Source organism: Pelodiscus sinensis, chromosome 3 (assembly GCF_052426305.1).
Source record: "Pelodiscus sinensis isolate ZL-2025 chromosome 3, ASM5242630v1, whole genome shotgun sequence".
Taxonomy (NCBI): domain Eukaryota; kingdom Metazoa; phylum Chordata; order Testudines; family Trionychidae; genus Pelodiscus; species Pelodiscus sinensis.
Window position 1 is genome coordinate 100,325,471 of NC_143054.1, and position 72,089 is coordinate 100,397,559.

Genomic DNA, 72,089 nt, shown 5'->3' on the forward strand with positions numbered 1-72,089 from the left:
AGCCACAACTGGATAAAATACTCTAGCTGTGACATCACCAGTGCTAAGCAAAGCAGGACAAGTACCTCCTGTGTCCTACATATGATATTTCTGTTAATACACCCCAGAATAATAGTAGGTTTTTCATAACTGCATCACATTGTTGACTCATATTCCATGTTATGGTTCACCAGATACTTTTCAACAATACTGCTACCCTGCAAGTTAGTCCTCATTTTGTAGTTTGCACTTGATTTTTCCATTTTATGAGCAGTACTTTGCACTTCTCTTTATTGACATTCATCTTACTGATTTCAGACCAGTTATCCAGTTTGTCAGGATTGTTTTGAATTCTAATCTTGTCCTCCAAAGTGCTTGCAACCTCTCCCAATTTGGTGTCATCTGCAAATTTTAAAAGCCTATTCTCCGGTCCATTATTCAAGTCATTAATGAAAGATTGAATAGTTTTGGGCCCAGGACTCATCCCATGCAGGATACCCCCTCCGAAAACACTCCCTCCTAATTTAACAATGAACCATTGATAACTACAGGCCTGTACGCAGGGGGGTGAAAAGGATTAGAACACATCCCTTCATGGTTCCTCATGTAAATGTGCTCCAGCCAGCCAGGTAAAGGCAGAAGCAGTGCGCAGTCCTAACCTTCCTCCCCCATGCTCCAGCTGGCCAGGGGAAGGCTGGGGCTGATTACCACTCCCCACCCAGGAGCAAGGCCCAGCCCCGCCCCCAGCCTTGCTCCTGGGAGAGGGGGGAAAATTGGCCTCAGCCTTCCTCCGGGAGGGAGGCTTGGGCAGCACGCTGCTCCTGCCTTTCCCCAGCCGCATGGAACATGCTTCCTTGGGGGACTATGGCGGGGGGAATGTGTCCGCAACCTTGCAGTCCACATTTACAAAAAAAGCACAGACACCCCCACAGAAATTCCTGCATACGGGCCTGAGCTATTCACCAAGTATGATCTTTCAAGCAGTTTTGCAACTACCTTATAGTAATTTCATCTCAATCAGCAGTACAGACACAGAAAAAAAAATGATGGCCCCAAATGAATCCCTGCTGTGCTGTTGGTTTCTGCACCAGTCATTTTGTGCTAGAAAAAGACCTGTACTATAATCGCAATATAGTAATTAGCAGCTCACCTTTAAGCTAATCAAGGCTAAGAATGTTATTATACAAGTTTAGAGATATTCATCGTTTGTAATAGTGATAATGACTTCTTGCCTTGACAGATGTTTCCCAATAGTCAGTGACTTCACAGTGGGTCCATCACTTCTATTATTCATAACAGACAGGTAATACCTGACGTGATCTAAATAATTTTCTCACTCACACTCTTCCTCCTCTCCAGGGCTAAAATTGATAGGAAATAGAACAACTTGTTTACCACTTTGCTGCTGTTTCTTGCACTGGATAATCCATACTTCTACATCTGTCTATCTTTATAAAAAGAGAAATGATCTAGACTAGACCCACAAATTACTCAGGACTAGATCCACAAGCGAATGTAGGTGCCATCTACCAGTTAGGTGCTGAAATTCAAAATATACTCCCCCTAAAGCCCTGCTCAACTGCCACCTAGCACAGTTGGTGTCTACATTCTCTAGGTACCTAAGTTTCTACTATCAAAGACCAGCAGGCACCTAAATTTCTCTTTGTGAGCATGAGCAAAGATGCTTAAGTCCTAATGCCTCTTGGGTAGTTCATACCTACGCCCAGTGAACTTCTCAAATTCCCCTGCTTCTCTTGTCTATGGGGCTTGTGTACCAGATTTGATCCTCTACAAAACATAGTTGGATCCCAAGCAGTTACAGCATGCATCCAGGGAGGTCTGGATTCAAGTCCCTGTTCCCTGCAGGGTAGACTTGAACCTAGCTCTCTCACCACATGGGTAAGCACTCAGAGCACTTGGTTATAGATACGGCCTACCAATTTCACAGCCATTAAAAATGTGTCATGCACCATAGATGCTGATCTTTTGTGTGTTTTGCTCTCTACTGTACAGATTTCATGGGGGAAATCAGCATTTCTTAAATTGGGGGTCCAGATCCAAAAGGGAATTGTGGGGAAGCCTCAAGATTATTTTAGGGGATAGCAGTATTGCCACCCTCACTTCTGCACTGCCTTCACAGCTGGGCAGCTGGAGGGTGGTAGCTGTTGGCCAGGTACCCAGCTCTGAAGGCAGCACAGAAGTGAGGATGGCAATACTGCAACCCATCAGCAGCGGTGCAGAAGTAAGAGTGTCAATGGCATGCCACACCCACCTTACTTCTGTGCTGCTGCCTTCAGAACTGGATGGCTGAAGAGTGGTGGCTGCTAATAAAGGGCCCAATTCTGAAGGCAGCAATGGTGCAGAAGTAAGGATGACAATACTATACCATGACATCAATACTTCTGTACTGCTGCTGGCAGTGGCGCTGCCTTTAGAGCTGGGCTCTTGGCCAACAGCTGCTGCCCTCCAGCTAAACAGCTCTGATGACAGGGCCACTGCCAGCAGTACAGAAATAAGGGCAGCAGAAACACAATTATCACCCTCCTGCACTCACACACACATAAACAAAAAATTTGCAAACACTCATCACCTTCTTTTTGGGTCAAGATCCCTACAATTACAACACTGTGAAATTTCAGATTTAAATATCTGAAATAATCAAATTTGCAATTTAAAAAATCCTATGACCATGAAATTGACCAAAATAGACTGTGAATTTAGTAGGGCCCTAGTTATAGAGGGAGGGGGAACTACCACTTCCTCAGAGTTTTGTGAGAAAGGGCTAAGCTAACTTCAGGACAAGGATCATGGTTGTGAATCCCAAATGGAGAGGCCAGAATCAGGTGCCTAAGTCCTTTTGTAGGGTATGCTTTAAGCCCCATCCCTTATGCTGGCATTTCCTACTGGCTAGTTTGCACAGCGCCCTGCTCAGTTTTCTGGCTTTGTGAATCACATTCCAGGTGCCTTTCTCTATGTATTATATAGACAGCCTATGCAAATGTCAGGCTGTGGATCCCACTAGACAGCAGGGCACTTAAAAGGAGGAACTGCAGTGAAAAAGTTAAAATACATCAGTTTTTTAATCTATATGGGATCATCCCTTTTCCCAAGCACAGCCCTGACTCAGTGAACACAGGGTAGAAAGAAGAGGAAGACATACAGATGCCCAACTCCTGCTTTCCTCGAAAATCTTTTTTAAAATCTACTTTTTCTGTAATAACTTTCCAGGTCTGAGGCCAGAGACAGCAAAGTGCTGAGCAACTTCAGCTCCCAGAGAAGTTAAGGCGGGGGAGGGAGGAATTCAGAACCACAGAAGGAGTTCAGCACTTTGCAGGGTTCAGGCCCTTTATTACAACATGCACTGGATCCTGTACCTTTAGGTTGTCAGCTTTTTGGCCAGGAACCTGTTATTTGTTCAGTACAAATCACTTGGGGTAAGTCTACACAGCAACAAAAATAACAGGTTTTATTTCAAAATACCTTAGTCCGTGTCTACACAGCAGGCAGTTATTTTGAAATAATGTCAAAATATTATCAAGCTGGAGGATTTCTTACTTTGACTCCTATAACCCTCATTGTACGAGGAGTAAGATAAGTCAGAAGAAGAGTGCTCATTTCGAAATAAGTGCTGTGTAGACACTCCCAATTTCAAAATAAGCTATGCAATTAACATAGCTCAATTTGCGTAGCTTGTTTCAAGTTAAGCCCTGCTGGGTAGACACACTCTCACACGAACAACGTGTAGCTGTTTTGTTTATGATATGTTAGAAGGCAACTATCGAGCTTTTCTAAGACAGAGTTTTGAAAATATTGTTTTAAAAAACACTTGATGCTTATTAATTAACATGAAATTATGTATATAACCTGATAACCCTTTACAAAGAGATACAAATTGAAGATCTCTGTCTTCATGAATTTACAATGTTAGGCTCCAGGCCCCGTACATGAGTAACTTTACTTATGCAAGTAGTCCTACCATCCTACAGTCAATTACCATGAAATTATTCACCTGCAGGAGCAGATTAAGGCATATTAAAGCATTATAAGCCAAACCCCTGGAGTCATGGTATTACATCAGACTCTAACCCTTCATTTAAACAAATATTAAATTTCAGGGTTACCAAGAAAAGCCTGAGAATGTGAACCAAGTATAACCAAATCAGAGACAGCTCTTTGAGTGTGAAGACAACCTGAAACAATAGTTATAAGTGGGGGGAACCACAACATAATGAATGGGGTGTCAACTCCATAACCTCCTGCTCTGGAGGACCCTGCCAAAGAGAACTTTGTGTAGCAAGAAAAGAATGCAGTGATCCTGACCCACCTAAGCATATACATCCTAGCAGGTGGGATTGAGTACTGCAAACCTCTTTTGCCACCTGTACCTGTCTTCCATGTGACAGAGAGCCCACAGTGATTATGAAAGGGAGGGGTCCTGAACTGTCATTCCTAGCAAGAAAGTTTGAGGTTGCTACCCCTCTTTTGCTGGGAGAGAACTACCTCCTTACCCCCATCAGTGCCACTGTAAGTGAAAGGTAGAATCACCAAATGCAAGGGTAGGGCCATGAGGGCAGAGCTATGGGAGCCTAGGGCATCTAATTACCATTACTCACCTCTGTTCTCTTGCATAGTTAATGGTGCAAATAAGGCCTGAGCTTCAGGCACATTTCCTACAGATGTATCTGTTTGTTAGGGGTATGCCCATGTCCTGATGTAGTTACACCAGCACAAACCCTAGAGCAGAGGCAGTTGTACCAGTCTGAGTGGGAATAGCAACTCCGGGGTGCGTCTGATTAAGCTAACACCATACTAAGAAGGCTGAACCACTGTAACTATTGACATAACCAGGTACAATTTTTGTGGGTTGACAAGGGTTAATTAAGCCTTGGCAGTGGCAGGAGGCTTTTCCCCTGTAGGGCCCCTGACACGCAATTAACAGTTGCAAGCTGAACTTAAAAAAGCAACAGTCTGGTAGCACTTTAAAGACTTAACAAACCATGTCGATGGTATTATGAGCCCTGGGTTGAGCACTAGGCTGCAGGACCAGCTACAGGTCACAGCCTGCCCCTAGGGGGCTGCAGGTAAGGCCTGGCTCTGCCCGTAGGCGGCTGCGCTGGGCAGGAGGAGAGCGGGCTGCAGCCGGCCAAGGCGCTGGCCAATAGGCGGCCCCCCTGCTGCGGCGCGGTGCGGGCACACGCAATAAGGCTCCGAAGGGAGCGCCCCCACTCCCGCGCCAGCGCGCTGACTCAGACGGGGAGGGATGGCTCAGCCTCACGGGGCGGGGCTTAGGCCGTGGGGCCGGGCTTGCTCGCGCAGCGCCACCTCTGGGCCGCGGGGCAAGCAGCAGCCTCCGCCGCAGCAGCAGCAGCAGCAGCAGCTGTTCGCTCGGGTGTCACATGTCGGAAAGTCCCTGGCGCTGGGGGTGGAAATCCCCGGCGCGGGCTGGGGCTTTTTTCCCTCGGCTTAGTAAAATAGAAAGGAAAAAAAACAACAGCCCTTGACTCCAGTTTATAGCCAGCGCAGCAGCAGCAGCAGCAGCGGGGAGGGAGGGGGCGGCCGAGGGAAGCCCAGCTAGGCGCTGTGAAGGAGCCAGATTCTCCTGCAACCCAGTCGGGTCGGGCATTCATGGCTGCCCAGCTTAGCGCTGCCCTCGCCTGTGTGCACTGATCTTGAGAAGGATTGTATCCGCCGCGCTGCGCTCTTGGAGGAGCCCTTCTGCAGAAAGGTACCGCGCTTTGTGCTGCTTGTGGCAGTCGCTCCGTGGTGGGGCACCGAGGAGTCCTGGGGGTGGTCTGGACCATGCCCTGGCGAGCATTTCTGGCTTGCTTCTGTGGGTGAGCGTGTGTATTTATTGCAAAGGGCCGGTTGGTAACGAAGGCTCCGGTGGTGGCAGCGGGAGGTTTGCTAATGGATCTGTGTTTGACTACCCCTCCCCCCGATCCTCTTGTGTGTTCTTCCCTTTAAAAACTTGGCTGGCGATCCCAGAACGTACATACGGGGAGGAAAGAAGGTTTGGAGAGTAGACAGAGGAAAGGGCAGGCAAGGATGTAGCGAGGCAGTGACACCCAGCTGTGGTAGTGTAAGTTACATAATTATTGATGACAGCTCGTGTAGGCAGTTATGCAAGAGCTATTGTTCTGATTGTTTGGGGGGGGGGGTTAAACGTAGCTTGTATACTGTAATCTATTTGGTGGGTTGGGGGCTACTAACGTTCCATGAGAAGTGGATTTGCTATTATTGTCTTAGCTACACTAACAGGTTAGTTCCAATTTCCCACCATTATAACCCCACTAATGCAGCTCCACTGTTGGAGTATTAGTGTAAGCAGGTTGCTTCTGGTTTTTTGGGCCTACACTGAGTACAGTTCAACAGTAGACTAGCTAAACCACCAATAGGTTGTCTACATTAGTATTCCCACCATTGCTAAGTTGCAGCAGTGAGACATTTTGAAGAAAAACAACCTGCATGTACACCTCAAATCGCCCACTAGGGGGTAGAGAGCTGGACTGCAAACTCAGAGCCATGGTGTCTGTGTTCTTGTCAAATCTTACAGTAGCACTATGCTTAATCCTATGCTTAAACCTTCTATTTGTGATTTTTTTTTTTACAAATAGCCTCATTATTAGTAGTTCCTGATTTCTTTTTCTAGTAAGAATCTGTCTTTAGTTACAGAGAGCATTAATATATAATACTTTGCACTTATGTAACGTGTTCCATCTGAGCATCTAGGATGAAAGTTCCTAAACAAATATGAATTTATACAATGCTTTATCAATACCAATGACTCAAACGTCCTATCACACTTGATAGAACTAGGTAGAAAACTGGCAAGGCAGTATAACTGAACACAATATAAATAGGAATTCTGCATGAAAAGAGGAGCATAACTGGTATACCCTTTACTTGTACCCTTTTGGTTAAGTATTTTTTCCTTATTCCACCACTTGCTGTAAAGCATATTGTGATGCTTTATGAAGGTGATATATTTGAACTGTATTTAAATGGTGACCATCTGGGGAATTTGGATAAATAATAAAAATCAGTGCTATAGTAGTTATCATTCAGAGATGTTACTTTTGGGGTTTATACACTTATTAAAAACCTTTTAGGTAATGAAGTTATTGACCAACCCATTTTGTTTTGACCTGGTGTCCTACATCCTGCCACCTACTGGCCTTATTCTGGTTTCTCTGGTGTACTGAAAAGCCAAGATATTATATATTTCTATTAGGTTTACAAATACTGCTCATACTTGACAACATTCCTTGAAACAATGTCCCTTCAATATATAAAGTGAATTGCATAACCACCCATTTGTTTCTTTCACACTCAAGACAATCACAGTACCAACAAGCCAGATCCGGCTAGATGATGATGTATGAATGTTACAGTCCCTCATCTCCCATTCTTTTAAAATAGTTATTTGTAAAATGTTGACAATGTGCCATGACCTGTACAAAGTCCACGCAAAGACCATCTCTGCCCCACTGACATCAGTGGAACTTGAGGGTACTAAGTTTGTGGCAAGATTGCCCTAGTAATGTCCAGCTCTTAAATAGCACTTTTCATCTGTAAATCTCAAAGTGCTTTGGTTGATAGCATTATCCTATTTCCATTTTACATAAGAGAAAAACGAGGCACAGAGCAATGAAGTGACTGGCCAAAGGTCACTCAGCAGGCCATGCTAGAGACAGAAGTAGATCTTTGGAATCCCATCCAGTGCTCTGTGAACACTACATAAATATGAAAAGGATTATTGAATATGAAGGCTGAATTTAAAATAATTTTGTTTGATCTTTTTCAAATGACTGGGATCTATTTTTAAAAACAATTATTTTTAACACCTCCTGAATGTTTTATGCTTTGTTTTATTTTATCTTATCCAGTTGTAAACAGCTTTTTGGTTTGTTTTTTAAAAAATGTACTATTTTTAAGCATGATTTTTAAAAGCACAGTTAAATTGATAACTAATAATCAAAATGGCTCAGATTTTCACATATAAGGGTAAGAATGTAGTTGGAATAAAAGAGAGGCAGAAATCTAGTGCTGAATAACTTATAAATTGAATTCACCTTTTTTAATGCTAAACAAATTGCTGTCTTCATTGTTACTTAATAGTGGAAAGATCCATTTCCAGGGCACAAGCTTGCAATACATAATCAGATGAGGAGTCCTTATTCATGAAAAAATTCCATGACTCAATGAGTCTGCTTGTGTATATAAGAGTTTGATGGATCAGGGATTGGAAGTTGCTGAAGAAGATAAAGGACATGACACTTTTATATTCTGGTTATTTTGTCCCGCATTCTTAATTTTAAAAATTAGTATGATGTGGAAAATATGTGCCATTTCCTTTGGACAAGGGGAAATAGACAAGATAGGAAATGAGTTAGTTAACTTTGTAATGAATATATACTTATAAAAACATTCAGTTAACTCCCCAGTTGAGCAGAAATGGGGTACACATTTTTTTTTCATCATGAGACACCCCATTGCTTCCGATCAATACTCCATAGAAATTCAGCTAAGTGTGCCTACTGAGATCTTCTGCCAGAGATTCTTGGGAGGGAATGTACAAAGCAGCTCTAGGCAGAGCAGTTTGGTGTAATAACTACTAGGCAGTTCCTTTCTGTAGCTATTGACCAGCCACAGGGGAACTTTCACAATGGCAGCTACCAGAACCAGGGAGATGTAGAGGGAAGCCCATATAACTATGTGGAGGAACAGATTACCATGCAGGATATCTCCTGCGTGGCAGATGAGGCTTTCCCTTCCTGGTGTATCTGTGAGATTGTAATTCCTTTCCTCCTGCTTGCTCCATGGCTCTCCAGGCTCTTATCACTAGAGAGGACAGTTTCCTAAAAGATGTGAGGTTTAGCTTTCATTTGCCTCTAGCCTTTCTCTGTTTGGCCCCAAATTAGAAATCACAATATAGGTGTCATATTCTTTTAAGACATTTGATGAGGAAAAGACTTGTGGAGTTCTCAAGTGCTAGAAATGTAAGGTTTATATACATTTACTTTTCTAAAAAAATGCTTTTAAAAAACATTAAGTTGGGTTGAGCACTGAGAACCAATGAAAGTACATGTGTGCAGATGTACTCTGTGTTTACACTTGGTTCTAGTCAGACACAGTGCAAAGACCTGATTTGCCTAGAACAAGTGTGAGGCTTGGAATGCCATTCATAGCTATGAATTTATGTTCTCCAGTGTGACTGGAGGTGAGGAAAGGAGCAAATAGCATTTGACATTACGTGTTGCACATCGGAAAAATATTGGGAGTTTTGAGCAAAGTGGAAATGCTTCTTCAGCTCTCTTGATTTACCCTTGAGTAATAATGGGTCTGATTCCGTACCTTCCCACCCCCATGCACACATGCATATGCTTCTGCAATAATCCTACCATTAACATAACCTAAGGAATGTTCCTATTATGTAGGTGTCTGATTTAATACCAGGTGCCTATCATGCTACAAATGTTTCATTTGTCATTAGGTTAATTTTAAATCTCATATGAAATCTTAAGCCTGGGCTGGGAGCTAACTTTGCATGTAGCTATTGTAGCTAAGTGTTTTAAATATTGCACTACATGTCACATTGCTTTATGCATGTTCTGTCACTCATCTGTAAATCTGAAGCGATCGATCAATTTTCTCTGGCACGTGGTCAAATTGAAAGATTAAAGTGCATTTAAAGTTCAGCAGGTTCACTGGAGATTACGCTGCTCAATTGTTGATTAGACAAAGCTCCCATGGTAATTTCCCCTCCTCTTGTTCTCCCCTCCCCTCCTCTTCACCCCACTTCCATTTAAACTTCTCCTTTTACAAGTGCTGTAATTTCATTAGTTCATTATGAATACTTGCTTCTCTTTAATAATAAAGAGAAGACAGAGTAAAGAGATTGGGATTAGTAGTTCAGGATCGATAGCAGAGTAATGCTAAGAGGTGGCTGGATTTCATATTATTTATATAGCGCTCACCATGGACTGTGTGGTTTACAGGCAGAGTTTCAGACAAGGTCTCTGCTCTAAAGAATTTGCAGTCTAAACCTCTGTACCAGCAAGAATCCTATAATATACATTGTGAGACTAAAAAGATTGTCTTTCTTTTTTCCTTCAGGTATCTTCTCAGAAATGGCTGTCCAACAAGTTCTTCCCCAAGCTTTGTATCTGAGCAATATGCTGAAAGCAGTGAAAATTAGAGAGAGGACTCCTGAGGATCTTGTCAAACCCACCAATGGAATAATTCATCACTTTAAAACAATGCACAGATACACAGTAGAAATGTTCAGAATGTGCCAGTTTTGTCCTCAGTTTCGGGAGATCCTTCAGAAAGCTTTAATTGACCGGCCCACCCAGATTTCACTGGAACATCAGAGGAAGCTGAACTGGTGCAGGGAAGTTAGGAAACTTGTACCATTAAAGACTAATGGTAAGTTGTGTATGTGTCACTACACTGGTATTAAGACAGGGTACTAAGGATCTAGCATATTGTATTAATAGGCTTGTTGTTTTAATTACTAAGATGAAAATATAGTTGTTTTATTAAAATAATGTCTATTTATTGTAGCAACACAAATTAACATCCTATTAGCACGACATGCCAAACCAATTATTAATCTTTAAGGATTTACAGTGTACATCAACAGGTTAAAAATTTCATGGAGGTTTGGTAATATCATAAATCTTTGGTATGGTAGAAGAATATGTTCTTACCTATGAGAACCTCAACTCTTACAATGCTAGTATTTTTCATGAAGCTTTCTAATATTCTGTAATATTAGTTAGTGTAGCATTATATATGATATGGCCCCTCGTTGTTGTTTGCATGATATACTCTGTTGCTTATGATTTTCTGCTATAACCGTAAGTACTATACCAATTGGAACATCTTAGATTTACAGTTTTTAGCTCTCTGGCTGCAGTGTCAGCCCTTAATTAAGCTAATTAACGCTAGGTTGCTTTATGGGATAAGATAGCTTTCTTTCCCCGACCTCCCACCCCCACTGGATCTGCATAGTGCCTATTTTAATTAATGACAGTTACATACATGTTTCACAAGGTGCATAATTCCCCTTGATTTTAAATGAGAGTTAAAAAAAAAAGTAGCATATGGCGCTGCTTTTAATATATTTTGTATTATTTCAGGGCCTTGGAGGTGATTTGAGAGAGGGACTTTATAAATGTGTGTCTTATATATCCTGAAAAAAACAGTGCCAGTGTAGTATAACATGGGCTAAAATGCAAAGATTTTGTGAGCAAGGGATGTATATTTAAATTTAATTAGCAGTGAGTTCTAATGGATATGAGAGTGTGAGCTGCAGAATATTGCATGTTCCCCTCAACATATTTTTTTCATATGGGTACACATACACATTACTGAGTCCTAGTTCACATTTCTTCTCACAATCTACAGTGTTCTGTAACTACTACTCTTACTACGTATAATTACATTTTACAAAGACTAATTTAATCATGAAAATAAAAGCATCACTTACTACTAACTAACAAGATTGATTAAACATAATATAGGTCTATAAGTCTGTAACAGTAATAGAAGGCCTGATCCTGCAATGAACATAAATTGTCCTCTTTACTCGTTCCACCAACTTCCAAGAGCCTCTGCCTGGGGACCACAAATGTGGAACTCCTTGCAGGATTGACACCACATTTAGCTCTTTTTGCAGTACTTTGCAAGCACTAAATAAGTGACCTTCTCATGAGAGTTGTTTCACACAGTCTATTTCATACAGTGTAATTTTAGCCATGGTGGTCCCAGGATAGTAGAGACAATTAGATCCAATAAAAGGAATTACCTCACCCACAGTACAGGCAGTCCCCGGGTTATGTACATGATAGGGACTGTAGGTTTGTTCTTAAGTTGAATTTGTATGTAAGTCGGAACTGGTACATATTGTAGGGGAAACTCTAGCCAAACATTTCTCCAGAGCTCAGTTTTATTCTCCCACACCTCACTTCCCTCAGTCCTTTATTCTCAAGCTGAGATGTCTGCTGAGAAAATCTGCTCCGGGTCTCCCTGGTCTGCTGGGGGAAGCAGCTAGTGCGGGGTTGCCTCACCCCGTTTGTAAGTAGGGATCCGATGTAAGTCGGATCCATGTAACCCAGGGACTGCCTGTATATTGCAGTCAAACAGATTTATTAAGAAAATGTATAATCTAGTTGATTGCTCCTTAAAATGAATAAAAACATTTTAGACCCCAACCTATTGCCATTAATATCATAATGTGATGCACCATACTCTGAATACATTTTATTTGTGTCAGCACTAAGGAACATTATTTAAAATGGAAATAGTGTAATGGTTTCAGGTTGTGACATATTCCCTCTGTGTATTTGTACATTAGATGCATTGCTCTGTTGTTAAAATTGATGATTTTTTAATTGTTTTTTAATTCAGTCCACTGCTCCCAAATCAATAGGGCTATGTCTACACTACAAGGTTTTTACACAAAAACAGCTGGGTTTGTGCAAAAATTGGCAGCGCATCCTCAAGCGCATTTTTGTGCACAAAAATTACAGTAAATCGACAGGACAGAGGATATTTGCTGGTAGAGTTATTCCTCTGCCCACAAGGAATAACTCCTTTTTGCGCTACAGCTCTTGCGCAAAAAGGCACGTATGGACTCTCCGCAGGGGTTTCTTGAGCAAAAAGAGCCTATCAAAAAAAGCAGAGGTGCTCTGATGGCCATTCTATTAATGGCAGTCAGAGCTTTCTTGTGCAAGAGCGTCCATGCAGTGTGGTCGCTCTCTTGCACAAAAGCACATTGCTTTTGCGATGCACTTTTGAGGTGTGGACATGCTTTTGCACAAGAAGTTTTTGCAGAAGATCTCTCCCACAAAAAGCTTCTTACGCAAAAATCATGCAGTGTAGACAAAGCCTAGGAGTTGTTGGTACTGCAAGGCATTGGTGAAGAAGAACTGCATCTCATTACCTTCTATGGTTTATGCAAAATACCGTATAAAAAGCCTGTTCAGGAGTAAGCAGATAAGCAGTGTGGGTTGGAGGGAAGGATTCTTCAAAATAGAAGTGGGGCTTTCAGGAACCCCTTAATCTCACTGGAAACAGTATTAAATCTCATCGAATGGAACACGTTTTTCACATGGCATAAAAATCCTTTTTAAAAGGCATTCATGTACTTACCATGAACAGAATTAAATTTTAGTCAAAAATGGATTTGCTGGTTAGAACGGCAGTTTTTTTGAAAGCTAAGGAAACAAATGCTGCATCTAGGATTTTGGTAATGTGAACTTTACCTAATATGTACAAAAGATTATATATCTGGGTGATTCACCATGTATGCACTGAGGATATGAGAATGGAGTAAATGAGGAAGGGAGTAGGAGGTATAAAAATTGAAACCATGTTTTTTAAAAAAATTCCAGTGTCTATTGGCTATAGAGATTTCACTTGTATAATGATTAGGCAGTCATTCCAGCTCAGCCTAACCACACCCACTTGGAAAGTCCAGTATGTACTTCATAGTTCAAATGTGTATACATGAGAACAAGAAGTACAATAGCTGTTGCTCAATTGCTAGTCAAATAACTTAACACTGGGGAATTCCAAATGTTGCATAGGGAATTTTGTACTGGTGGTTCTCAATAAAGAACTGAAAGTAAGTGCTAAAATAATTTTAAAAAAATCTTATCTTTGTTCTCAATTTTGCAAAGGGAAAATTTTAACAGAACGTACGAATTGTTTAATTTTTATGTCAAATTTCTTCTAGTTCAGGCAGAAGATTTTTCAGTTAATATTATGTATTTTTCCCTGATTCTGAGTTCAAAACGTATGGTCTCATTTTGAATGAGATTTTGGAAGAGGTAGTTAGGAAATCAGAAAATGAATTTCATCCTATTCAGAAGGACTGAAATTATCCAGCAAGTCTGTAACCAATTACAAGTATACAAAGGATTCATGGAATGTGCAAGATTTTGTGCAGGCATTATGCATGCCTTTGATTTTTTTTTCACCCAAATTAGGTGATCGGAATGTAGCAAACAGGCTTTTTTTGGGTGGAGGGAGGTGTTAAAGTTCCTAAAGTATGTAAAAACAAATACCTTTGAAAATAATCTGAAATAATTTCCTGTTGGTAGCTTCAGGTTTAAAAAAATAAATTACCACAACCACAAGTACAGACTCTTGATACATTTGTTACCTTCCTTGCAATGTTGAAGTGCAAGGAAATTAATGTGTTTCCATGTCCTTAGATTACTTAAATACCTCTAATGAACAGTGAATCTCAGGCTTAAATCCCAGAAGTGTCCAAGTATAGTTAGTTTCTTTGTGTCTTCCTTTCTGGATACCACTGGGGAGTAAGAAGTGGCATGTGATTAAAAGTATAGGATGGAGGACGGGGGAGGGGCTAACCAGTGGTTTTGTTCCCACCTCTTCACGTGATCTCTGTGGTGATTTTGGGCAAATCACTTAATTGCCCAGAGCCTCAGCTTCCCCTTTCTCAAAAATGGAATAACACTTTCCTGAGTCTTGGTGAAGTTAGTCCAGCATTTCCCAAATAGTGCTCTGCGGAACCCCCAGGTTCTGCGAAGTGAAAATAAGGGTTCTGTGAAAACCCGATCGTTCCCCCCCACCCCCAAAGCCAGTCTTAGGGGCAGGTGAGCTGGATGGTTGCCCGGGGCCGCCATTTTTAAGGGGCTTTTTTTTTCCTTGATAGTTTTCCTCTTTTTTTTTTTTTTGGTTGACCAGTTTCTCTCCCCCTCTCCCCCCTTTTTTAAAGGTTCCTTGGCCAAATACAATTGGGAAACACTGCTTTAGTCAATAAAGTTTGTAAAGTACCTGGAGATCCTTAAATGAAAGGCGCTATGTAAATGAAGACCTATTTGTTATTTCATTTATGTATCATTTTATTCTGTCTTTCACAGAGAACTACATCTCTGGTATTTTTCACCAACAGGACATTGAAAAATACTTTTCAGAATTAAGGTGATAGATGTCCTACAAATTAGGGATGTTAAATATCAGTAAATTAAATAGTTAGTTAACCTCATGAATTCTTATCAGTTACTCAGCTGTTCTATAGTCCCGGGGGATGGAGCTGTCAGCCAGTGCAATCTAGCCCCACTCCCAAAGAGCCCTCTGCCAATCCATGCTGCTGCCTCTGACACAGAGGCAGCAGCCGTGGGGTGCTAGGTGGGAGCTGATCCGCAAGGGGAGCCAGTTTAAAAATCAGCTCCCCTTGTGGACAGGCTGCCTGTCACCCTGTACTGCTCTCTCTGCTACACAGGTAGCAGTGTGGGGTGGCAGCAGCCCCTGTCCGGGACAGGGACTGAGCTCCTGGACCCGGCGTGAGCCAGAAGTGACCCAGGCTGCCTGTCGGCCTGGCTCCTAATACACTTTAAATGCAGAGCTGCACCGTGGTAGGCCCCAGATCCAGCCCAAGCCAGGGCTGAGCCATGCTGCTGGCCATCCTGTTAAACAAATTATTGCCAAGTGTGGGGGCAGGGGGATGCATGTAGTCTATAGCATTAACCTATAAACTTTTGCTTATCAGTTAATCAACCACACTATTATATCCCTACTACAAATGCAGCAGACATTGTTTCGTTTAGGTCACTTATTACTTCCTCTTTGCTTTTCCTCTTGTCAGGACTCTGCAAAATACAAGGCCTTTCAGTACAGTATCATCCATTGTAGTTGAGCTATCCCTGGACCCCCCCCCGATTATGCAGCATGACATTTTTAGCATAGTCCCCAAATCTGGATCAGTGCTTGTTCAATCCCTGTGTTCTCTGTTGCATCTTAAACAAGAGTAGATTATGTTTGTGGGATAGAGGAATTCCCCCTATTTACTGGGTTTATTTAATAAGCTCTCTTAAGCTTTGTAGTTTTGTTTCAAATTTATTATTGATTTATCCTTTTAAGACAATTTTAATTATGTTCGAGGCATTTGTAAATAAACCCAAAATGTAGCTCATGTTGATTTATTGTAATTTTCATCCTTTATTCTGGAGCTAGTAATGAGTTAATTTACCCTAACTAGAACAAAATGTATACCTCCCTATCACGGCTGACCACCCTGCATCCAGCAAGAAAACAACTAAGAGGAGGACAGGTGGTAGATTTTGGCATCCCTTCTCTCCTTCCCTCCCTCCCTCTATCAAGGTTTTCATAAAGAGAGGGACTCTAATCTCCACCTTAGGAGCCCCATTAGTGGAGTCTGAGTGGAATTCAGGATCAGGTCTGAACTATGTAATTTGGAATTTGTTCACTGTGCTGTATGGGCCAATAACTCCTTTTCATAATGTTTAAGTAATTGGGTTTTTTTTAAATTAACCAGTATCCTTTTCCATAGGTGATGGCAATTGCCTCATGCATGCTGCATCCCAGTACATGTGGGGTGTTCAAGATGTTGACCTGGTTCTGAGGAAAACACTGTACAGCGCACTGAAGGAAGTGGATACACGCAACTTTAAGCTTCGTTGGCAACGGGAGACCATTAAATCGCAGGAGTTTGTAGAAACAGGACTCCATTATGACACCAGGGTAAATTAACTTGACTCATAGATTGGAGTAAGATAACTTGAGTGCAAAGACTTCATCATATTTGCTTGGTGAAGTTTACTTGGTTTGGATAGCTAGTGTGGGACTATGGAGTGAGAGACAATTATGGCAACAACTACGGCAATTTTTAAGTAAGTTAAAAAGAGTATTAGATAATGTGAATAAATGATTGGAAGAAAAGAAAAATTAATATCTTGGAGATGGGTTTTGACATGCTGTGCTGCAACCAGTTCTTGATCTGCATATCTGTAAGCTGGTGCTAACAATTACTAATTCTTTCCTCAGAACTGGGAAGAGGAATGGGAGAACATCATCAAAATGACATCCACAGAAACGCCAGTGGCCCGAAGTGGGCTTCAGTACAACGCACTGGAAGAAATCCATATATTTGTCCTTGTTAACGTCCTCAGAAGGCCGATCATAGTTCTTGCAGGTGAGTCTTCCATGCCAGTTGTCTTTGATGGCCTAATATTAGGGACAGTATCAGTGGGTGCACAATACATGTGTCTTTGTAAATGTTCTGTAGCCATGTTTTAAAATATCAGAACAAGCACATTGCACTTGTGTCACAAATGAAAATAATTTGATCTTACTAATATTCAGGTTTTTTTCCTTAAATAGATAAAATGCTGAGAAGCTTGGAGTCCGGTTCAAGTTTTTCTCCTCTGAACGTCAGTGGAATTTACTTGCCTCTCCATTGGCCAGCCGAAGAATGCTATAGATATCCTATTGTCCTGGGCTATGACAGCATGCATTTCACACCACTGCTCACTCTGAAGGACAGCGGGCCAGGTTTGTTATATTTAAATTATCTACGTGGGCTATATTTTCAGTATTTTTGTGTTTGCTCCCCCTTCCTTTTATTGATGGTAAAGATTAAAAAAAAAAATTCTGATGGAGAGTTACATTTAAAAAAATGGGTGCAACAAATGTAAATGAGATATTCCTATTTCAATGTTTCAGAGAGTCTTCAAATGCTATCAACCTGCTAGGGTGGTAGTCCTCAAACTGTGGGGCATAGTCCCATAGGTGAACATGGAGGAACATTTGGGGGGGGGGTACAGAAGGGTAGGAAAGAAGCACTATCCAGCCCTGCACTACCCCCAGCCAAGACTCTGGTTTCAGCTTCAAACCCCAACCATAGACCAGCCATGGCCTCAGGCCCTGATGGAAAACCACCTCCTAGCCCAGACCCCACTACTAGCCAAATCTGCCCCACCTTCCAGCCTCGGCCCTCCCGCCAGCCACAGCTCCCAGGAGGAGAGGAGGGATAAGCATATTACAGCTTTATTACAATGCACTGACTTTAATCACATGACCTGCAGCAGAGGAAGTGCTTTTTAGTGCCCATCTACAGCATGTGTTTGGAGTTAGTGACATCTATGTTCATGCGAGAGTTTTTATTGTTATTAGGTTTTGTGAGGTTTTTTGGTATATTACTGTAGATGGGATAACACATTTCTAGACCCATACTGGGAAATTTTCCTGTAATAAGGTTCAAGAAAATAAACCTACTGTCCTATCCATGTTAAATTTAAAAGAAATGTGCTAGGTTGTTGAAACCATACATGGTTCTCAGCAGGCCCTCGTGAGTATCTTCATTCCATCTGCAGTGTTTGGGAACAGGGAGGTAATTGTGCTTGCTCTTTGCAGGCACTGTTGATGAATTTAAGAGTCGGCAGAAGGAGCGGATGATATTTTCCCATTTGGTAAAACTGACCTGTGTTGTTTCACACAGAAATCCGGGCTGTCCCACTGGTCAGCAGTGAACGAGGCAGGTTTGAAGACTTGAAAGTGCACTTTCTGACAGATGCTGAGGAGAGGGGAAAGGAACAGCTACTGAAAGAGTACCTGATGGTGATAGAGATTCCAGTGCAAGGCTGGGACCATGGTACAACTCATTTAATTAATGCTGCAAGGTGAGTGGTATTCTTCTCTTCTTATAGCTTTGTACTTGCTGCTGATAAAAATCTAATAGAATATTGTATCCAATCTTTCTGTTCTTTCTCAGCAACATGTTAATAATAATGTACCTTCGGTGGCATATGAGTCTAGCTTGAACCAGGCTCAAATTTAAATTCTGAAATTCTCAGCCTTCAGTGTCAGAAGGCAGTTAATAAATTAGTCCCTTTGTCTGCCCTTTGTAGCTAAAGGGGTGGGACTGAAAATAAGAAAAGCCAGAAATAATAGCTAAACTGCAGTCTTATTTAAATGGCTTTTGAGAAAATTGTGCTTGAAGCACAATTGCTGCATTGGGGAAAGTGTGCAACTATTGTGACTCAGTGCATGTGGCCTGTGGCAGTCTGTTTGTGCAGTGCAACTGCAGTCAGAACACTGCTGGGATGTGGTGTAGAAGAGCAGGAGGTTGACTCCATGCCTACCCTTTTACGCTTGGTATATGCCTCTTTGAATATAGAGAGCTTTTGGATGTGCTAACCAATCCTTCCTTGCTCTGAGAGTACACTAACAGCAACATTCTGCCCAGTTCCTTAATAGATATATAAGAAAGAAACTCTCTGCAGCCTCCCTTTAACTCCATTCCCCTTGTTTAGGAAAGTTCTTTCTGCTCCTGAAAGGGGATGGATTGAAAGCTCTGAAAATTGAAATCCCCTATGCAGGTGCAGCAAAGGCAGTGGTAAGATAGCTTCCGCAGGTTTGCTGGCCTCATGTACCTCAAGCCTGTACTGAATGAAACACTTATCCACATTTGCTTCATCGTGGTCTCTAACATAATTGCTGTGTGGCTTTTTTTTTTCTTGATGAGGTGGACTCTACACAAATAGGAACTTCTCTGAGCCACATCTGCTCATTTCTCATAAGCAGGGTTTCCAGTTTTAGATGTCGAAGCAGAAATAGGAATTAGGTGTTTATAAAATATACACCAACATCTTTAGAGATGGAAATTATTTGTAAAGCGGGCTGGTGGGCCCTACAAAATCCCCAGTTTACTCCTGGATTTGAGTGGCAGCTAAAAGTTTGGAGATTTTTAGCCATCAAATTACTCCATTACAAAAGTATCTGCAACTTGCTTAAAACTGAATCTTAAAGACAAATTGGCCAGCACTGTGGGAATATGACCAATTAGGATTGTATCAAACTGCTTATCTAGAGGTGAAAGGCTCCATTTAACTTAACTAGACACTTAACTTTAAAAATGCCATTCTTAAGCGGAAGTTTATCATCATGTATTTTTAATTCAGCAATATGTATATGTGATAATTATCTTTTTACCCCCTTACATTTACATTTCCTCCCAGCCTTGCTTATATTCAGTACTATAGCCACTCCTTTTAGATACCAATATACATGTTAATTTTGTTTTCTGATTTGGCCTTCAGGTTAGATGAAGGCAACTTACCGAAAGAGATAAATCTGGTGGAAGATTACTTTCAATTGGTACAGCATGAGTACAAGAAATGGCAAGAAAACAATGAGCCTATTGCAAGGGAGCTCTGTACCAGGAATAAACGGGAATTCTCCTTACCCCAGCTGTCTCTTGTAGAGATGAAATGTGAAACTCCCAATTGTCCCTTCTTCATGTCTGTGAACACCCAGCCCTACTGTCACGAGTGCTTTGAGCAGAGGCATCAGGGAAATAATACAAGGAGACCGAGCAACAAAACAGCACCTGAAAAGCCGAGATCAGCTGGAGCAGGCTCATCTAGAGTTGAATTTTGTGAACCTGGGGGAGGGCCATCTGAAGAGCCAATGACAGGGCCTCATTCTGCACCTCCAACAGCTCCAAGCCTTTTTCTGTATAGTGAAACCACGGCTATGAAATGCAGGACTCCAGACTGCCCTTTTACATTAAATGTGCAACACAATGGACTCTGTGAACGCTGCTACAATTCCAGACAGAGACATTTAAACAGTGTGACATGTAAAATCTGCCTTCAGGACACAAACAGGACCTTTAATGGCATCTGCAGCACTTGCCTCAAAAGGACTACTGAGCCGTCAATTGCCAGTCCTGGCTTCCTACCTACATTCCATCAGAGGTCTACCTCCGACCCTTCACAGTTGTCGCCGAGCGTCCTTCAGCACTCCTGTCATACAGTGCCCAGTAATGAGCTGGAGGAGCTGCCTTCTGCAGTTATGCTTCAGGCTGCTCACAATCTGGAGGAAAGGAGTGGAAGTAGCCAGTGCAGAAAACCTGGCTGCAGGTATTTTGGGACTTCTCAGAATGAAGGCTTTTGCACTCTATGCTTCTTTGAGTACAGGGAAAATAATGGTAAGCAAAGCTAGTTTTAGTTCCCTAACACCTTAGCAATAGGTCATTGTATCTGAAGATCCAGGGCATTTTTTATTTGAATTTTGGGAGGAGGGGCAGTGTTGGAGAGAGGTGATGCTAATACAAAAATATCCTGGGTGAGCAAACAAATTGTGTAAGGCAGCAGCATTAATGTGATGAGAATTTATCCTTGACACCCTTATTCTTGTATAAATTGGTAACAGTGGGATTTTCAAAAGCACTCAGAGTTGGCCCAATCCTGCTCCCATTGAAGTCTATGGTAAAATTCCCACTGACTACAGTGGAAAGAAAGCTAAGTTTTTGAAAATCTCACCGATGAAACCACTTTTCAGTTGTATTTTGGTGTGTGTGTCCTGTCACTAAAGTGTCCTAATGTCTCGTCAATAGGAGTTGTAGGAATCAGTCAAATATCTTTTCATTGTCTCTGCCTAAAGTCAGGTTTCATTGGTAATGCAACGGCCACATTCATCCCTGAGGTAACTATTAAAGTCACTATGCAAGTCAAGTTAATTCAAAGATTAACAGTTGATTTAGTAGTGGGCATGTTTAGGAAGCTGAAATTATTAAAATATACCTTTAGAAAAACCCACTTTTATTAGTGCTATGTTGTATGTGAAGTCAGGCCCACATACGGGCAATGTTCTATAGCTAAGTAAAGGCCCCCTGAGGTGGAAGGGAGGGAAAGGAAGCAATTGTCCCAAGGCATGGCACACCCAGCTGCTGCCTCCACCACTACTGCAGCAGTGACAGCAGCTGGAACCCCAGGTCCTTTGGGTGCCACAATCCAGGTGGTGCTTAGGGCAGCCTAGCCCCAGCCCTGCCCCTTTTGCCTAAGGCCTCAGCCTTTTGGGAGAGCAGAGGCCGGCCTGCTGGCTAAATGAAAGAATACAGTCCTTACCCCTGTTGCTATTCTTCTCTGAAATGAGCAAGAAACTCTCAGGGTTAGTACCTGAAAGTTTGATGTAAGAGGGGAAATAACGCATCTGTCTTGCAAAACAGCTCATTGATGACCCTAATGGAAGTACTACAGTCTGAGACATTTCATATATCTCCAGGTTATAGCAGCTCCCTTATAGATCACGTGGTAGCAGTAATGTGTGTTAGTAGTTTATTTTCAGAGGTCATTCACAACATAATTTTTTCCTGTCTTTATCGTGGAATGTAGTATATACTGTCTTTATATATAGACTTCTTTAAAAAAGCCAGTGAAACCTAACCCACCCATTGCTGGTCGTCTGCACTACTATTTCTATTTAACTGAAATTGAGAGGGAATATTGGGATGAAATACTGGCCACACTGAAGTCAAAAGCAAAATTTCCCTCAGCTTCAGTGGGGTCTGGTTTTCACTTTTGGTCCTTTTAGCAATTGTGATATACCTTGAAAAAAACACTAGAAAGCAAACTTTGAAATGTTTCAACAATTTTTGATTTACAAATAAGATTAGTAGCCACTGTTATTTATGTATTTTAACACAAGGTAAATGTGTTCCGAGTACTTGGGGTGGCCTCATACCTACTTGCAGCTAAATGACTTGTTTTGGAGACTAAAGAATTCTGTTTTGCCTTTTCTGTTATCAAAAGTGTTTGAGTCCATTCTAATAATCTCTCTCTTGCCTTGTATGGTAGGAAGTGCCTCACAGATTCATCAGAGAAAGTCTCAAAGAAATTCTCCTGCTTCTAGTCAGCCTGGGACTTCTGTTGCCACATTCCATAACACTGTTTCTTGTCTGGGGCGAGAATGTGGCACCCTGGGCAGCAGTATGCTTGAAGGGTACTGTCAGAAGTGTTTTATTGAAGCACAGAATCAACGATTCCGTGAAGCCAGGACTGAACAGCAGCTAGCGAGACAATCTGAAGTAAGAGAACTCATGGGACTTTTCCCCCAGTGTTTAACCCCATATCCTTCATCCTAATGTGTCATAGTAAACAATTTCAACTGCGTAATAGAAAATCTCTGTGTTTACTGCACTTCCACTTTCATAAAAGGAAAATTTTAAGTAAGACACTACTTTGCTTTGCAGAATTGAGCACCAGGGAAGTATGGAAGCCCTTCCCATAGCACATCTACCGCAGATACTGTGGTGATGAACAACATAAAATATCTTTCTCCCATTAATGTGAAAAGCCTTGGAGTAATTACAGGAGAATAGCATAGTAGTTACAGAATTTTCTTTGAGATTTCATTGACAAATTAAAATTAAAAAAAGCAACACAGCCAAACCACTTCACAATTTCTAAAATCTAGTACAGCACCTCAAGGTCACTGTATGTAGGAGTAAGCCTTAATTCCGTCTTGATTCCAAAGGGAGGATTTTCAACCATGTTCAAGCGTTGTATTAAGCACTGCTCTGATTTAAGTGTATAGGAGTTTTACCATTGACTTCACTAGGAATAGGTGGGCTAATGCTGAGCGCATTTAAAGATCTCCTTTACAGTTGCAAAACCACATCAGGTGAATTAGTCAGCTTTGGTAATGTGCAGCACCTTCTATATTTAGTTAATTTGGAGAGAAGGGGGACAGAAATGGAGCGTTCTCAGAGAGGAAACTTTTTGTAACAAATGAAAGCGTTTTAAGATGCTCTCTGACAAATCCTGGCCCATATCAAGCTTAGTGCTGTACTGTATTCGCAGAATAAGGAAGTCTCTTCCTAGAAACTGAAAAGACTAGTACTTTGGAAATCAGATTAATGGAAAGCTCATGAGAATCATGCTGCACACTTCTTGCTGCTGCTGTTTACAGAACAATCCTGAATTAGTTAATATCACAGCATAATAGTGTCCATAGCAGTGTCTTATGCTTATGCTACCCTTATGCTACCAGCATTGCAACTGACCAATTCTTTAACTTTTTACAGAGAACTGGGCAACACAGAGATGTACAGCTATCTACAGCTGGGAGCCAAAAGCGAAAGTGTGCCACAGCTTCTTGTAGAAACAATTTAGCCTGCAGAAATGATGAGCTGTGTCAGGAGTGCCAGTGCAGCAATCCAAGAGTACAGTCTGGGAATCCTAGAGTATCCGCAGCAGAAGAGCCTCCGAAACAGCACTGCCGAGCCACTGGCTGTGATCATTATGGGAATAATAAGTGCAATGGCTACTGCAATGAATGCTACCAGTTCAAGGAGATGTATGGCTAGCAGAGAAGTCCTGGCAAAGAGCAAGGAAGCAACATTTGCTTTTACCTCGCTGAAATGGTGCTACGTCCAAAACACTTAATAGGCCAGCCATGGCAAGGACCGTATTAACCCTGTGTGTTACATATACATAGGGCTTTGGGGGGAGAAATAAGCTGTCTGGTTTTGTACATATTTATGTCCATGGGTATGAATAAATATCCACTTAATATATACACTGCAAACATGGACCAATGAGAAGTCAGTTTGCTTTCTGCACAGAAGACTTGCAGAAATGACCTGCTATAATGCTGACTCCAAACTCCCTCTCCTCTCAGATTTCAAAATTCCTAGAGTGCCTATTGAGGCAGAGTGAAGCATTTGAAAACAGATAATTTTGTAACGTGGCCTCTGCGCTAATACCTCCCCTGCACCTTCTCAGAACTGATCATTCAGAGCACAAGGACACTCAGCCAATGTCTGAGATGCAGAGCTTCTTGAAATGACCTCCATCAGTGTTTTGCTCAGTGTGAGTCTGGCTCCTCTTGAGAGGACTCCTGGATGAAAGTCTGACACAAGTTGGGGTGAAATGGGGGTGAGAATTTATATAAGAAATTTGCTTTTGCTTTCTTGCATATTTGCCTTCATTTAAGAGCTCTGTTTCACATGTAGAGTGTTCTGATTGGTTCTGCATTTGCTGAGCCCTTGGGAGAAAAGTCAGAAGTGAAGGACAATCCACTGCCTGCCCTGTCATCACACTCAATAGGTTTAACCCTTATACCTTCCTTTCCAAAAAACAAAAATTATGGTGACTTAATGAGTAACCCCACAATCTTCAGCTACAAAATTGTTTATGTGAAGGTAGGAAGGAAATGCTGCCACAAGGTATGAGAAACACAGCCCTAGGTTTTGATGCTGATGCCAGATTGACCCTCTGTTGTCTTTGGTGTAGGAAGAAGCACAGTAGCAGTCAGAGCTGTGCAAACTGCATCAAGAGCCCAATCCTGCAAAATACCAAGCACTTCTTGTGCAGTAGTAAGAACCAAACCTTCCTGTTTTGGAAGATAAGGGCACAGCACATCTCAGGATTGGGCCCTGATAATCTCTGCAGTTGCTGCCATCCAGGATATCTGTTTGTTCAGCTGAAGGACTTTATTTTATTTTTGTAATAGTTTTCTACCGTGGCAGGGTATACTGGATGTAATATAGTCATTCGTGAGATCCAGCCCATATCCTGCAGCTGAGACACCAATTCTGCCACTTATTCTTTCTTATGTTAGAGGGTTACTTTTTAAAGGCTTCATTACATTTTGGGGTCGATTACAAAGTAAACTCCCTGGTACACAACAATGGCCACCTGTGTGGCTCCTGTAGCTGCTGTCCGTGTCTAATGATTGCAAATTTGCATCCCTCCTGGCTTTAGAATGAGGTTGGGACTTACATTTGCAGGAATGAGATGGCCTGGCTTTTGTTGCTGCTGTTTGAGGTACCTGATCAGTTTCTAGGGAGAAATCCTGACTCCATTGAAATTTTAAAAAAGCATTGCTATGGACTTCAATGGCACCATGATTTCACACCTAGAGCTCAGGCCTCCACTTCTCAAGCTACATTTCTTTCTCTAACAAACTTGCTGCCTTCCTGTGTCAAAATCTGCTCTTGTTTCCCTTTGCTTTTCATCCCACACCGTCCCCCAGTTTTTCAGCTTTTATTGCTGCTATTATTTTGGAGGAAAAGGCACGTATGACACTTGCTCCGACGTGCTTTTCAAATGAAATCTTCTGCTAGTGTGTCTATCCAAAACTACTTGGTTTTGAATTTGTGTATATATATATTTATATATATTTGTAGTTGAAATTTTAAAATAAATGTGAAACTTACAATATTTATATTATTCAAATGACATAACTTGAAATTTGCACAGTTAAGGGATTTTTTTTAGCATAATAATTTTACTTGTACTGAATTTCACAGGTTTTGACTAAGTCAATGTATAACTGCAAAAAAATTCTCCAATATAAAGAAATAAATTATTGAAGGATTAACTTTGATATTTTACATTCATGATTGATGGGAGAAGAATATAGGTACCCGGCACTGATCCAGGAAAGCATCTCTATTCAGGCCAACACTTCAGCATGTGCTTAAAGTTAAACATGCCCCACGGATTTGAGAATGTGCTTACCTGAACTGGGACTATGTAGCCCAGTCCTTTGAGGAGCAAAGTACTATTGCTGCTGAGCATACTTAGATGTTACTGAAGTCAGTGGCCTTGGAAAAAGAGCTCAGCACTTTTCAGGATACTACACATGAAGCAAACAACTTCCTTAGGGGTGTGGATCCTGAGTAGCTTCAGCTCTCATTGAAGTCAGTGTGAGCTCAAGACACGCAGCAGAACCTGAACCAACGATGAGTAATGAAAGCAAAGCTAAGAACAGTTGGCCATGTTGCTTGGAACTTCTAAACCTAGGAAGGAAGTTCTTTTGACTGAAAGCATTAAATCCCCTTGATATTTTCTCTGCAACTTTCTGGGGCCATTACTCATAACTCTAAAGTCACATGAAGTTTTATATCACTCTGATGTCTCTTATGTAAATGAGCACACACTCTGTCCATGTGATTTAGTTGTGCGGGAATGACAAAGCAAATATATTTTACACACCTTGGTATTTCCCTAATCTTCTTAGGGGGATTTTGATTTTCTGAAGGTTGATGACCTCTGTGTGAGCACCTAGTATTTCTCTTTGGATTTTTATGTGTCTTCTTTCCTGTATTGCAAGAGAAGAAAATAGGTGGGGTTTCTCCCTTTTTCACCATTTCTAGAGATCTCTGGTGTTAGATGACTAAATAAAAAAACTTAGTTTTGTCAGGTTTCTCTTCTTACCAAAAAAGTCATTTTTGTGAAACAACTGGCTTGCAAGTAGCCTATAGTAGTTTTATAAATCCCTTTAATATTTTGCAACACAAAAATCAATTTTTATTTTTGATAAGGCCCGTGTGTCCTCTTAACTACACAGTGATTCAAACATGAGTCAAGCTGGGAAAGTGAATGGTCAAAGCATGGTCACTGGGACGTTGGAGGTTAAATACTGTAGTCATGGCAATTCATTGTGATGCAATATTATACTTCTAGATAACCTGTGGTCCAGAAAAGAGGAAGGTCACTTGCCATACTATGGCCCAGGACATAAAAGAAATACCTGTTTTGACATTTCACTAGGCAAGGCAGCTTTCAGAGTGTTGCACATCTAGAGTAATGGACCATCTAGGCAAAGGGAGGAAACAGTACAATGAGACAGCATGAAACTGTAAACTACACATAACTCATGAAAGAACTAGATGTCACCTATCTACAGTTAATCTTTTACCACTTCTATTCCAGTCATGGCCACTGCCACGTTATGGTAGTACCATGCAAATAACTGCAAGAGCAATAACCCTTGTTTTAAAGTCCTTGCAGCATAAGGGTCAGATCATGGCTGACGCTGTACACCCGCAAAAAAGAGTGTAAAACATCACAGTTTGACTTCTGGGCCAGACAGCCATGTAAGTAGGGATAAGCAGAGGTTTGTGTCAATCCACCCCTTGGTCACCTTCAGCCAGCGGTCAGGGAGTAGGCAGAGGATCAGTGCTATAGCTTCACCTTTTCAAATTATCTGCAAGGGGTTAGGCTCCATACCAGGTTATTTTTCCACTAGAGCAAGCAGGGATCAGGATATGCCCTGACACAGTTCTTTAAACAAAATGTCTTGTTTAGTTAGCTCTCTTGGTATAATCCCTGTACAATTCAGTGCAGAGACTGCAGTTAACTCATTAGCAGTCTCTGGAGTTAAGGGTTCTGAAAGCCACGAATACAATATAATGGAAATAAGAGAGGCATGTTTGAATGAGTTAGTCTAATTGTATGTCTGACCTATTCCCAAATCCCTAAAAGCAATAGTAATTTACACCACAACATTTTTGCATACTGAAATAGCCATTGGTGCTTTATAGATCACAAAACAAAAGAAACATCCTTCTACATTATCAGAATGGAAACATTCTTTCAGAAAAAACACTTCTGTCCAAAACTTAATCCTCTCGCTGCAGGATACAAGTGACTCCCATTCAAGTCAAGTGTAATCAACCATCCCTACTTCTTGGTTATGGAGGCACCAGCACATCAACTCCCTAGTAGCAGAGAGTACTAATCGCAATTTGGGAATAAATGACAAATTTCCATTTTCTCAAATGGTGGCCTGGCCATAAAGTCATTATGACATGAGATTAGGCCTGGGGTGGACAGGGATGGGAGTCATCACACTCCAGTTCTCCGTCTGGCAGCTTGCAGGGTCCATGAAGTTCAACTGGGGTACAAGCCCAAAACTTACACTCTGGGCCCCGGTCTACAGTACACCCGGCTAGTCGGCTTAAAGAACACACATCCAGCTATGCATTTTGTGTAGCTGGTCTCAGCTTACCTTGAACCAAGCTCTGGTGGTGTCCATGCAGCGGGAGGCCAACAGGAGCACAGACTCCCATTGGCTTCCCTTACTCCTCACAGAAGGAGTAGTACTGGATACCAGAGGGGGCTGCCCTCAGCATTCAATTTACTGGTCTATACTAGTCCTGCTAAATTAAATGCTAGATGATTGACCTCTGGAAGGTCGATTGCCTGCTAAATATAGACATGCCCTAGGAGAGCTCCGGGGCTCCTGACTGGGCTACAGCCTCAAGAGACAGAAACTGGAAGTTCTCTGTACAACAGGGGTGCATCCTGCCATGCATTGCTGGTCTGGTGTTTACCTGATCTTGTCTTTCTGGTATCTGCATTTGGGCTAGGTAACTGCCTCCTGGTTCCTGCCTTCCCAGTCTATCATCTGATCCGATTTAATGGGAGTAAATCGGGGGGCCCAGATAATCTTCATCCAAGAATATTAAAGGAACTGGCACATGAACTTGCAAGTCCATTAGCAAAAATTTTTAATAAATCTCTAAACTCAGGGGTTGTACCATTTGACTGGAGAATTGCTAATATAGTTCCGATTTTTAAGAAAGGGAAAAAAAGCGACCCAGGTAACTATAGGCCTGTTAGTTTGACATCTGTAGTATGTAAGATCCTGGAAAAAATTTTGAAGGAGAAAGTAGTTAGAGACATTGAGGCTAATGGCAATTGGGACAAATTACAACATGGTTTTACAAAAGGTAGATCGTGCCAAACCAACCTGATCTCCTTTTTTGAGAAAGTAACAGATTTTTTAGATAAAGGAAATGCAGTGGATCTAATCTACCTTGACTTTAGTAAGGCATTTGATACAGTACCACATGGGGAATTATTGGTTAAATTGGAAAAGATAGGGATTAATATGAAAGTTGAGAGGTGGATAAGCAACTGGTTAAAGGGGAGACTACAGCGGGTCATACTGAAAGGTGAACTGTCAGGTTGGAGGAAGGTTACTAGCGGAATTCCTCAGGGATCAGTTTTGGGGCCAATTTTATTTAATCTTTTTATTGCTGATTTTGGCACCAAAAGTGGAAGTGTCCTAATAAAATTTGCAGATGACACAAAGTTGGGAGCTATTGCCAATTCAGAAAAGGATCGGGATATCATACAGGAAGATCTGGATAATCTTGTAAATTGGAGTGATAGCAATAGGATGAAATTTAATAGTGAGAAGTGTAAGGTTATGCATTTAGGGATTAATAACAAGAATTTTAGTTATAAGCTGGGGACACATCAGTTGGAAGTAACGGAGGAGGAGAAGGACCTCGGAGTCCTGGTTGATTATAGAATGACTATGAGCCGCCATTGTGACATGGCCGTGAAAAAGGCTAATACGATCTTGGGATGTATTAGGCGAGGTATTTCCAGTAGGGATAAGGAGGTGCTAGTGCCATTATACAAGGCATTGGTGAGACCCCATTTGGAATACTGTGTGCAGTTCTGGTCTCCCACGTTTAAGAAGGATGAATTCAAACTGGAACAGGTACAAAGAAGGGCCACTAGGATGATCCGAGGAATGGAAAACCTGTCTTATGAAAGGAGACTCGAGGAGCTTGGCTTGTTTACTTTAACCAAAAGAAGGCTGAGGGGGGACATGATTGCACTTTTTAAATATATTAGAGGGATAAATACCAGGGAGGAAGAGGAATTATTTAAGTTTAATACCAATGTGGACACAAGAACAAATGGATATAAGCTGGCTAGTAGGAAGTTTAGACTTGAGATTAGACGAAGGTTTCTAACCATTAGAGAAATGAGGTTCTGGAACGGCCTTCCAAGGGAAGTAGTGGGGGCAAAAGATCTATCTGGTTTCAAGATTAAACTAGATGGCTACGTCTACACTGGCCCCTTCTTCGGAAGGGGCATGCTAATTTTGAACTTGGGAATAGGGAAATCCGCGGGGGATTTAAATATCCCCCGCGGGATTTAAATAAACATGGCCGCCGCTTTTTTTCTGGCTTGGGGAAAAGCCGGAAAAAAGCATCTAGACTGGCGCGATCCTCCGGAATAAAGCCCTTTTCCGGAGGATCTCTTATTCCTACTTCAAAGTAACCTACCCTCCGGATATCTTGACTCGGCCTCATTCCTATTTCTTGGCTCCTGTACCCTATGCTGATGCTAATCTCTCAGCCAGCCCTGGTACAAACAGTGATTTCTAAAAATAAATGTGATCCCACATGCCACATAAGGGGTTTCCACTGCAAATATGCTGGAAATGGTACGTGGTTGGTGTAAATGTAAGGTCTACAGCACTGTCGTAGCTAAGGGAACATCTAGACTGCAAGCTTGTTTCGAAATAGAGTGTCCACACACAAAAAAGTGCCACAAAATAGCAATGTGCTATTTCGAAAGACAGCGTCCACACTGATTGGCTACTATCTTGCATTTAAGGCCACCCGGAACCAGATCAGGCAGGGTATTGCGTCAGCAGCTGCTTCCGGTAGCTGCTGCCTAAGGCTAGCTGAGACGCGTGCTTAAAGGGACCCCCCCCAAACACACACACACAGTCATTTCTCAGGTTCTTCTGTTTGCTTGCCTACCTCTTATAGGGACAGCAAAGTATTTCCTCTGCATGTTCTGGTTGCCCTGCCTTTCGACACCACAGCACGCCTTGCCATGGAGCCGCAGCTGCTTCTGGGCATGTGATGGCCACACACGGCCATGCTGCAGTTTCTGTAGCAGTTTCTGCAGGCTGCCTTCATGGCCCTGAATGAGTTCAACCCCGAGCTCATCTTTGAGAACCTCTGCCTGTGTGTGGAAGAAATGCCCTTGCAAGTGCACCCCACGGTGGAGCAACGGTTCTGGAGGCTGGACACCAATTCCGAGTGGTGGGACTGGCTGGTGATGGAGTGGTGGGACAACCAGCAATGACTCCAAAACTTCCGTAAGAGGAAGGAGACATTCTTGGAGCTGTGTGCCTGCCTCGCGTCTGCCCTCCAACAATGTGACACCCAGATGCGACCTGCCACCTCCATGGAAGAGCGGGTCACCATCGCCATCTGGAAACTGTCCATGCCCAATAATTATTGGTCCATGGGCAACCAGTTTGGTGTGGGGAAGTCGACTGTCGGGGCCTTCCTCATGCAGGTATGGCACTCTCAGGCTGCAGTCCCTGGATGGGGGGGAGGGGAGTACTGGAAAAGGGGACCCTAGGGAAAGGGGGGATTGGAGGTGTGGGGGTGAGGTGGGGGTGGAGGGAAGCCCCATTCCTGGAGTTCTGCAATCTCTCCCTCACAGAGCCCTGCGGGGGGATGGAGGTGCTGGAATGTTTGTAGGAGGGAGAAAGGGGAGGGCTCAGGGCCAATCCAAGAGCTCAGGCACCCCCTTTGATTCTCTGTTTTATTTCTTTGTATGTCTCCTGTAGGTAGTGAGGGCCATAAACACCATCCTGTTGGGTTGGGGGCTATTGATGGAACCCACATGCCCATCTGTGCCCCCGACCACTGTGCAGTACAGTATATTAACAGAAAGGGATAGTTTTCTATGGTCCTGCAGGCCCTGGTCAACCACCACGGATAGTTCACGGACATGTTAGTCGGTTGATCGGGGAAGGCGCACAATATCAGGATGTTCCGCAACTCTAGCTTGTACCACAAGCTGGAGGCTAGCACTTTCTTCCCTGAGCACAACATCAGGGTCGTGGATGTGGCCATGCCACTCTGTATCATGAGGGACATGGTCCACCCACCTAATGCTGTGGCTGATGAAGCCCTACACCGGCCACCTGGACCAGACCAAGGACTTTTTCAATGGCCACCTGGGCAGGGCCCACATGCAGGCCGAATGCACTTTTGGGCATTTGAAGGCGAGGTTCAGATGCCTCCTGACCCTTCTTGATGTGTGGCAGCACAACATCCCCAAGGTGGTGTCAGCATGTTGTGTGCTTCTCAACATCATGGACAGGAAGGGGGAGGCCTTCCTTCCAGGGTGGGGGGTCAGAGGCTGGCTAGGAGGGACAGGCTTTTGAGCAGCCATGCACAGCTGCCATCTGCCAGGACCATCAAGTGGGAGTGCGCTGAGAGAGAGTTTCTCTCTAGGATCCCAGTAACTCTCCCCAGGGCCTCCCCACTAGGGGCCTTTGCCTTGCCACTGTCTGCCTTTCCTCCAACAATCCCTCCCTTCCCCCAGCCACTCCTCTTCCATGCAGACCCGATAAGCACACATGTTTTGTTTTGAAAAATAGAACTCTTTGGTTATTTATTTGGGACAGAAGTAACTGGGGAGGAGAGGGACTGAGAACCTGGAAATGGGGAGGAGGCTGAGAACCTTGGAGCAGGAAGGAGAGGTTCAGAGCTGGGGCCGAGAGTGGCGCATGGTTTGGGTGCTTCTTCCACCTTGTGTTCAGGGACTTTGGCAACCTTGGGAGTGGTGAGGTCCTTGGGAGATAGGCAGGAGGGGGGCCTGGAGTGGGGTCAAGCATGGGAGGGGGAACAGGGACTGGAGCAGGAGCAGGGACTGGGACCGGGACTGATTCTGGGTAGGTCATCATTTCCCAGATTGCCGCACACATTTTGTGGCCGTGTTGCAGCAGCTCAATCCACATCTGAGCCCACGACTGTGCATAATCCCAGACCTTCTGGGCCAGCATCTGCTGCATGTCCCAGAGCATGGACACGTGCTCCCTCATAAGGTCCTCCTGGACCCTCCAACACCTGCGGCTCCCTCAGGGTCAGGCGGCTGGCTCGGCTCATGTCCATCGCCCCACAATCATGGCTGGTCCAGCTGGGGAGAATAAAGAGAGGTGCTCATGGGGAGACACTGTCCCTGAGGCCTTTCCCTCATCAGTGAACTGAGAGCAACAGTTCTCAGATCAGAGGAAGGTGATATCCTGGGAGCAAGGCCATGTGTGGCCTGTACAGCAGGCCCTGCCTCACAGGGGCCCAGAGGTCTCCAGGGGACCATGGTACCCAGCCACATCCCACAGACAAGCAGGCAAGGGAAATGGCCGGCCACATTGGGATCCAATGGCTGGGAGAGGGGTCTCAAGCTGCCTGGTCTTCCATCAGGGCTACACACACACCTGCACCTGGCAGCGCAGGTGCTGCCTCAAGTGTGCAGGTATGCCCGTGTGCCATGTGTAGCACTCCTCAGTCTGTGTGTGGGTGTGCACGTGCCCTCGTCCCCAGCCTCCTTACAGCAGTGGCTCATGGTGGGAGGGTGCGAGGGTGCCCCCCCCCCCGAGGGTCAGAAGTGTATCTGGCCTGCCCAGAACCTGTGAGCAGGATCCCAAGGGTGCTCTGGGGCTGCCTTCTGGGGCTGTGTGGTACAGACTGGTGCTACACATGCATCCATGTGCACAGACTGCAGCGCAATGGCCAGGCCAAGAAGACGAAGTGACAATCGCACCACAGCCCCTCAGCACCTGCCACCTCCCACCCTGTGTGTGTGGAAAACTAAGAGCACTCACAAGTAACCCTAGAGGGAAGTGAGTAGTTTGGGGGGGGGGGCTGGACATGAGGGGGGACCTTATGTGGCTTTGTGCCCCCTTGCAGCAATGGCTGCAGCCACGCTGTCCCAGCCACTCCAGAGGGAGGCCCCACTGCCAGGGCCCACATGGTCTGGGCCCAGCACAGGCCTCAGAGGCCCCGCTGCTGCTGTTGACATAGCCTGGGGCTGCCCCAGAGGCCCCACTTCCACTGTGATCTGGGGCTAGCCCCGGAGGCCCTGAGGCTGCAGCCCACATGGTTCAGGGCCAGCCCCGGAGGCTGGAGGTGCCACTGCTGCAGCCATGCGGGCCTGGACAGAGTGGCCATGGCAGCGATGCCTCCAGCCTCTGGGGTTGGCTCCGGACCATATGGCCGCAGCAGTGGTGCCTCCAGGCCCAGCCGAGGCACCACTGAGGCGCCTCAGCCCTAGCGCTGCCTCCTCCCACTGCAGCCTAACCTGCTGCAGGGAGGAGGGAGCGCTCCCCAGTGGTTGTGCAGGGGAAGAGGGATAGGGTTGAGCTCCCTCCTGCATTCTGCTGAAAATCGGCTTGCATGCCATAAGTGGCCTGTGTGCTGTAGGTTGCTGACCCCTGCACTAGGGGGCGGGGCCTGGAACTGCCTCGCGGGCTGGATCAAAGCTCTAGGCGGGCCGGACCTAGCCTGCTGAGAGGCTGCTTTTGCCCACCCCTTCCCTAGAACCACAGCGCCCTAAGTTAGGTGCTGATTTTGCAAAAACTTATGCATGTGCCCAAGTGCTGAGTTCTGAGATACGTATCTTGATTTGGGGAGGGCACAAGGAGAACATACCATTTTACTCCAACATAATTCACTGTAACATAATACAAAACCACAATACCAAACTGTGATCATTTCAGTTTGTGTTATACTGACAAGGCTTTTTTTCAAAGGAATTAAACATAGAAGATTTAAAAACCAGTTGTTCAGTTTCTCATCTTGCTAGTTACATGCAGCAAATATACTGTAGATGGGAAGGGTTAAAAATCAGCATTTTGTGTCCTTGCATACATTTTCTCCCTGATTATTATAAACACTGTCATGATACCAGTGTTTGCTGGTATAAAAGAGTTTTTATCAACAGCTTTAGGGTGCCTCTATACAACACATTTACCTCAAAATAAGCTACTCAATTTGCACTACGCAAAGTGCGCAGCTTATTTCAATCTTATTTCAAAATAGCTTATTTTGAGCACCAAATTTTGAAATAAAGCGCTATTCCAAAACATTTCTTAACCCTCTGGTATCCTTAGGGTTAGGGTTACGGTGTAGATGTAGCTTTAGGTATCTTACTGCATCCTCTTTGATAACTTTTGGGTTTAAAAAAGAAACATGTAATAAGACCAGGTAATTTTACTTGGGAGTTTTATGGTGACTGCTTTATGTTCCAATGTTAATTTTCAAAAAACTCCATATGTCTCATCTTGAAAGACAACCTACGGCATGTTACCCAGACTACCCCCTCCTCCAGCCTGTGCTGTCTGAATAACATGACATGTAAAAAAGTGTCATTTCCCCGCTCCCCGCCTCCTTCCCCTCCCCCCATGATGATTCTTTTGGCTATAGTTAAATGATTATACGAATGCTTCATGTTGGGCAGGAAGTAAGATTTCCCCTGGTGAATTACCACAGTGGGGAACTTTAGTTCTGCTGTCTACTTCTGGTTTTATTTCAAGGGATTCATGAGCTACTAAAATATGTGCATCTTGCCCAAATGATCTGACCTAGTTACAGCTCTCTAGGGTTTTGTAATTTTAAAAATATATTTTATTCTGTTTTTAGTGTCATTTAACACAGTGGAGCAAAAATTATTTTTCAGTAACACTCGAATAAGTCCAGAATAATTTCACTGACAGAAGTGACGAGTCAGTCTGTGTGACCTCATTCTACTCAGTGCTTTAAAGGTTGGGCTGAGTTCTTTTTCCACCAGCTGTTCTGAATATACCCCAATGTAACAAAAAACAGAATTTAGCTCAGTGTGTGAAACTTTTGATAGCACAATGCCACCCAGACAGAATCCCCACTTACTAAAATAAATCTCTGTAGGAGTCATTTCACTTCCTCTTACCTAAATCTCTGGGAAGAGAATTGCATGTTGCAGAGAAGCCTGCTAGATATTTTAGACCAGTGGTCTCCAACATTTTTACACCCAAGATCACTTTTTAAATGACAGAACAAGCCAAGATCTACCACCCAGCCCCTTTCTTGAAGCCCCGCCCATTCCTTGAAGCCCCGCCATCTCTATTCTCCTCCTCTCCATCACTTGCTATCCCCAGCCCTTATACTGCTGCTTTTTTTCCCCAAGTCTTCTGTAGGAAGAAGTTTTTCCAACATTTGGCCTGCCTAGACTGGACCAAATGTCAGAGAAACCCCTTCTTTTGGAAGCCCCCTTATTCCTCGTGGAAAGAGGAATATAGGGGTGACTGAAAGATCATGTTTGCTCTTCCACTAAAAAAAGTGGAAGAACAAATGCATCCCTGGATGCAGAAGAGTTTTTCTGGGATATCTCTGGAATCCTGAAAAACTCCTGCAGTCTAGCCATACCCTCACTGGGTTGAGACAGGATGTGTAGGCTCTGGGGCAGGAATGAGGGATTTGGGTGTTGGAAGGGGTGAGAGGTGCAAGCTCTGGGAGGAAATCTGGATGCAGGAGGAGGTGGATAAGGGAACGGTGGCTCAGGGAGGGGGCTCCAGGCCGGGCAATGTTGCGGTCAGATGTAGGGTTGGGGTACTAAGCAAGCCACAAACTTCTGGATGTGAGGGTTCAGAAATTTGGGTTGGGGTATGTGAGGAGTTCAGGGCAGGGGGTTCCAGTGTATGATAGGCTCAAATGTAGAGCCTGGGGGAAAGGGGAGTGCAGGAGTGTTATGATGTTGTGGCCAGATAGGGGCTTGGCCCCAATTGGGGATTTGTTGGCCAGGCTTCATTTTTAAATAAAATACTATGGGTATGTCTACACTACCCCGCTAGTTCGAACTAGCGGGGGTAATGTAGTCATCCGCACTTGCAAATGAAGCCCGGGATTTGAATTTCCCGGGCTTCATTTGCATGAAGCCGGCCGGCGCCATTTTTAAATGCCGGCTAGTTCGAACCCCGTGCCGCGCAGCTACACGCGGCATGGAGTAGTTAGTTCGGATTAGGCTTCCTAATCCGAACTAGCTGTACACCTCGTTCCTAATCCGAACTAGCTACTCCGTGCCGCGTGTAGCCGTGCGGCACGGGGTTCGAACTAGCCAGCATTTAAAAATGGTGCCGGCCGGCTTCATGCAAATGAAGCCCGGGAAATTCAAATCCTGGGCTTCATTTGCAAGTACGGATGACTACATTACCCCCGCTAGTTCGAACTAGCGGGGTAGTGTAGACATACCCTATGTCAAACACAAAAAGTTTCTACATTGTCTTTATTTCTGAGAAGGGCAGGGAACCTGTTTTGAGTCAGGGGGTCACTGACCCACAGAAAAGTCAGTTGGGGCCACACAAGTGAGATGCAAAAAAACCATCCTCCAACCACAACTGTGTTGGTGGAAGCAGGGGACATACTACTGGGGAAGGGTGCCAGTGGGGACAGAGTTCTGCAGCTGGGGACAGGGGAGAGCAGACAGGAGACAGGGTGCCAGTGGGAACTGGTTTCTGAGGCTGGGGATGGGGAGAGGGAACAGGAAAGTGCGGAGTGGGAAGAGGGGAGTGGGGAGAGGATGCCATGAGGGCAGAGGACAGGGTGCCAGTGGGGACAAGTTTCTGCGGCTGGGGACAGGGGAGAGGGAACAGGGTGCTGGGAGGGCAGGGGATAGGGTGTCTGTGGGAACAGGTTTCTGAGGCTGGGGACAGGGTGACAGTGGGGATAGGTTTCTGAGGCTGGGGAGTGGGGAGAGAGAACAGGGGAGTGCGGAGAGGGGAGAGAGAACAGGAGCCTGGGGAGTGAGGAGAGGGGAGAGGGAACAGGGGGGCAGAGAGTGCTCTGCACTCACCTCCTCCCAGGATTCTTCCCCCTCCTCCAGAGGGAAGCTGGCGCGTGCCTCCTCCGGGGCCGGTGCATGCCTCCCGTGGTGCAGCCAAACCCCACGGCGTGCATGTCCTGGGGCCAAACCCCCGTGCATGCCTGCCTTGGGGCCAAACCCCTGCACTCGATTCACCACTCCTGCGGCACAGGGAAGCCTCCGCACTCCTCCTCTGGGGCCAACACCCTGTCCCGCAACGCACCCAACATGCCACAGAGCTATGGGAGGGGAGCAGCCAGTGCACTGCCAGAATCCCCGTAAGTGGTGCAAAGCTGCAGGCAGGACTTCCATCCACCCTGCGGGAAGCCAGCACTACGCTGGAGGTAGGTACTGGGGCTTCTCGGAGGTGGGAAGAAAATGGGGGGGGACCGAACGCCTCACGATCAACAGGTTGAGGCCTCGCAATTGACCAGTTGATCGCGATAGACAGGTTGGTAACCACGGTTTTAGACCCATTCTGATAATGTGTAAATCTGTAATCATAGAATCCTAGGATTGTACAGGACCTCCAGTCCCATGCTCTCAAAGTGAGACTGAATAATAATTAGGCCATTCCAATATTTCCATTAGCTTCAACAGAGTTATTCTAAGCTAATATGGTTAGTGTAAGTAATTGAGATCATATTTTGTCTCTGGTATTTGGCTTCTTCTCTCCTTCTGTGCAAGCTGGAGGGAATAAATATATATAATCATCACTAGCAGACTTACCCAACATTGTCCAGGTCCTTCAGGGCAGGGAGCTGGCAGTATGGGGGGATACAGGACTCAGGGCAGGGTCTTGAGGATGGGGAGGGTGCAGAAAGCTGGAGGTGGTGGTTGAGAGAATGAGGGTTGGGAGCTGAGAAGGGGTTCAGGGAGGGAGGTTTTACTTTTCAGGGGCATTTTCTCCCATTTGCTCCCCCCGCCCCAGTTGCCAGGGATGTTTTCTTGACAGGACTAACAGTAGATTTCTTGACCTTCTGAAACTCCTCTCTTTTATTTCATTAAATTATCATGTCTTTCTCAGGTATCTCATAGGCTGGGCTCTTTTTAGTCACATTTGGGTATTATCAGAGACTTGTCCTCCTTCAAAAGGCCTCCCATTTATGGGGGTGGTCAGTACCCAAGTATTTAAAAATAATCTTGTTTAGTAATATGAGGTACAGCTAGACTGAATCAGGGCTTATCTCCAACATCTCCTAGCAGCAATTGACTTACAGCTGTTCTGATGGGTCCTTGTTAAAAGCAGAGATTTTCAAACTGTCTTCCTCTTAGTTACTCTGTTGAAAGAGACTGCTAACTCCACTTTTTGTTTTGTTGCTTCCCCTTTCTGTGACAACTCTCCCTTTTGGGTTAATTTAAGCTAATTTATCCAAGTGGTGCAGGCTTGGTTGAAACAGATGTAGAGGACTCTGCCACCCCACCAGGAGATACAACAGGAGTGAGTTCACACTCTTAGGCCATGTTTTAACTCCAGGGAAGATCGATGCTGCCACAATCGATCTTCCAGAGTTTGATTAAGCAGGTCTAGCAAAGACCCGCTAAAGTGAACTGAGAGGTCACCCCCATCTGCAGCCAGTACTCCTGCTCCTACAAGGAGTAAGGGGAGCTGACAGGAGAGTTTGCTCCCATCAGCCTCCCACTGTGGGGATAGCAGGAAAACTCGAATCAAGGTATGTCAACTCCAGCTATGTAATTAACATAGTTGGAATTGCACATCTGGAGTCAACCTTCCCTTTTAGTGTGGACCTGGCCTTACAAACCACTAAGAGCTAAACAAGGATGCCTTTCCCCCCATTTAAAAAACATCTGTTGTCATACAGCATTTTTCCTAGTGATACTAATAACTGAAATGTAATCAAAGGTAGGCAAAACAAATGGCAGGATATTTTGCTAGATTGTTGAAAAGACCTTTTATTTTAACTGGAGAAGGGTGGTGAAAAACGTCTTGTTGATGTAAGAGAGCTGGGAATTCCCAGGATCTCTTTAACTTCAAACTTTTTTGTGTGTACTAAGCAATGGTCAAAAAAGTCTTTGTTCCTGTTTTGATTAGGAGAAAGGGCTTCCAGACTGGAGGGTGCTGATGCAGGGGATTTTTCTGGTCAACATTGTGAACTATATTTTAGTCATTGGCCCAGGTTAGGGACATGGCTCTGTAGTTAGCTGCTCAATCATTTCTGGGAGAGGAAAGTTAGCATTCCAAAAGACTCATTAGCAAAAATAACAGTGTTGGACTATGTATTTCACTTAGGAACAAAATAGATCATCATAAGTCTGTGCTGTTCCCCAAACACGTGATGCTGTTCAAACATGTATAACACCTTCTGATTAAATAAACAGATTAAATTAATTAATCACCTCTTGTAGTGAGGGACAACAAACTTTTATTTTCATTAATGAAGACAGCTAAATACTTTGTTCACAAGGAGAAACAGAATGACATTGAGTCAATGAATGGTCCTTTTAATGGAGAAGGAAATTTTGGAGTTTGGGAAATGAATTCCGTAAAAACTGGTCGGTGTGTAACCACCCTCAGAGCTTTTGCCTGTTGTATGCTGCACTTATAGCAGAATGTAAATAACTCATCATAACTGTAAATGTTACTGTGTCCCTTAATAGGAGCTGCCATTCAGTTTTTCAAGATGACAACTAGAATATGGTTGCTGAAGCTCCTATCAGCAAGCCTAGGAAAATAGAACTTTCAAACAATGAGTAGTCCTGTGGAACCTTAGAGACTAACAAAAATATGTATAGTATCGTGAGCTTTTATGGGCAAACATCCACTTCTTCAGCTGAGCTGGAAGCTGGAAATAACAGGAACCCAGAAATTATAACAGAAAAAGAAGGGACAGGAAAAAAAGTTACCTGTCAATAGTAGTATTGGTGCTAATGAGGCTAATTGAGTGGTCTGAAAATGTTCCATACTTAGCTTTTTATGTAAATGAGGTGTTAAATGCACAGAAGGCTGGCTTTTTTGGTAACCATTTTTATTACAGCACGTTTATCAAACCTCAAAAATACTTTAATTCTAGTGGAAAGTTGCATTATGATTTCTCATGCCAGTGATTCATGACCCAATAAATGCACACTGCAACAATAAAAAAATTATATTTACAGGGAAACTAAATGTAATGCGTTAATATTCTGAAGATGAGTGTATACTACAATTTGAAAATTTTGGAGAGTTCTATAAAACAATGTATGAAATATCTCCATGAAGAAGCAGGTCCCATATGATGGCAGATCACCAGTAAAATTTTCAAATGCACCTAAAAGACCTAGAAGCTCAAGACTACTTTTCAAAAATGTATAAGGCAATGGCATTTAGGAGCCTATTTGCCTTTTTATGTACTTAAATCCACAATTTAGCCACTCAACACTTTCAGAACTGCTGTTTAGCTGCTGTGTAAGCCCACAAGGAGCCTACGTCCCCTGAATAGCTGGTCATACTGCAGTGCTTCTTGAAGTGGCCCATGCATCCACTCTTAGAAACCTGCTAACTGGCCTCTCTGGTGTGTTTGTTTACTGGCTCCACAGCCACAGAGCCTCACAGCTCCCATAGGCTTCCATTTGCCATTTTTAGGCAAAGGGAGCCACAGGAAGTGACATGGGCCAGGCTGCCACTTTCTGTGGCTCCCCTTGGCTGCAAACAGTGAACCAGAGCTAATGGGTGCTGTGAGGCTCCATGGCAGCGGAGCCAGTAAATAAACACACCAGAGCGGCCAGTTTTCAGCTTTCTCAAAGTGATTTTGTGGGCCACTTTGAGAGACACTGGACTACTGTAAGTGTTAGTCTTCCTGCCACATAAAGATTTATGCTTGAATTCACATTCTTTAGCAAAATGAGAGCCCTGCTATTGATTAATAAGCACTATGATACTACTACTTGGATTAGCTTCTGCACTGGGATAATCCAACACTTGTAATAATGGTGGCCTAGCAATGCACAATCTGACAATATTTTTCTTAAATTGTAATTAACAAAAATCAAGAGTGATGATGCCCTTTAAAAAACTGTTTTTTCTGTCAGTCTGCAGATTTGATCTAATCTCAGTGACCCTGTGAGCAAACCATACCGCCCTATGGGAAATGGTGCTAGACGTGGAACTGTTTCAATGACCATCTGTGGGAGGAAAATTTTCAGCCAACTCCTTTTTGTGTGTATGACAATGCAGCTACTGAATGAATGACATTTAATTTGCTAAGGGCAATGTCCAACCTCAGACTCTTGGAATGAATGTGACTTTGAGCCAAATCTTCCTCTCAGATGTGTCAGCACAATTCATCAAACTCCACTGAACACTAATGTAACTGAACGTGGTCCTAACTAATTGGCGGCTCCGGGAGACCACCGTGTTCACCTGTAGGGTTGCCAGATGGTTTAAAAAAATGAATGGATAAAAATGTGTCAAGCAAATGGAAAAAAAAGGGGGCAGGGAGTAACCAGGAAAACCTGGGGGAAGGATTCAGAAGATGGACCAAAATGTAGTCTCGGCCCACCCCTAAGATCAGCTCTGTCGGCAGCCCCTTGAAAATGGCGGCCCCGGGCGACCGCCCAGCTCCCCCACCCCTAAGACCAGCTCTGAACAGGACATGTACACTTAGAAAATGTTGTTGGATTCAATTCTCCATTCCATCCTAGGCTATTCTCAACTGTGTGTACTATGTATTATACTAACAGCACGCAAAGAGGAATAAGACAATTTTTCATAATATCAAATACAGGTTAGACATCCCTTGTCTGGTACCCAATCAGTCCTGAATGAGGGAGTTTGCCAGACCAGGGGAGGTTAATCCTGAGCCCCTGCAGCTGACCCCCAGGCTCTTCCAGAGAGCCGGCACTCTCCCAGCTACCAGGCTTCCTTCTCAGCTGTGCTCCCAGCCCTTGCCCTAGCACTGCTGCCACACTGGCCACACTCCCCAGCATCAGCCATGCTCCCCATCCCAGCCCTGGCTCCAGCAGCAGCCACACTCCATGGCCTGGCCCTAGCCCCAGCAACAGCCATGATCCCCAGCCTGGGTCCAGTAGCACTTCCCAGGCCCTGGCTCCAGGACCAGCTGTGTTCCCCAGCCATTGACCCAGCTCCAGTGCCAGCTGTTTGTCCTGGCCCAGCCCTGGCCGCACCCCCTGGTCCATGTCCCTTGTCCCAGTGCCAGCCGTGCTCCCTAGCACGGCTTAGAACTCCACTGTGCTAGCCAACTGTCTCCTGGACACCCCTGGTCCCTCTGGCTACATCTATACTGCAGCCTTCTTCCACAAAAGCTTATGCAAATGAAGCACGGAGTAGCATATCGCCGCACATCATTTGCATAATTAATTAGCAGCTGTTTTTTGCACAAGAGGCTTTTGCACAAAAAGGAGTTGTGTAGACAGCTCCTTTTTGCACAAAAAACCCCTCTTGCGCAAGAGCCGTTCATTTCTTCAGGAAGAATGGCTCTTGTGCAAGAGGGGGTTTTTGAGCAAAAAGGATCCGTCTACACACCTCCTTTTTGTGCAAAAGCCTCTTGGGCAAAAACGGCTGCTAATTAATTATGTAAATGAAGTGTGGTGATATTCTTCTCCATGCTTCATTTACATAAGCTTTTGCAGAAGAAGGCTGCAGTATAGTTGTAGCCTCTGCCCAGCGACATCCCTGGTCCTACACTCCAAGCCATTTATTCTCAGCATTTTTGAGTAAGGGAATATGAAGGATGTAAGAATTCTGTAGTCCATTGGATTTTGAGTCAGAGCCATAGAATTGGCTCTTCTCTTTATTTCCCTGTACTGGCTAACATAAGAATAGAAGAGTGTCCATACTGTGTCAAACCAATAGTCTGTCTAACCCAGTATCCAGTCTTCTGACAGTGGCTAGTGACAGGTGCCTCAGAGGGAATTAACAGAACAGGGCAATTATCAAGTAATTCAGTCCCTGTCATCCAGTGCCAGTTTCTGGCAGTCAGATGCTAAAGGATACCCAAAGCATGGGGTTACATCCATAACCATGTTGGCTAATAGCCGTTGATGGATCTATCTTCCATGAACTTATCTAATCCATTTGTAAACCCAAGTATACTTCTGGCCTCAAAAACTCCCTTAAGAAATTCATATCTGTAATTTGTTCATATATTTGATTTGGACTTTTGCTTTTGGTTGGGATTGTAGCCACATCCTATAAGCCAACATAAAAGTATCCACATGCCTGTTTGGTCAACTTTTGAACTAGGTGTCACCTGAAGCAAACAAGAGACAAATATTAGTGTCTGTGTGACAACATAAACCTTTAATTTTCCCTTCCTGTATTAATTATGTAGATATTCTGCCAACAAAGAAATGCATGGGGACCTTTTGCCAGATACAAAGCCTTTGCACAAATCACAGCTGGATAGTTATCAAAGAGCTGTTTCTGGCAGGTCAGGTTATTTTTTTAAACAAAGTGGTTTCTTCAGCCTACAAAAAGAAAACAAATTTCCGGTAGTTAAAATCTTCCATGCATTTTGCAACATTTCCATCTTAGTAGAGATGAGTATGCAATAAATTATGCAGCCATCTTTTGAATTAAAATGATCAAGCTTCTACAAAATATCAATAAATCCCAGAAGAGAAGGCTGGAAAAGATTTCTTAATTAGTGTAATTATGTTCCTCACGTGGAGAGGAACTGCTTTCTGTCTTTCAAGAATTTTATCTTCCCTGCTTGCAGGCACCTTTTAGCACTGGAGCCTCAAATGCTTATTTATAGATCTGTTTTCCTTTCTCACCATTTCAGGATGTGCTATTTCAGATCTTATTATCATATCCTGTCTCTCTTTTCCTCTCTTCTCCCTTCAGTCCTTCCCCTTTTTCTCCAAGCTACATGAAAACATTATCACGTTGCTTCAAAATTAGGGTGACCATCTGTCCCTTTTTTCCCAGAACAGTCCAGTATTTAAGGGCTGTTCCCAGTGTCCCAACTTTTTTTTTTAAATGGGCACATTGTCCCATATTTTTCCTGCAGCAAGGGGGTTGGGAGGAGCCATCAGCACTCAGGACTTCAGCCACTGACATCCCAGCTCTGGCAGCACCTCACCCCTCCCCATGCAGGACTGAACTTCATCCCTGCAGTGGCATGGGGTGGGCAGGGAGCTGGGGGCACTCGGAGCTTCAGCCACTAGAGCCCCGAGCACCAGCAGCTCCTTCCCCCCTCCTCTGCAGGGCTAGAGCCCTGAGTGCCAGCGGCTGCCCCCACCCCCGCAGGGCTGAGGCTCTAAGTGCCACCCCCAATCCTGCTGCAGGGCTCAAGCCCCAAGAAGCCCCCTCCCCCTCATAGGGCTCAAGCCCCCATACCCTCCCATGTCCCATATTTGGCATGGGGAAATATGGTTACCCTATTCAAAATGTCACTTTTATGCTAGCTATAGCATATGCAGTTTCAGAAGCTTCAGAAGTGATTTCAATGATAGACACTGAAAACCTCAAATGGGTGGCAGTCATGTAACTCCTTTCCCTCTTCCTTGCCTGTTTTGTGTTTTCTTAGCACTATTTGTCCACCCCCAGGACAGTCAGCTGCCTAGCCAAATACCTCCCATCACTTCCCCTGTATACTGTATGGGTCAGTGTTCAGAAGCTGGGCTGACCTGAGAACAGGCATCAGAACTTCTTCCCCAGTTCTTTGTCTGAAACGCTTTTTGTTCCTTCCCACACAAAAAGCTCTTACCCAACAGTTCCCCTCATTCCAGAAGTGCAGTTCCCAGCTCACCCACACCTTGGACAGATGACCTTTCCCCTAGGAGTCATCCCCTTGTTCTCCCAGCTTTACTGTCTGTCATGCCACCGTCCCTCTTCCTTGCATTCGTCATTTTCTGGCAGTCACCACACATCCCTACTAATCCACTTATCAGCATGCTGAATGCCTCATGATCTGTAATGCAGGATCCTCACAACACCACTGTAAGATAAGCAGGTACTATTATCCCCATTTTACAGATAGGATACTGAGGCACATTGTTTCTCATCTTCAGTGGAACTGGGATCATGGGGTCTGTGTTCTCCAGAAGGACTGTTACTGACAGGTCATCAGGAAAAATGGGGTATTAGGCTGGGAGCAATGTAGACACTGGGCAGAGCAGTGCACAGGGTTTAATAAAATTCCACTGGTTTGATCGAACCTGTACTCATCTTCACTATGCGCTAATGAAACACGGGGGCAGGGGCAGAGCTGGGAGTTCACTGCAGTGCAGCAAATGGCAGCATGAGCTGTGAAATCTAACTGGGCCCTAGATTTTGCAGATGCTAACCTAGCCCAACAGTGGATCCGATGAAAGGAGGATTTGCAGCTGCACCGAGACCTGAGCATGCAAGAGGACAACAACCACAAGAAAGTAAAAGTGCTATATTAAAGGGTATGTCTACACAGCAAAGTTATTTCGAAATAACTTTACTAGCGTCTACACAAGCCAACCGCTATTTCTAAATTAATTCAAAATAGCGGAGGGCTTATTTCAAAATTGGTAAACCTCATGCCACGAGGAATAATGCCAATTTTGAAACTGCTATTTCAAACTAAGCGATGTTTAGATGCTTATTTCTAAATAGGGGGCCTCCAGCCCTTCCCAGGGTGCCCTGCTGGCCACCCTGGCCACAAGGTAACTTTTGACCTGATGCCCTGCCGGAACCAGTTCCAGCTGGCTTTAAATGTGATTCAGCATCCAATCACAGCTATTTCGAAAAACAAAAAGCTATTTTGAAATGCATTTTGTGTGTAGATGCTATTTCGAATTAACTATTTTGAAATTAGATATTTCGAAATAATGCTGTAGTGCAGACATACCCTTACTTTCTCTGAGAACAAGCAGAGAGAGCTGCACCACTATGAAGCTCACCACTGCTCCAGCATCCAAACCACACAGTCATTCTAGGAGCTCTGGGGGACTATTGAGCTCCAAAGCTAAATAAAATGGTTGAGCAACACAGGCTTTCGAGAGCAGTAAGAAGGGAAGGGGCTAGACAAGGGGTAAGCAATAAGCGGCCCATGGGCTAGACCACTGCTTCCCGCAGTTCCACATAGGATCTGCGAACAGGATCTGCGAACGGCCGTACCTATGGACATGTAGGCAAGTAAAGTGTCTGGTGGCTCACCAAGGACTAACCCTGGTGAACCACATCTGGCCTGCAAGCCACCTATTGTACACCACTAGGCTATACCCCTCTACTACTGCTTTACATACACTGGCTATTGTGGGCTCTGTAGAGACTGCCTGATTTTAATAAGGTATTTTGATATCGCTCTGATGAATGTTGTGGAAATGCCTAAATTATACTCAACACATCAGAGCTTTGCAAAGCGCTTGTTTCATATTTCTTTCTAAAAATGAATCAAGGAAGCTGCTTGTCCTGTTCAATTCCCTAATTGTTTGAGCGATTCATTTAAGGACTTGGTTGCTTTCTGCTTAGAGAATGGAAAATAGCCCAGACAGTGCCTCTTTTGACACCAGACAATTTCGTTTTCATATTCTTAGAATCCAGAGTTTCTCAATATGGAGGTCACAACCAATGTTCCCTCTAATCTTTCCATCTATGTGTGGATTTTTTTTCCATCCATATGTGGAATATTTTTATGTGCCCTGAGTCATGTGAGAATGTGCACCACCAGGAGACACACAAGTCTAGTTGTGGGTGCTCTGCTAATCATCTGGGCCACATTTGAGTCTCTCCTGAGCGTCTGCACAAGTGCTCAGCTTACAGAAAATACCAGTCACAATCCTTAAGCAGTTCATGGGAGTGATTTAGGAGGTCACAAGTAGGGCCAGCATTTGGGGTTAGGAAGCAGGGCAGTTGCTCGGGACCCCACGTCACTGGGGGCCCTGTGAAGCTAATTTACATGTTTCAACCCTGAGCAAGGTGTAGCCTGGAATTACATACCCCAAGCAAGACTGAAACCAGGAGTCCTGTACCACAAACAGGACTGAAGCCCCAAGCCCTGTGCTCTGAGCCTGACTCTGAGAAGGGGCTACTGAAAGCCCCAAACTTAAGAGAGGAGCGTCACAATTTTTTCTAGATGTATCATGATTTTTTTTAAAGTCTAAATGGGGTTCCCAGCACAAAAAAAGATTCAGAAACACTGCCCTGACCCAGCATTACAGAGTTTGGATTACTAGCACTGCAAAGAAATGTGTGTTTCTTAACACTCTTGCTTTTTCTTTTTTAATGTAAAAACATATTGGACATACTTCCTTTTGTCATCAATTTTGTCACAGCTTAAATCTCTATCTAAATTTGACCAGATGCTCTCTTTTTAAAGTTTCAGGGGATAGCCAAGTTAGTCTGTTAAGGTATGTCTACACTTGCACCCTAGTTCAAACTAGGAATGCAAGTGCAGGCATTCGAAATAGTCAATGAAGCGTGGATTTAAATATCCCGTGCTTCATTAGCATGATCTCGCTGGCGCGCTAGTTCGAATCACAGCTGATTCGAACCAGGAAGTGTGCACCAGGACGCGTTAGTTTGAACCAAACCCCTTGGTTCGAACTAACTTTACTCCTCACTACTTCTTCAGATGAAAGCTCATGATACCATCTACAGGTTTTGTTAGTCTATAAAGTGCTACCAGACATTTTGTTGTTTTTTCTTTTTAAAGTGTTACTCATACAGATGGCTCTAGAGTCCTCTGCTGGAGACAGAACCTGGAGGCTAGTCCTTTAATGAGGGCATTCAGCCATTGTCTAGTAGTCACATTGGTGCTGCTTGACCACTGTGAAGTTACTAATATTTAATTTTTGTGTTTTGTTTTCTCCAGGAGGGAGCCATCACTATCTCTGATATGTTAAAATATCTATTATATATAATATTAAAATACATTAAAAATACCATCCCCTGACACATATCACTTTGTCTGTCCATTGGATAAGCAAAGACGCTCTTGATATATTTGACGTGACTCCTTTCACAGTTGTTCATTGAAACCTAGCAGGAGAATAGGCAGGAGCTTGGTTTAACATTTCTTGGTTTAACTTTCATCCAGCTCTTGTGGCTGTTGTTCATTTGAAAACCTTACTTGTGCTGGCATTATTGAGGGAACCAAACCTACCACTAATGACGGGAAGAGTTTACAGCAAACAATATGAAACAACCAGGGGTATCATGTGTGGGTGAGCAAAGAGAAATAGTTTACTTTAAAATGCCCTGAGCTCCAGCTGAACAATTCTGAATTAGTGACTGACTATCTGCATTTTCTTCAGTCCTCATCCCTTTGACATTGATGTCATCTATCTAATTAATGAAAATGCATGGAAACTTTTCATTGCAACATACACTGATGGGAATCAATGGCCATGAAGCCCCTATGAGATGGTAATGTACATTTGGAAGCAGGGACTTCCTTAAGGAATCAGGGGCCATGTCTCCACCCCAGGTGCCGGGCCCAGCGCATCACGCCCCCCCCTTCTAAAAACAATTAGATAAGCTCACGTGAGATACGTCCACGCGTGGCTATTATCCAGGGAGGTCAGGGATGCAGTTCTATTCTCCACGTGTCCCTAAACCTTGACTGATAGAAACTAGGACTGGATGACAAGAGCTGGATCTCTCAGGGTATGTCTACACTACAAAGTTAGTTCGAACTAACTGACGTTAGTTCGAACTAATTTTCATAGGCGCTACACTAGCGCTCCGTTAGTTCGAATTTAATTCGAACTAACGGAGTGCTTAGTTCGAACTAGGAAAACCTCATTTTACGAGGATTAAGCCTAGTTCGAACTAGCTAGTTCGAATTAAGGGGTGTGTAGACCCTTAATTCGAACTAGTGGGAGGCTAACCCTCCCCAGGTTTCCCTGGTGGCCACTCTGGCCAACACCAGGGAAACTCTTCTGCCCCCCTCCCGGCCTCGGATCTCTTAAAGGGGCACGGGCTGGCTACGGTGCCCGTGCCAGGTGCAAGCCTACTAGCACCCAGCCAGCAGACCCTGCACCTGGCACGGATCGAGCCACCCACCCGATGCCCCCCAGCCCTCCCCCTCTTCCCAGGACCAGGCTGGCGGCTCCCGGGACCTTGCCCGGGACCGCAAGAGGCGGGCACCCGCCTGGGCTAGTGCAGACATCGTGGACCTCGTCCACGATTTCCGCACTAGGCACAGGAAAGTGGCCGTCTAGGGCAGGAGAGCTGCCAGCTTGGCCACCCAGGAGCAGGTGTGCAAGAGAATCAAGGGGGTCCACTGAGACCCCCGACCCTGAGCCCTGAGCTTAAAATGGCCGTCCTGGGTCAGACCAAAGGTCCATCTAGCCCAGTAGCCTGTCTGCCGACAGCGGCCAACCCTAGGGACCCTGGAGGGGATGGACTGAAGACAGTGACCAAGCCATTTGTCTCGTGCCATCCCTCTCCAGCCTTCCACAAACCTTGGGCAGGGACACCACTCCTACCCCCTGGCTAATACCACTCCATGGATCCAGCCTCCATGACTTGATCTCACTTCCCTTTAAACTCTGTTCTAGCTGTAGCCTTCACAGCCTCCTGCAGCAAGGAGTTCCACAGGTTGACTATTTGCTTTGTGAAGAACAACTTTCTGTTACTAGTTTGAGGACTGCTACCTCCTTTCCTTTGGTGTCCTCTAGTCCTTCTTTATGGGAACTAATGAAGAACTTTTCTGTATGCACCCTTTCTACCCCACTCATGCTTTTAGAGACCTCTATCCTGTCCCCCCTCTGTCTCCTCATTTCTAAACTGAAAAGTCCCAGTCTCTTTAGCCTCTCTTCATATGGGACCTGTTCCCAACCCCTGATCATTTTAGTTGCCCTCCCCTCTCCCAGCCTCTCTCTTCCCCTCTCCCACCTCCTTTTCCCAGTCTCCCCCAGTTTTGTTCAATAAAGACAGATTCCATTTTGGAAGACACATTATCTTTATTTTGTACATCAAGAAGAGGGGCTAGGGAAGGGTAAGTGGAAGGAGGTGAGGGAGGAATGGGGCACGAGCCCCCGATGGGGAGGACTGGACTGGCTCTGCGGGCTTCGGGGGGTGGAAGCTCTCCTGCAGCCCCCCAATTTACCCTCCCTCCGGAAGGCAGCCTGCGGCAAGTGCAGCCGGGCTGATGGCCGAGTGCTGTGATGTGCCCAGTGTGGGTAATCCGGGCAATCCAAGCCAGGACTGCTTTGCAAGCGGGGCACCCCTGAGAACTGTCTGTCCGGGATGGGGGTCGGGACCCTTTAAGCACAATCCTCGGCTAGCCTGAGACAGCATCTCCACACTCTAAGTCCTCCTCTGATGCCCTGTCGGCACTGCTTCCGGCCATCCTTAACCCCGGTTCAGAGTCCACTTAACGTGGACATGCTAGTTCGAATTAGCAAAACGCTAATTCGAACTAGTTTTTTAGTCTGGATCCGTTAGTTCGAATTAGCTTAGTTCGAATTAACTAATTCGAACTAAGTTAGTTCGAATTAGCACTGTAGTGTAGACATACGCTCAGTGACTGCCCTGTTCTCTCTCAAGCATTTGTCTCCTGCCACTATAAGTGTCCCTGTGACTCAGTGGCTCTCAGTCAGTGGTACATGTACCCCTGGGGGAGATGCAGAGGTATTCCAGTGTTATGTCAACTCATCTAGATATTTTCCTAGTTTTACAACAGGCTATATAAAAAGCCCTGGGGAAGTCAGTTCAAACTAAAATTTCATATAAAAAATGACTTGTTTATACTCAGGAGTGAAAGTAATTTAAATTTCTTACAGGTACTGTCCTATCACAACCCCCTCCCGGCAGGATGTGGGAGGGGGTTGTGATACAACAGTACCTGTAAGAAACTTAAGTGTTGGGTGGTGTTTAGGGGGTTCAGGGTAGAGGGTTGGGGTGGGGGGTACAGGAGGCAGGGTAGATGCTAGGGCAGTGTTTCCCAATTTTATTCGGCCACGGAACCCTTTTAAACTCGAAAGAATTTTGCGGAACCCCTACTAACAGTCGTATATATGGAGCTGAAAAAGTAGGCCACAAATAAGTAAGGATAATAAACAAATGTTAAACAAGGTCATGATATGTAGATTAATCTATCATAGTCAATTTATATTTGTCATGGTTAAATTTTTTAATACGAGAAATCATGTGACTATACTGAAGTAAAGTGTTCACGAGAGCACTGCCTGCGCACTCCCATACAAGCAACTGGTTTGACAGCTGAAGCTTTGACTTTGTCCAACACGGCGCTAGAATATTCGTATTCAGTCACCCATGTGATCCACTCCCCCTGAGAGTGAGTACAGGGATTTACGGTGGTATATAACAGGCATTCACACCACTGACTGACTGCGCACGCAGCACTGAGTAGTCACCTCATCGTCCCCGCTCTCTGGCTATGCTGGCATTACACAGGGACACTTATCATGGCAAACACAAATGAAAATTGTTTTCAATAAAATTCATAAATGCTTAAATATTAATTATTATGGTTTTAGATCATAAAATGTTATTGTAATGGAATTTTCTCACAGAACCCTTATTTTTACTTTGCGGAACCCTGGGGTTCTGCGGAACACCATTTGGAAAACACTGTGCTAGGGACATGGGGTGGGATAGGAGTCAGGGTTGGGGGTATTAGGGCTCAGGGGGTTGAAGTGTGGGAGGGCTGGATTAACTTACCTGGCCCAGATCAGGCCACTGCAGCTAATTCCACCTCCCTTCCTGCTCCCACCAGGCCAAGGTCAGGCAGCTGCAGCCAGATGTGGTCACCACCAGCCCCTCCTACAGAAGATGGGGAGCAGACCATGGGGCCTACCCCAGGCTGGAGCTGAGCCGCCACAACTATGGCTGTATAAACCGCAAGTGTCGATTCCATGAACCAGCCACCAGCAGAAGTAAGGCCAAAGCTGGGCCCTCACAGCAGGAGTGGGGCTGTGGCCACGTGGGGGCTAGACTGTGGGACCTGCCCCAGGATTGGGACTGGGCTGCCACAGCTGCAGCCATGGCTGCAGTCACACAGGGGCTGATTTTGGCTCTTCCTACGGAAGGAAGGTTGGGGCCGGCCTGTCAACGCAGGAGTGGGGATGCTGTCAGCCACTCCTGTGGCAGATCTGGGATAGGGCACCGTGGCCAGATGGGAGCTGCTTCCAGCTCCTCCCGGTAGGCTGGCTAGGAGAGTGCACACCTCCCCTACAGCGCACCCCAGCCAGCTTCTTTAAATTGACTGCCTGCCTCCTGCAGAGCGGCGTGCCCCAGACAGCTCTTGTCAGAGTTCAGCTTGCTTTCCGGAGCTGCATACTGGGGTGCACCTGCTTACTTTCACCTTTGTTTATACTGCTCTTCTATATACCATACACTGAAATGAACATCGAATATTTGTATTCCAATACATTTATTTTATAATTATATGGTAAAAATGAGAAAGTAAGCAATTTCTTTACTTAAGAAACTTTACTTAAAAATGAGAAAATAATAGTGTGCTGTTGTACTTTTGCATTTTTGTGTCAGATTCTATAAGCAAGTGATTTTTAAGTGAGGTAAAACTTGAGTACCCAAGACAAATCAAACTGCTGAAAGGGTTACAGTAGTCTGGACAGGTTGAGAATCACTTGACCAGATGGACTTTTGGTCTGACCCCGTATGACCAATCTTATACCATAATTGATACAGCATACTGAAAGTTAAATATATTATTTTTATATTAAGAAAAGTCTTACATGGAGAAAAGGCGATGAGATTTTATAAGGCACATTTTTTATAAAAATGTTTGAACAGAATATACATCCTCTCTAGAGAAAGGCCTATAGTTATATGGAACTTCAGAGACCTGGGTTCAAATACTGCCTCTGTCACAGACATCCTACATGACCTTGATCAAGTCACTTATTCTTTCTATGCCTCACTTTTTTCATTTTTAAAATGGAGTTAATAATACTGTCCTTCCTTGAGATGTTCAAATACCATAGTAATGGAAGACATACTATATAAACATAAATACCTTATACAATAAGTTAAAAGCACAGTCTTAAATTCCAGGGATTGTTAATGAAAGACGTTATCACCCAATGCCTGTTCAGTTGCTTTTGTGAAAGAAGTTAATGGTCAAAGCCATTGCCAATAGACATGTCCACATTTAAAATAAAAAAAACCACCTTCATCCTCAACTGACTTTCTAATTGGCATGTTTTGTGGTAGTCTGATCAATTAGACTGGGGATTGATTAAGCACGGACACAGAAGTGAATTCTCACACCTACAAGAAATCTTTTATTTCCCATCAAAGAAACCTATAACTGCATGTTTTCCCCGCATTTGTATAAGTCCCATTCCTGTTATTAGACGCAACAGTCCGAGGGAAATGCCTTGTCATTCCTATTCATTTTCTAGTAATGAATTTTGTAGACTTTACGGGCAGCCAGCATAAAGGGACAAAATATTAATAACAAAATCACCACTCTGCAGAAGAGGTCTCTAGGGTACTCTAGTGTAACTCCTCATTTGCATCATCTGAAATTTACATTGATTTCGATTGCTCTGACATTTAACTAAGAAATAGAAAATGGTTTCACCTTATTTTTAAGAAGTACTGTAATATAATATGCTGTCACCAGTTTCACAATCTATACACTGAATGAAAAGTCTTTTACTGAAAGACTAAAATGAAGCTAGAAGTTTGACCAAACTGTACTTCGGCATGAGCTCACACTGTCAGCAGACCTAATGGTTTCATTTTGAATACACCATCCATTTCCTATACTCCAATCTCATTTGACACACCTTGTTAGCTTTGAAACCTGCATATAAACTTTCTGTAGGAGGTGGTGCAAAGTTTTGAACACTTTGTCATGGTTAGTAAGTTCCATTAATCACTTGCAGTATATTATTTTGCTGGACCATCCCATTCTCCTTTCATTTTTTTCTTGTTAGAGAGACCATAGCAACAGTAACCATCAGAGTAAGGATAGGCCTTCACTTGTATCTACCAACAGCTAGCTGGACAACTGTTGGTAGAGACAATTATAGGGTGCCACTATATATTTCAGCATAACCAGGTACTTTATAATAGCATGAAGTATTTGTTAGTTTCATTTGGATATTGTCCTACGAGACAAATGACTCAGAGTACATGAGCAAAAAGATCTGGTAAGAGAATTAGATATAACAGTACAGGGCAACAGGAGCTGATTCTTGTCACTCAAAATTTTAGCGGAAGCAGACACAGTAGCTAAGATTTAATGTCTTTGAACAAGTAGGATAATGCTTTGGATGGTAGAAATACTTCAATTAGGGATGTTAAATATCAGTTAATTGAATAGTTGAGTACCCTCATGAATTCTTATCGGTTACTCGACTATTCTATAGTCCCTGGGGGTGGGGCTGGCAGCTAGTGCACTCCAGCCCCACTCTCAAGGACCCCCCTGCCATTCTGTGTTGCTGTCTATGTATCAGAGGCAGCAGCACGGGGTGCCATGCAGGAGCTGGTCTGCAAGAAGAGCCAGTTTAAAAACCAGTTCCCGTCACGGACTGGCTGCCTGTTATTCCATGCTGTTGCCTGTGATACAGAGGCATCAGTACAGTGTGGCAGCAGCCCCTATCTGGGGGCGGGGGGTGTCTGAGCTCCCAGATTTGGCGCAAGCCAGGATTGAGCCGGGCTGCCTGCCTGTCTGGCTCCTAAAAAACTTTAAATGCAGAGCTGCAGCAGGGGTAGGTCCTGGACCCATTACTAGTGGGAGGGGAGAATGCATGTAGTCTATAGAATTAATTGATAAGGTTTTGCTTATCGGTTAATCAGTTTCACGAGGCATACCTGCACCGATCAAGAAAGGCTTCTTTGTCAACGCGGCGTGTCCAGACTGCCCCGATCTGCCGACAAACAGCTGATCGGCAGAGCGGGGCATCCATTTAAATGTAAATGAAGCCGCGATTATTTTAATCGCGGCTTCATTTCCCTCTGCCGATCTGTCTAATCTACATGCCTCCGTCGATGGAGGCATGTAGTTTAGACATACCCTCAAAGACCTTCTTCATTTCTCATAACAATTTGATCCCCTAGTGATATAAAAAACAAAACAATACAATGTAAATGGAGTGAACACAACATAGGTAGTATGCATTATGGACTAGGACCAAAATTCTTAAGTTTGATTGATTAAACCTAAAGGCCTAAATCTAAATTTAGGTACCTAAATATATGATTTTATTTTCAGAGGTGCTCATTTTCTTTAAGGTTAGCTGATTTTAATTATAAATGTATTGATACAAAACTGTCATGATTTTGGAACCATCATGGTGAACACTAACTATATAGTAGCCACACAATCTAATTTTCATTATTCTTTTTCTTGAACTTTTCCTCTCCTTTTGTTTGCCCAACTCAATTGTTGCATTTATTTCAGATTAGAATGCAAATTTTTCAGGGCTCAGACCATGTTTCCGAGTGTGTTTTATAATACTTAGCATCATGGGCCTGATTAGGGCTTCCTCCAACATACTGCAATACAGATTAACAATAGTAAATAATGTTTCAAGAGCATTTCATAGACGTGCAGCAGATGCTTTCAAAATATAAACAACATGAGCTAATGGGTGAACTGGGAAATAGAATTCATAAGGACGTGACTGGATTTAAAAAAAAAGTTTGTAACCTATGGTCCCCTATTTCTGCCATTCTTCTAAGTCACCCAACTTCTACCATGCCCCATGATTGCAGCTGGTTTTTTAATGGCCCCTTTTGAGCAGGTACCATTTATGCTCCCTATCTTCAAGAACAAGTTTGTTATATTTGTCTCTGAGAATGTGCCATAGGCATTTTTCTGTGTTACAGGAATATCAGCCCTTTTCGATTTAGAGGAAGCCCACTCTCCTTGATTAGCATTACCCAAATCCAGAAGGTGTAGGATAGAGAAATGATCAGTGATGGGAAGGAGGCAGTTTACATGGTTCACTGTTTTAGGGCCCAAGGCCAGTTTCAAGAGCAAGATAAGTTGAAACTTGCCTAGGTGATGAGAGAACAAGCTGAGCTTTTCTAGCTACCAGCCAGCCTTTCCTATGGAACCAAGACTGTGGGGCAGGCGGGGAGTTATAGCTGCCAGGGCAGCGGGTGAATGGCTCCATTTCAGGAAAGCAGGGGATGCAGTAGCCGTGAGTACCCGGATTGCTAGTTGCTTTTCTTCTGATTCCCCTGACGGTAGGGAGTGAGAGGAAAGTACATTGATTCTGTGCTTGCCTCTCACTCAAGGTTAGTGAAGGAATGGAGCAGAGGAATAAATCACAGAACCCAAATACTTACCCCTCGCTCCCTTATCGTCAGGGGAACAGGAAGAAAAGCAAGCCACATCCTGGAATGCACAGCTGCTGCCCACCCTCCATCCCTGCTCTCCCGAAACAGTGCCCTTGCAGATGGTACGTGTAAGCCAAGAGTTCCAGAAATGCCTGCTGGGAAATGGGTTTAGCTCTCTAGAGCGATACTGCAGTCAGTGAACTGGAAGAAGGTGAATGCCCCTCTGCCATGTATATTGGCCAAACCAGGATATGTCTACACTACAAACTTAATTCAAACTAACAGCCATTAGTTCAAATTAACTTTAACAGCGGCTGTACATGCAAACATGCCTCCCAGTACATCAACCGCAAGGGGAACTTCTCCGTGCTCCTGAAGGCCCTGTCTGACCACCGGGGCCAGTTCACGGACATTGATGTGGGCTGGTCCGGCAAGGCACACGACACCAGGGTGTTCCGGAACTCCTCTGTGTGTCGGAGGCTGCACGCCGGGACCTTCTTCCCCGACCACCACATCAGGTTCAGGGACATGGACATGCCCGTCTGCCTGGTGCAGGATGCGGCCTACCCTCTACAACCCTGGCTGATGAAGCCGTACACGGGGCACCTCAACCCATCCTGGCAGGCCTTCAATGCCAGGCTCACCAGGGCCCACAGTGTGGTCGAGGGGGCCTTCGGACACCTGAAAACCTGATTTAGATGTCTCCTCGCCCACATCGACCTCGCTGAGCACAATATCCTTCCCATGGTGGCAGCATGTTATGTGCTGCACAATTTTCTGTGAGCGGAAGGGGGAGGCTTTCCTGCCGGCCTAGATGGCTGAGGCTGAGCTCATGGCTGGCCAGTATGTGCAGCCCCGCACCTCTGCCATCCGGGAGGCCCAGCCGGGGCCCTTCCAGATCTGGGAAGCCCTACGGAGAGCTTCCATTTGGAGGAGAACTGAACTCTCCCTGCATGCTCCACTGGGGCCTTCTTCCACCCTCACCTCCTTCTTCTTTCCCCTCCCTAACCCCCCTTCCTAAAGTAAAATAAAAACACCTGTTTTGCCAAAAAAAAAACCACCTCTGTTTACTGTACATAACTGGGGTGGTGGGAGGGAAGAATGCTGGTGGAAGAGGGGAGGGGGAAACCTGGGAGGAGGGAGCTGGAAGGCGGAGGAAGGAGAAGGAAGGGAAAGCTCAGGGTTGGGGGTCCTGCTGGCTCTCCCATCTCAATGCACTGCACGTGCGGGGGCGACGGGGGGGAGTGGATGTGGAGGGTGGGGCAGGAGGGACAGGGGGTGCGGAGGAAGCGGGAGGGGGAGCAGGGGCGGGAGGAGGAGCGAGAGCTGGGGTGGCCACAGTGGCTAGCGCAGGAGAAGGCAGGAACCTGTCCACCAAGGTCTGGAGGTGACCTCTGAGGGCACGGCCCTGCTCCTCCAGAGCCTCCAAGCTCCACTGCCACAGCCACAGGTCCTCCCAGACCCAGTGGTCCTGGGTGCGGAGCTGGTGCTCCAGTAGCCGCAGGTGCCGCCACTGGTAGTCCTCCAGGTTCCTGGTGCGCCTGTTGGCCCAGGTGCGGGTGGCTGTTGCAGGCAGGGTGGTGCGCCCTGCAATCCGAGGTGCTGCGGCTGTGGTGAAACAAGAGTAGTGGTCAGTTCTCCCTGGGGACACAGTGGGTGAAACCCAGCCCCCCTCTGCAGGGCGAGATAGGCGTGTGGGGAACGAGCCAGGGCCCCTGCATGACATCCAGCTGCTGCTCCATTGTGAGCAAGGCCCAGGCGCACGGTTCCTGGGCTTCCTCTGCCCCCACCCCCTCCATACGTATAAGGGAAGCATGATGGCACTCACATGTGGAGCCCTCCCCGGCCTCGGACAACACAGCCGATGTGCTCTGTGGGGTGCCTCGGGGGTCCTGGGTCCTGGGCAGGCTCCTTGCAGGCTTCTGGCTCTCGGCATCCTCCTCCTCCTCCTCCTCCTCTGTGTCAGGGACGGGTCCCTCTGTCCGGGGGTCGATCACCACCCGGGGGGCATGGACTGCGTTAGCCCCCAGGATGCGGTCCAGGGCCTCATAATGAGGGCATGCGTCTGGTTCAGCCCCTGGCTGGGATGCCCTGAAGGAGGCCTGCTGCAGGTCCTTAATCTTGCTCCTGGGTCCGCATGTGGCCACTGGTGGCCAGGCTGGCTGCCATGCGGCTGTAGACAGCCGCGTTCCTGTGCCTAGTGCAGAGTTCATGGACGTTGGAGGCCTCCCCCCAAACCTCCATGCGATCCAAGATCTCCGCACTAGACCAGGAGGGTGCCCGCCTTTTGCGGCCCCGGGCAGGCTCCTGGGAGCCTGGTCCTGGAAAGAGGCAGAGGACTGGGTGACAGTGGGTGGCTGGCTCATGCTGTGCCAGGTGCAGGGTCTGCCGGCTGGGTGCTGGCAGGGTTGCAACTGGCACAAGCACTGTAGCCAGACCGTGCCCCTTAAGGGCTCCGGGGCTGGGAGGAGTTTCTCTGGTTTGGCCCAGAATGGCCACCAGGGCAACCTGGGAAGGGCTAGCCTCCAACTAGTTCAAATTAAGTGGCTACATAGCCCTTAATTTGAACTACTTAATTCAAATTAGGCATTACTCCTCGTAGAATGATGTTTACCTAGTTTGAATTAAGAACTCCGCTATTTCGAATCAAATTTGAAATAGCGGTTTCCATCTGTAGCCCCTATGAAAGTTAATTCAAACTAACGGCTGTTAGTTCGAATTAACTTTGTAGTGTAGACATACCCTCTAAGACTTTCCAACTGTTGAGTAAGCAACTCAGCTTTTTGTACCTTATTTTATTTTATACAATTGTTTTGGTTCTTTTAAAAAAAGGACAAAGCCCTTCTGGGAAAGGACTGAGTTTATTTGACAGAGACTAGGGCAGAAAGCCTGAAGAGCAGGTATTTATCTGGGCATGACTTCCTTTCTTCGGTTTGCCCATACCTAGTAACATATTAAATCCAAAATATCTTAAAGTATCTTAAAATATCATTAGAAAACTAAGAGGAAAGCAAAAGTAAGCAGTATAAAAAAGTATGGATCCAGGGGTCTAAAATAATAACCTTGGGTACGTCTACACTACAAAGTTAGTTCAAACTAACTTAGTTCGAATTAGTTAATTCGAACTAAGCTAATTCGAACTAACGCGTCTAGAACTAAAAACTAGTTCGAATTAGCGTTTTGCTAATTCGAACTAGCAAGTCCACATTGAGTGGACTCTGAACAGGGCTTAAGGATGGCCGGAAGCAGTGCCGGCAGGGCATAAAAGGAGGACTTAGAGCATGGAGATGCTGTCTCAGGCTAGCCGCGGGCTGCGCTTAAAGGGTCCCGACCCCCACCCCGGACACACAGTTCTCAGGGGTGCCCCGCTTGCAAAGAAGTTCTGGCTTAGAGTGCCCGGACTACCCACACTGGGCACATCACAGCACTCGGCCATCAGCCCGGCTGCACTTGCCGCAGGCTGCCATCTGGAGAGAGGGGGTAATCGGGGGGCTGCAGGAGAGCTTCCACCCCCAGAAGCCCGCAAAGCCAGCCCAGTCCTCCCCATCGGGGGCTCGTACCCCATTCCTCCCTCACCTCCTTCCACTTACCCTTCCCTAACTCCCCTTCTTATTGATGTACAAAATAAAGATAACGTTTCTTCCAACATTGACTCTGTCTTTATTGAACAAAACTGGGGGAGACTGGGAAAAGGAGGTGGGAGAGGGGAAGAGAAAGGCTGGGAGAGGGGAGGGCAACTAACATGATCAGGGGTTGGGAACAGGTCCCAGATGAAGAAAGGCTACAGAGACTGGGACTGTTCAGCTTAGAAAAGAGGAGACGGAGGGGGGACAGGATAGAGGTCTCTAAAAGCAGGGGTTGGGTGGAGAGGGTGCATTCAGAAAAGTTCTTCATGAGTTCCCCTAAAGAAGGACTAGAGGATACCAAAGGAAAGGAATGGGTAGCAGGCTTGAAACTAGTAAGAGAAAGTTGTTCTTCTTCAGAAAGCAAATAGTTAACCTGCGGAACTCCTTGCTGCAGGAGGCTGTGAAGGCTAGAAATAGAACAGAGTTTAAAGGGAAGTGAGATCAAGTCATGGAGGTTGGGTCCATGGAGTAGTCTTAGCCAGGGGGTAGGAGTGGTGTCCCTGCCCAAAGTTTGTGGAAGGCTGGAGAGGGATGGCACGAGACAAATGGCTTGGTCACTGTCTTCGGTCCATCCCCTCCAGGGTCCCTAGGGTTGGCTGCTGTCGGCAGGCAGGCTACTGGGCTAGATGGACCTTTGGTCTGACCCAGGACGGCCATTGTAAGCTCAGGGCTCAGGGTCGGGGGTCTCAGTGGACCCCCTTGATTTTCATGCACACCTGCTCTTGGGTGGCCAGGCTGGCAGCTCTCCTGCCCTAGACGGCCACTTTCCTGTGCCTAGTGTGGAGATCGTGGATGAGGTCCACGATGTCCGCACTAGCCCAGGAAGGTGCCCGCCTCTTGCGGTCCAGGGCAAGCTCCCGGGAGCCGCCAGCCTGGTCCCGGGAAGAGGGGGTGGGCTGGGGGACATCGGGTGGGTGGCTCTGTGCCGTGCCAGGTGCAGGGTCTGCTGGCTGGGTGCTGGCAGGCTTGCACCTGGCACGGGCACCGTAGCCAGCCCGTGCCCCTTTAAGGGGTCCGGGGCCGGGAGGAGGGCATAGAGTTTCCCTGGTGTTGGCCAGAGTGGCCACCAGGGAAACCTGGGGAGGGCTAGCCTCCCACTAGTTCGAATTAAGGGGCTACACACCCCTTAATTCGAACTAGCTAGTTCGAACTAGGCTTAATCCTCGTAAAATGAGGTTTTCCTAGTTCGAACTAAGCGCTCCGCTAGTTCGATTCAAATTCGAACTAGCGGAGCGCTAGTGTAGCGCCTATTAAAGTTAGTTCGAACTAACGTCCGTTAGTTCGAACTAACTTTGTAGTGTAGACATACCCTTTGTTAGATAAGCTAAAAGCATCGCCTCTTAAGTGAAAGGGACCCAGCTATGAAATAAATTTCCAAGGAGATAAGGAAAGTCCATAATGTTACCATGCTTAGGAAACATGGCAAAAACTTCCTCTTTGAAAAGACCTTCCCACCATAAAAATGACACTCTCAGCACTGTCATTCCTTTTCTATCCAAAAAAACCACAGCCAGACAGTCATCCAGCCAACCTATTGAATCAAAAATGTAAAACAAATTACAGTAAAACTCCAATAGTCCAGCACCCAATTGTCCAGGACTCCCGATACTCCAGCATCAAAATGTCAAGCGCTCCCATCCAGGTGATTATTAAAAAAACAGCCACTCGGCACACATACTGGCTGTACCCAGACGGAACATAAGGATGGGGGGGAGGAGGACAGTGGGTGGGATCGGGTTACAGCATGGAGAAGAGCGTTTTGCTTCAGCTAAGGGGAAAGGAGAAAGAAGGGGGAGGAAGATCGGGTCCCAGCCAGTTGTTAAGCTGTGCGGCTGTACCGGGACCTCCCGATACTCCACCATATCCGATAATCTGGCACCACTTAGGTCCCAAAGGTGCCGGATTGTTGGAAGTCTACTGTACTCTATAACAATGGTTCTCAAACTGTGGGTTGGGGCCCCAAGTGGTCACAACACCATTTTAATGGGGTTACCAGGGATGGCTTAATCTTGCTCGGTCCCATGGCCAGCACCGAAGCCCGGGCCCTATCATCCAAGCCTGGAGCTGAAGCCCAATTCCTATTGCCCTGGGCTTAAGCTCTCTGCCTTCGGCCCTGGATAGAAGAGGTCAGGTTAGACACTCCCAACTGTGGCTGAAGTCCTGGGGCTGGGGCTTTGGCTTTGACCTCCCCATCCAGGACATTGGGATTTTGGTTTTGGCCCACCCACCCCGGTGGCAGGGATCAGGCTTTGGTTCAGGTTTCAGTTCCCTCTCCTGGGGTCATGTAATAATTTTTGTTGGCAGAAGGGGGTCACAATGCAATGAAGTTTGACAACCCCTGACTTAAAACCAAAGGTGAAAGTAGGCCGGTGCACTTCTGCATTCCATATTGGTAAAAAAATGGCGGGTGGGGGCGCTGCTGATGGAGGTGTGTGTACAATCCCTACTATGCTCCCACTGGCTGTGTGGGGCTCCCAGCCTGTCCTGCTGGCCCCACACTGGCTGGAAGCAGCGCAGGCACCTGCCATCTCTCTGACAATGCGGCCCTTGGGGAAAAGGGAGCAGCAGGGGACCTTTGCACCCTGCCTGGCCTGCAGGCCACACCCACACAGCCACAGCTCCCACTGGGCTAGGAACAGGAGCAGTGTGGGGCAGGTTAACTGAGTGGGACTGCCCCAACCCCCAGCACTCTCTCACAGCACATCCACAGGTACCTCCCAACCCCCTGCCCTGAGCTCCCCACACCCCAAGCCCCCAGCCCTGACACCTGCAGCCTCCCACTCCCCTACCTCCTGCCCTAAGCCCCCCACACTCCCCAACCCCCCACCCTAAGCCACCCCACAATGCTTGACAGAACCTGTAAGGAATTTAAGTTATTTTCAACCCCAGTTAAAACAAACAAAACAAATTAATAAAATTTACAAATAAAATAAACACAAACCCTACTGAAGCCAGTTTTTATCCAATAAAGGGGCAAGTGTTAGAAGTCCTATGAAGTCTACTAGGAACTTCCACATTGCTATCGATTTTATGTGGAAGGTGCTCAAGTAATACAGTAATGAACAGCAGTATAAAACTCAAAGCTAAAGAGTTAGATAAAAGCTTGCATTGTCAATAGTTCTGTATCTTCTGCTTTTGCTGACTTCATCTTGTCTCCAGTTTCTGAACATCTGAAATCTGTGTCCATCAAGCTGTCCGTTCTGTGCTTCCTTCCTTATTATAATTTGTACAGGCTGTCTAGTCATGACTTCCTTTTGTATTAGGACACAAACAAAATTTCCCCATTCAAAAACCCTTACGTTCCTTATGTAGGTTGGGGTCTTTCTTGCACAACGTACAATTGTATACTACTTTTGACTAACACCACTATTTCTGGATATGCATATTGATTTTCCCCCAGTCTCCTTTTATAGTACAGTATATATATGTATAACCTTGCAGATTTCCATTTTGCTGTCTTTCTGGTCCTTTCCTGTGAGTGCCTCAGTGGAAAGGGTGATCTAGTCTAGAAAAAAAGTCATAATTAGGAACAATTTAATCCATAATTTATCCCCATTCCAGTCTGCCTCGTGAGATGTTGAAACTGTTATTGTGTGTAGCCATCTAGTGGACAGTTTATGTACCAACCAATGGGAATCTAATTCAGAACCCTCCGTCCTCCTGCATATCACCCACCTATATATGAGGAATGCATTCATTATTTTTCCTAAATCTCAGATATCTTCATGTCTAATTTGAAAATTCCACTTGGCCAAGTAACCTCAGTGAAAATGCTGAGGAAACTGGGTGACAATTAAAGACTGGATTAAGAATTTAAAAAGCCTTAGGCCATTTAATTGTTAACTGTTTGTGACTGGAATTTTCCTAACTCTTTAGCATATCACTGGCCTTTCTGTAGAAATACATTTAAAATACCCTGGCCCCAAAACTACATAGAGCAGGCAAGAGAAGCCCAAGAGCTAACCCTAGTCCCTGACATAAGTCCCTATACTTCGTAAGTGGGTTGGTTTGGTTAGTTTCATTGTTTTTTAATTTTGATTTCCGGTCCTGACTGGATTCAGAACTTCAGAAATGCATGGAAATGAGAACAAAATGAAACTGAAGTTTTCAAACCTCAGAAAAGGTTCAGTTTAGATTCAAAGTGTGGGCAAAGTTTCAGATGAGAGTTTATTTGATCTGAACCAGTGCACACATCCCTAAATGAGATCTTGGTAATGCTGAAAAAAAATGGAACTAAGAAAGAGTAAATCTGAAAAATAAGTAACCATTGGTCTTTCCATGCAGTTTATACCCTTCAGAGGAATATTTATGAGCTCTCTAAGGACACATCTACACAGCAGCATTATTGTGTTATCCAAAATAACAAAAAGCATGTCTATATTACAAGCCTTTATTTTGAAATAATGTCAAGCTGGAGGACTTCTTACTCTGACGTCTGTTTCTTCCTTCAATTTCCTGCTGTATAGAAAGTGCCAAAAGCCATAATAAGCTATTTCGACTTAAGCTACGCAACTGACGTAGCTAAAGTTGAGTATCTTAATTTGACTTTTCCCTGCAGTGTAGACTATCCTTAATGTGCAATGAAGAAATAAGCAGGAAAGCAAGACGGTGAATTGAGACCAAAGGAGGCCCTGAGCCACAGCAAGTGAAGGGGCCCCAATGTTGGAAAAATGGCCCCATCCCACCCTTCCACCTGCAATTCTGCCCTCCTTCTGCCCCTTTCTCCTGTGGCTCCACCCACAGCTCCACTTCATTCTACTCCTTCTTCCATAGCTTCACCCTGTTCCACCCATTCCTGGTCCATCCCTCTCCCCAGTGACCCTGCCCCCTTTTCACAAACAGTCCCACCCCAGTCTGCCCCCCACACACACTGAGTCCCAGGAACAGAGAACGCCGTTGCCCCACCATGGCTCCAGGGCCACAGCAGGGAGTAAGAGCTCCCCCAGCCTCGAGGCTGTGGCAGGGCGCAAAAACTCCTCCAGTTCTGGGTCTAGGCATTTACGTTTCCCCTGATGTGCCTGCCCAGTGTTTCTGCCAGACACTGGAGGCAAGGTGCTGGGGCTTCCCCTACCTGCCTGCCATTTTCTCCCAGGGACCGTGGTTGGAGCACTGGGACTTCCCCTGCCCACCCAGCACTTATGTCAGACACTGGAGTCAGCTCTAGGGCATCTCTTGCCGGCTCTATGGATTTGCCAGGGCTCCAGGCTTTTGCTGCCCATAGTGGAGTTTTGCTGGGGTGTATATTTTTCCAGGGATCCCCAATTGTCTAGGGCCCTGTGGGCCCACTCTATAACCCATCACTGCTAGAGACATGCTGCTAGAGGCACCAGCTACTTCAGATTTCCCATAAGGCAGAGAAAGAAGCCCTTTGTCCCTTTCTCATCCTCTGATTAGCACCAGGCAAGCAACAGAAATGCCTTTGAGTTTCTTTTTCTTTGTTGGCCAATCTGTTCTGCCAATCCCGGCAAAATAGTTAGGGCAAGGCTGTGTGACTTTAATGCAGGTGATGGGGTAGAAAGACACATATTCACCCTCACTCTCCACCTCACACATCATGCAAAGGCCCAGACACTACAGCAATCCCACTAACACACAAGAAAAAAGTGACACCGTGGCCCTGCCCATCACTCCATTCTGGAGAGCTGGCTAGCTGTAGCAGACAGGAGGACCATGCTGCATCATCCAAAGGGCTGGTACAGTGTGCATGCTCCTGCTCTGGCAAAGGAGCCCCAGAAGGGATTGTGTCTTAGGGACCTTCTAGTAGTGGAGAATCAATGGAGCAGAGCTCTGCTCCCCAACACACTGCCTGCCCTGAGGTGCCTCCTCTCTTGCCTGGGAAGTCCTGGATGACAGAGTTGGGGAGAGCACCTGGCACAGAAACTACTTCTGTCAGGTCTGGGCCAGCAGGGAGTTCCCTCCACACAGGGAAATTCTCTGCTGGCCAGTTAAGGACAGAATCCACCCTCTCTGCATTGCCTGAGCAGTACCTCGTGGCCAGACCATACTGGAAAATCTATGTCTCTGCCTACTTTCAACAAGGTTTGATTATTGTACCCTTTCTTGCTTAAGAAATATCTCCTTGCATCTCCCTTCCAGAGGTTGCCCCAGCATGACTCCTATACTCTCTCTCCATCTTCTCTCTCCTTCTTTCATGTCGTGGCAAATCTGCTGGGGAAAGTCTCCGTATTCTGCTTCTCCCCTCCAGAACTGTGTTCTCCCTACTCTGCCTCCGAGGGCATGTCTACACTAGGAAATTATTTTGAAATAACATTTCAAAATAATAACTCCTAAAATAATAATTTCAAAATAGCATGTCCACACTATGGGGAAGCCTCAAAATTAGTCCAAGGTGGGCTCCCTTAATGTGGATGCGCTACCTTGATTTGGAGGCCCAGGGAAGCACTAGGGAGTAATTAGTTCAAATTAACTAGGGAGTAGTTCTAGGGAGTAGTTATTTCGAAATAGCGGCAGCAGAGCATCCACACTTCCGCTATTTCAAAATAACTATTTTGAAATTAGCATTATTCCTCGTGGAAAGCAGGAGTACAGATTTTGAAATAACCAGCCCCTTATTTCGAAATAACAGAGTGGTAGGGTGGATGTTCCACTTGTTATTTTGAAATAAGGGGAGTTATTTCAAAATAACTCCCTAGTGTACACCAGGGCCCAGTGTTTTTAGTGGGCTGGTCTCAGACCACTTAAGTATCATAATTTTAAAGAAGTGGGGTCTAGGATTATGCCCACCCTACAAGTTTAGAAGGCACCATGGAGCTCATACCCTGGCAGAAGACCATATATTTTGAAATCCCCAAGATCTTCTGATCTTCCTTTCCAGCTCTCCTCAGTAAAGAACATAAAAGATCTCACACAGCTGTGGACTTCCCAACACCGCTGTGACATTTCTGACACCATGAGAAGTGGCCACTATCAGGAGACTGCAAAATTCCTCCCTTTCCTTTTCAATATGACCAGCAGTTTATTAATAGCAAACAGTGCTTTTCACTGAGTGACCTTTCAGTATGCTGCGTTCAGCAAAATGGGTAGCATCTTTTCAGTAGGCCTCTGGAAGCAGCAGGTAACCCTGTTTTGTTGCAGAGTAAGTAGTGGATGAGTGGGTAAGGTGGTGTCAGTTAAGCCTTGAAAGCTGAATATTTTTGGAGAGTCATGTCAGTTCAAAGCACTGCACCTAACTGGAAAATTTTAGAACTCTCCAAATGAGAAGTGATATAGTAGATGGGAGAGTCAGAAAACAGGAAATTATTGTTAACTCTGCAATGATACATTACTTGGGAGAGATAGATAACTGTGTTTAGTAAAACCATTGTTTGTGTTGTCTGTGTGGGAGAAAGTACCTTATATTTGGGGTTATGATATGAAAGATAAAAGTGGTAGCTTCACTATCAATCTATCAAAGATTGAATTATGTGTGATAAGACACAGATGTTCTGGGTGAAATTCTGGCCCTAATTAAGTCAAAGAGGATGTGTCTAGACTACACTTCTCTGTCGCCAGAGAGATGTAGATTAGGCACATCGAAATTGCTAATGAAGCAGGGATTTAAATATCCCACACTTCATTGGCATAAACATGGCTGCAGTCTTTTTCCAAAATGGAATTTTTTTGAAGAAAAAAAAAAGGCAGTCTAGACGCGGATCTGTCAAAAATAAACTCTTTTTCGACAGATCCTGTAAACCTCATTTTTTGAGGAATATAGGATCTGTCAAAAAAGGGTTTATTTTCAACAGATCCGCATCTAGACTGCCTTTTTTTGTTCTTCGAAAAAACTCTGTCTCGAAAAAAGCCGCGGCCATGTTTATGCTAATAAAGCGCAGGATATTTAAATCTCTGCTTCATTAGCAATTTCAATGTGCCTAATCTACATGTCTCTGTCGACAGAGAGGTGTAGTCTATATGTAGCCTGACTGTTTTTTCCATAGACTTCAATAAAGCCAAGATTTCACCTTCTATCATAGACTTTGGCCTGGCCAGATCAATGCAGAAACAGAAGAGGGGTGGAAAAATGGATGGATGCTCCAATACTATTAGTTATTACTATTAGGTGCTCAGATTCTCTAGTGAGCATAGCATAAATACCTATGTACAGGTTATACCTCTGAAAACCAGTACTCTCTGGTCTAACAACATCTGTGGTCCAGTAGGAGCCTAAGAACAGGAGGATCAGCCACGGTCTGGGCAACAGGGTTGGCAGCCTGGCTGGGGGGAGCATGAGACTGCGGCCAGAGCTTGTGGCAGAACAGGGCCAGGCCAGAGTCCCCTGGTAGCCCAGGTCAGCACCGGGTTGGAGTCCCGCGGCAGCATGGGGCCATAGTCGCCTGACAATCTTCAGGAGTGGGGGGGTTGGGGTCAGAGTCCTCCAGCAGCCTCCCGGAGCATGAGACTGGGGTACTACAGCAGCCCCCGGGGACATGGGGCCGGAGTTGCAGCCCTACAACAGCATGGGAGAGAATCATGCGGCAGCTCGGGGCTGGAGTCCACAAGCAGCCTCTTGGAGAGTGGGGCTGTCCCAGATACGTGAGCCAGAGCCAATTTGGGAGAAAGGTGAGGCAGCCTGCCAGCAGCAGGCAAGAGGATTGGGGACCGGTGGCAGGAGACAACCGCTAGTCCTGTAAATTCCCTCATTCAGGACCAGTCAGATTCCAACGGTGCCAGATGAGGGAGATCCAACCTATAGAATAGAATAGAATAGAATAGAATAGAATAGAATAGAATAGAATAGAATAGAGGCACTCTGGAGGACAACTTGTTCACATACCACAGAGAATAATTCTGTATTTGTAGAAAGATTATCTAGAGATCTAATAGGTCTTTTCTGTCTCTAATTTCTATTTAGATGGACCTTCACTGGCCTAATTTAATTATCAGTCAAGCACTGTAATGGATTTCCTCCAGAGGGCGCATATGTACAACAATGCGCTGTGTATACATATGATATCCTTTGAGTTAGATAACAAGATGCTGTTGGCACTGTATTGAACTGCATCCGTTTTGCTCATTTTATTGTTTTAAAAGTTCACAGGGAAAGCACTTCTCAGCACAGCATACACTGGGTGCAGAGAGAAATGTACTTGAAATTAAAAAGGCAAAATTCTGCCCTCATATATATGTGTAGCCTGGGTTGACTTCTTTGGAACTGCATGTGCATTGAAGGAGAGAATTTGACTCAGAAGACAGGGTCTATGGTACCTCAATGTGGAAAGGAAGTATGAGGGCCAGGGCCAGATTTCCAATTAGGCATGTAAAGAAATGCCTGGGGGGCGGGGGAGGAGGGCAGTGTTCTAAGGGCCCTAAAAGTTAAACATGGATTAAAAGTTACATTTTTTAGGTCATTTGCAGGTATGTGGGGGGAGGGGGGGAAGAAAAGGGAGTACTGAAGATGCTTTGCTACAGGTACATAAGGTAAGTCTGGCCCAAAAGAGGGCCCTGTATAGGACTCTGAAAATCAACAAACTTCTCTTCTGTATATGAAATGAGTGGTAGGATTGGGCATACTTCATCATCTCTCCATGAAGTAGTTATTGCAGTGGGAGAGGCAGCATGTAGATGCCATGCATTCCCCAGAAGTCTAAGGAGCTGTGCCATAAATTTATTATTGGGCCTTACATTCACAGGCTTCGAAGGTTGTGTTCAATGCTCCCTCCGATTTTTTCCATCCATGTGCGGAATAAATTTTGTTATGTGCACCAAGGTTTGTATGGATGTACAACCAATAGAAACACATGCTGTTGGCTGTGGGAGGCTGTGGGCTGTCTGCTAATCCGCTGGATGGCATTTGAGTCTCTCTTGGGTGGCCCTCCAAGTGCACAGCTTACACTGGCTGTGTTCTTTTCTCTCTGTATCTTGCTGCAAACTTCTCCTCCTGAGAGTAGAACTGCATTCAGACTGATGGAATCTCTTTGTTCTGTGTGTTTACACAGTATCCTTGGTTTGGATGCATGGACTATAATGTGAATAGAAAGCTGATTACAACATCAGTCTCAATAGATATTGATAAATATCTAGTTGGCAGTTGGTATCAAGCAGAGTGCCTCACGTATTGGTCATGGGGTCAGTTTTGTACAACATCTTCATTAATGGAGGGAGAGGTAGATATGCTGGAAGTACGGGTAGAATCCAGAGTGACCTAGACAAATTAGAGGATTGGGCCAAAAGAGATCTGATGAGGTTCAACAAGGACAAGTACAGATACCTGCACTTCAGATCAGAGGTAAAAGTAGGCCAGTGATCCCCCGTTTGCTGCTCCAGCAAGAAGCTCGCTGGTTGCAGCACTCGGATGCAGTGGCACACTCCCAGTCTGGCTCCCACCGGTTTTCTGCAGGCTGCCACACTATCAGGGAGTGAGGAGAACGTGCACAGCCTGCGTACATTCCTCCTCTGCCCCTCCCATCAATAGCCAGGCAAGAGAAGACTGCAATGCAGGCTGTGCACTTACCCCTCATTCCCTGATGGTCAGGGGAAGAGGAAGAAGAACAGCAGTGACCTGGTATGTGTGGCTGCAGCTCCCTGGTCTCCTGAAATGGCATCCTCCCCTCCCCCTCAACAGTCACCCTGACACACACCCAGCCCCCTTCCTTGAACCCACACTCTAACCTCCTGCCACCCCCTACATCTCCATCCCCTGCCCTAACCCCCTCCCCTCCACCTCACACTTACATTTCTTAAAGATACTGGCGTATTGCAGCCCCCTCCTCCCCCACTGCAACCTCCTGCTCTGAGGCTTCTCCCGCCCAAGGGGATGGAACACAACAGTACTTGTAAGAAATTTTAAAAAGTTACTCTTTCCCCTACTTAGGATGGAAGAGTGAATCCCAAGTGCTGCTACAAGTTGGGAACTGATTAGCTAAGCAGCAGTTCTGCAAAAATGGATCAGGTGATTACAGTGGTTGAGAAGCTGAGTGGTTGAGAAGCTGGATATGAATCAACAATGCACCCTTGAAGCCAAGAAGACTAATGGCATATTAGGATGCATTAGTAGGAGCATTTCCAGCAGATGGAGGGAAGTAATTATACCCCACTATTCGGCACTGGTGAGGCCACATCTGAAGTATTGAATCCATCCCCGCTACAGAAAGGATGTGGACAAACTGGAGAGGGTCCAGTGGAGGGTAACAAAAATGATTAAGGGGCTAGAGCACATGACTTAAGGGCAGAGGCTGATGGAACTGGGCTTATTTAGTCTGAAGACGAGAAGAGTGAGCAGGGATTTGATAGCAGCCTTTAACTACCTGAAGGGGGTTTCCAAAGAGTTGAAATCCTGACCCCACTGAAGTCACAAAGGGTGCATCTAGACAGCACCCTACACTCAAAATAAGACACAATTTGTGCAATGCAAATTACATATCCTATTTCAAAACTAGTTTGAAAAAATAGCTTATTTAGAAATTTGGCACGTCTACACAGTGCCACATTTCAAACTAACATGCTATTTCATGCCATCCCTTATCCCTTGTGCAATTAGGTTTACTGGGATGGTAAAATAGCACATCCATTATTTCAAAAAAT

At 45.2% G+C, this 72,089-nt stretch overlaps 1 protein-coding gene across 2 annotated transcripts; it reads left to right on the plus strand.

The window, feature by feature from the left end:
- The first annotated feature begins 5,358 nt into the window (after positions 1-5,358).
- On the plus strand, positions 5,359-25,758 carry TNFAIP3 (TNF alpha induced protein 3). 2 transcript variants are annotated; one of them, XM_075924266.2, is made up of 9 exons: positions 5,359-5,704; positions 10,096-10,407; positions 16,307-16,497; positions 16,801-16,948; positions 17,137-17,307; positions 18,254-18,434; positions 19,854-20,746; positions 22,395-22,624; positions 23,624-25,758. In XM_075924266.2, exons 2-9 carry the CDS (start codon positions 10,110-10,112, stop codon positions 23,903-23,905), a joined length of 2,394 nt encoding a protein of 797 aa, XP_075780381.2. In that variant the 5' UTR covers positions 5,359-5,704; positions 10,096-10,109; the 3' UTR covers positions 23,906-25,758. The 2 variants fall into 2 exon arrangements, with proteins under 2 accessions (XP_075780381.2, XP_075780380.2); XM_075924265.2 differs by lacking the exon at positions 5,359-5,704 and adding an exon at positions 7,866-9,994.
- Positions 25,759-72,089: the final 46,331 nt, after the last annotated feature.

Coding starts and splice junctions, on each gene's coding strand:
- TNFAIP3 (XM_075924265.2), top strand. CDS start 9,958: ATGGACTGTGTGGTTTACAGGCAGAGTTTCAGACAAG. Junction 9,995..10,095: donor CAGGCAGAGTTTCAGACAAG/GTCTCTGCTCTA, acceptor TTTTTCCTTCAG/GTATCTTCTCAGAAATGGCT. Junction 20,747..22,394: donor TGAGTACAGGGAAAATAATG/GTAAGCAAAGCT, acceptor CTTGTATGGTAG/GAAGTGCCTCACAGATTCAT.